The 72,089-nt window shown below is 44.1% G+C and overlaps 1 long non-coding RNA gene across 1 annotated transcript; it reads left to right on the forward strand.

Annotated features, from left to right (window-relative positions):
* The first annotated feature begins 6,432 nt into the window (after nt 1–6,432).
* Nucleotides 6,433–57,229, forward strand: LOC106901865. The gene is made up of 4 exons (XR_001414395.1): nt 6,433–6,931; nt 54,719–54,764; nt 55,107–56,735; nt 56,895–57,229. It is a non-coding gene; the product is annotated as an uncharacterized LOC106901865 (long non-coding RNA).
* The last annotated feature ends 14,860 nt before the right edge of the window (nt 57,230–72,089 follow it).

The following is a 72,089-nucleotide window of genomic DNA, read 5'->3' on the forward strand; positions in this document are numbered from 1 at the left end:
ATGGGAGAGCTGCCCATTTAAATTATGGATAGCAATTTTGTTCCATTTTTAAGCTCTTCTCTTCTGGCTGGAGATCCTTGAGTCACAAGACATTTATAGCTTCTTTAACAATACATAACAACAACAGAACTGACACTTCCCTATACATATATAAAGATGTTAAAAGTATATTACGGTTCTAACAGAGAAGGGCATAATCAGCAAGTTACAAGAGGGAGTCCAATTCACCTGCAGCTCCTCACCAACCCTGAAACCTGTGTCTCTGTCTTTCCCGTGCTGGTGACACACACGTGTCAGCCGACGGCCAAACAGATGTCTGCACGAAACAAGAGCCCCAGGAGAGCCATGACCTTCAGTGAAGGGCAGACAGGAACGTCCCCATGACCCTAACCACATTATCAGACCTGCGGGAAGTCCTGTCCAAAATCTTTCCAAGTCCCACCTCATTTAGAGGAGAGGAGAGGCAAAACTTGGGGACCAGGAGATGACACGTGTCCAGTGTCTTGATGTTCTGAGATGGCCTGGGCTGTGCTGATGGGTCCCTGGGCAAGATAACTATGTAGGCTAATACAGAAGTAGAACCAATACATATTCAGAATCTCTTGTTTAGGTCTATATACTTTATTTTTCCCTCTTTGGAATCAAACATATGCATACATACATATGCATATCCATATCTGTATATGTGTCCATACACATGTATGTATATGAGCCATGTGCTCAGTAAGAGGTAGAAATTTCTTGCTACTGATGGAGATGTGGGAATACCTGGTTAGCAGAGGGTTGGGAAGGGGAGGGAGAGGGCAGAGGTGCAAGGCAGAAAGGACCCTGCAGGGCTATGCCAAGCCACAGGCACAGTAAAATCTGAGTGCGAGGTTCTGGCCCCGCTGAAGTAAATGGAAAATCTCACACTGGCTCTAGAGCCAATATTTCACCCAGTATAAGCAAGATATTAAAAAGGAACTGATTAGAAGGGAGAAACCCTGGTAACCAGTGACCATGGAAAGGAAAACAGGAAGAGTACATCACTTCTTAATGAGGCTTTAGTTTAGCAACACACTTTATTCTCTTAGGGACTGATGTAGTGTAAGAGTGATTCCTTGACTTCAAATTTATCAGCTTTATTGGTTTTGTGTCACTGCCATAATTTTATTGATTTTTTTTTTTTTAACAGCAATACCGTAAGAGGCCTCTAAAGCTCAAAACATATAGCGAGTAAACTCTTCTACATTCATTTTACTTTGCAAGTCAGGCTCCTATGTTTAAATTTGGTGTTTCAAGGTGCACTTTGAGTCTTGTTGTGGCTTTATAAATGGCCATTATGTGGGAATAGGAAAGGGAGAATTCTGTCCTCAAGGCTCATTTTTGATGTCCCTCTGATTTGAGATTATTACCACAGCGTGTTGCATCAGTCATGCTGGATATGCAGTAAATGACCTCGACTGTTAGGAAGCCATTAATCAACAAATCATCAACAAGATAAAACTTAGTGTCTCTTCTTGTGTCTTTGGATGTGAAGGACAGCGCCTGATTGTTCCCGAGCCGCTATAATCAGAAGAAAAATGCTGCTGGCTTCCTGGGGAGTTAGTGGGGTTTTGTTTTCCTGGTGCCACGTTTTCCTGGTGGGGACATGAAGTCCTGCGGGCTGATATCAGGGGATGTTTTGCTGGCAGCTCACCCGTTGCCAAGGAAATTCAGAGGCAGGAATTTCTTGATTTTATGGATGTGGGAGAGCTTGCCTGGGGCCTCAAACTGAAGGCAAGTGCATGAGTGGCTTTGCTTGGAATAATGTTTTTTAAGCACGAAGACACTTAAAAACCCAGTGTAATATGTGCTTCTGCTAAAGCATTTGAGGGTTATCATATCTCCCATTCTGAAGAGGCGCATAGGGACAAGGGAAGCATGTTTTATCTTGAGCGGGAGAAGATTAATATTCACAATCCATTGGGTTTTGGTGTTGCTGGTCCAGAGCAGTGGCTGCTTCCATGATTCCCTTCATTACAGCTCCAAGCTCAGCTCAATTTTTTCCTGCCGTATATATTTGTCTTTTAACTTTAGCAGAATTAGAACTTAAAATAAATATTGGCTTTTGCAATGTTTCTGCTGCTTATGAGAATGCCTTAGTTAACCTAGCAGATGTGTCTGATAGAAGAGCGAGAGTATCGGGAAAAACTTGATTTGAAGAGCCTTGAAATGTGTTTTTCAAGGCTGTAGTGTGACGCAGTGACATGCACTCATCCCTGATACATTTTTAAAACACTTGAGAGCCAAGCTCTCAGCCGTTGCAGCTTTGTGCAGCTCTTTTTTGGGTTTTCAGTTCATGCTGTCCCTAAATATCTGCTCATCCATGCCAAACTCTAAAGCGGTCTCCTCTGTCCCTACTGGTGGTATCTTTGGATTTCATTCAGCACGCTACAGTGTGGGAGCAAGCCTCAAACCCTGGCTTGCCTGTGCTCACAGCGCAATTCTTGGAGGAGCCAGACTCACCAGGTAACTGATCATCTCTACAACAGAGGGAATGCAGGGAATCTGTCCTTTGTTTCCAGCAAGAATATACTAACGAACACATCACATTTTGTTTTCCAAGTACCTATGTCTCACTTCCCTTATGTAATGAAGTGATTCACAATGAACGATATGTATAATCCACTTTATCTGCTATTATATCGTGCATTGCAAATGAGTTAGCAATTTTTAGGGCAGGGACTGCTGAACAGTTATGCATGTGCCTACACTGTGTAACAGGATGGGGCATGGTTTCTAAGTGTTACCGCAGCAGATATTCATTCTCTACTCCTGTAGAGTAAAGCTGGATCTCAAATCATAATATTTACTAAGAAGAAACAACACTACATCCATACTTCTGTGCGGGAGACTTCTGAAACCAAAACCTCAGCACCACTAGAACAAACACTCCCCGTCTAAGGGCGCTAATAAATCTGCTTTTTTGCATTACTCACATTAAAACCATGACATCTAGTATACCTACTCACTGATGTTTATATCTGATGGCAATGAGGAGAGGGACAATTAAGGTTTCCAATGGTAATTGTAGGGATCTGGTAATTCAGCTAAGTTACAGTTTTGGTAATGTGCTCCGTGACTGATGAAATCCTGCTGTAAATCAGTGAATCGCATATGTCTGTGAGTGCATGCATTAAAACAATAAAGGCTTGAGACAGTATTATTGGGTTGCTCTACGGGATGGTAAACGTAATTACTCCACGGACTGACACGGGAGCTCAAGGAGATCAGCAGTAGGCAGAAAAACTCAATCTTGATCTTGCAAACACTTCTGCCTGTCCTCAACGCTAAAGCTGTGTTTAGCTCTTTTGGTGTTAATGGCACTCCTCAAGGGCTTAGAGATGAGTTGATTTTTAAAAGCTTGCAGGTCTGTGGGCTAATAGCATCCCAGTATTGGACCATGGGAGAAGAAGGAAAAAAAAAGTATCACAAAATGTGCTGTATTAATTCAACAAATGTATTTAAGTTTTAATTATTTATAACATTTCAGAGTATATTAGTAAATGTTCTGTAATGTATTGATAATAGTAATGAAGTCTGAGTAATTCAAGATCTAATTACATCATCTTGCTATTAAGTTGTGCTTAGAAGTAGAAGAGAAAGCACCAATATGAGTTCAAACAACAAAATATGATTCAGCAAAAAAGTGCTGGTTGCATTACATTTCTAAAACTTTCAGGAATATTGAGTAATAAGTATCTCTGCTTGTCTAAATAGATGGGATTATTTAGCTTAGTTGGACAACTTTATGGATTTTACTCACAGTATATGTGGTCAGAGAAGCAGACTGTCCTATAATTTGTATTTAAAAGGTATTCAGAACCTGCCAGAAACCTCCCAAATCTGCTCCCCATCACTTTATTAATGGAAGAGGCATTGCTACCTTTCATGGACCAGGCTGGCCTAGCAGGAATGAGACCTGACATGCGCACGGAGTTGTGGGATTGACTGCTGTAAAGGCTAGCGCCAGCACCAGCTGTGGTTTGGTAGGGACACTGCTGGTGGGTCCAAAGGGCTTGTGCTGGCTGGCCTGGACCATGAGTGCCATGAGGAAAAGGTCTCTGTCACAACAAGCCGAGACCAGATTCCCGAGGAGACATCCACCGAAGTATCAGGGTGGTAAAAAGGGCTGTCATTGCTGATGCACAGCTGAGTCTGAGATGGCTTCCTCTGCTTGTCTTGCGTCACCTACTTTGTGGTGCTCTCCTTTACCTCCTCCCTGGTGCTCTCACGGAGAGATCACCAGCATGTACCCCTTATAAACGGATCGATAGACCATAAGGGGTGATCATTAGGAAGATAAGACATCCCTAGCTCATTGGCAATTATTTTATGGTATTTCTGATTAATGGTTCCATTTTAGCCATTTCAGTGCTCAGCAGTCTTCATTTGTTAGTGTTGATTATGGGAGTCCATGCCTTGCCTGAATCTTGAGTTATTTTGGCCAACAAATATGAATTAAAATCAATAGAAATGTCATTAGCATCCCAGTGCCGTGAAAGATAATATGACCATTTCTCATGCATTCAGTTTATTAAAATTTGCTAAAGTGTGAAATATGTATGACAAGTAATGATGTTTTAATCTTTCGCCAAGGTAACAATTGAAAGCTGATTGATTCTATTCAGTAATTATAAAATCAAAATGATGGAAGATTGTAATCAAGAAGGATTCTGTCTCATACTTTGTCACGCCTCCATGCAAGATAAAATTCTCATTTGTAACATCTCTTTTATCTGAAAAGAAATCAAACTCATATTTGCCCCAGTTTAAATCTCATGGCTAGTTAGATAATAAACTTTTTAAAAAATTTTTTTACTCTAATGAGAAGATAAAAGCAGCCTGCACCCACTGACAGGTTATATCCTCATGTGTGCCATGGTACCTTATAAGCTCTTTCTCCATTTCCAGGTATCCTTAAACAGGACAAGGCTGAGAGGATGATCGTGTTGCATTGCTGGGGTGTGAGCAGTTATTTTGGTCTTTGTGAGACAGCTGAACACCAGTCCTTCCTCCTTCCCCTCCAAAAAAAGCAATGCCAAACCATGGCTGCTCAGAGCCTGACGGGCTCCATGAGCGATGCCTGGAGCCAGGCAAAGGGTTCTGCCCTGCCAGAAACATGCCATCCCACCAGCCACTCAGCATCTTGCCTGCTGCTGAGACACCCCAGAGATGCAAGCCCTGTAGGAGCCAGTCAAGAGACTGAACCTCCAAAACTACCTATGAATGTTTTCCTTGAAACACCCAAAAGAGTTGAAACTCTGCTCTCAGTTGGCGTTTCAGTGTAATAGCAAGGTGTAGTAAAAGGAAAGGAACTTGGGAGACCTGGCTTTGTTTCTGGCTCTGCCAATCATTTTCTGCACCGCCATAGGCGACTCCTTTCCCTTCTCCATGCCTCTCTTTGCCCACAGACCCCTTTTCTGAACTGCATAATGGCAGTAGGGATGACTTACTGCATTGCCATGGCTGGCTGGGTCTATACAAGTAAATAAACAATAAAGGCAGAAGGGCATAGCTTTTTAATAAGATTCTGCTTGGGAAGTTCTTGTCATAACTAGAGAGAGAAAAAAATTATGGTATGTTGAGGTTCTCCACTTCTACTCTCTGCTTACCTTTGGTGGAAAAGGGAGTCTCACCAGCTGAGGGGCACAAACAACGGTAGGTGGCGAGGCTCAACTTACTAGTGCAACTAGAGGATTAATTATGAATAGTCTGAAACCCAAGCAGGGGGTCAAAATAAACCCAGTTTATCTCTTCACTCGCTTCAGACAGTAAGAGTAGCCTGTGGACTGGACAGCTACTCAGAGCTGTCCTGGAGCAGAAAGCAGTTTCCTTTCTGGACTGCTTGTTTTTGAGGGACTGGGGAAGCGTTCAGCTATTTGTAAGTGTAGAAGCACGTCTCTGTGAAACACTGACAGTTCGGGGTAGGCTGAGCGCTCTGCAATGAAATCCCAGATGCAGTGCAGTTGGTGGGTGGCCTCAGACAAATTTTAATGGGCTTTGGAATAGGGCCCAAGCATATCCCGAAGAATAGAAGGAAGCTTTGGTTTAGCCAAATATCTAAGCATGTGCTTAATCATTGAAGTTAATGAGAATTAGGCATATACTTGAGTCTTCTGCTGACCTGTACCCTAACTACCAAGTAACAAATACTGACCTGCAGAGACCCTGCATAGAACAGGGATATGCCTTTTATATGCCCAAAGGGGACACACCATCTAAACCAGCAAATTTCTTTGATTTTTCTAGTGACATAGCAAAAGCAGAATTTGGCCCTGTGCTCCTTGGAAGAAGGAAATTTTAAATTAGTATGAGCTGCAGCTGCATCTTCTCACTGCAACATTTTGCATGATGCAGGTTAATGGCTGTCTGCTGGAAAAGAGGACTTCTCTGTTTCAGCTCTTACAGGATTCTTGGCACTCTGATCACTAGAAGGGTTACTTTCTTTAACTATATTGCTGTAGGAATGCATCTTTTAAGTATCCTGCTGCATTATTTTGACGTGACCTTCATATATTTTCAGCTTATAGTTTCTGGAATTCTTTTTCTCCCGATAAGAAGCAATGTTGCTGGGTGTGCTTTTTCTAACAAACCTTGATGGAAGATCAGGGAAAAAAAAGCTAATATATCTGATGGCTTGATAATTTCAGGATCAAAACAGATTTTAAGCGTTTATCTTCTTGCACTTCTTGATGAATCTGTTTGACCAGGCAGCTGGTGTATGAGATCTAGCCGGCAGCACACAGAACACATTAGGAAAACAAAGAGAATGTGAGATTAAACTGAAAAGAGGCAAGAGCAGCATTTCCTCACCGTTCTGCATGAAGGCAGAAGATGCTCTGAAAGGATACAAACTCAGTTTTCTTACTGGACCTATGGCCTCTCTCCCCCATCAGATTATTCAAAGGTAAATTTGCTTTTCACTCTCTCAGACAGACCATTTCCCCCTCACCGGTATACTTATTTATTAGTAACGTTATTTGTAAAATGATAACTTCATTGCCTGCACTGTTATGATGTTATCTCTATGTGCTTCTGTGAGAATGTAACAATGTCATGAAGAAAAATGATGTAAAAATGATGTGGGTACATAAAATGGAATTGACAAAATGTAATAAATCATTGCTGGGCTGAAGAACAGAGCTGCATGTGTAATGAAATACTTCAGCATTACATCATCGTTTATGTAACATCTGGCAGAGCCTTGTGTTTCAGTGTTGCTTTGAATCAGGATCATTTTTTCTTTCTGAGAAAAGAGAAAAACAAGCCATTAGGCTTTACACACAGAAAACTGGAAAAAAAAAAGAGAAAAAAAGAAAACCTTGAAATATCTATTTAAGGTTCCCCTGAGAAGCTCTGCCATCCCTATCCTGATGCAAATAATGTATTGTCTGAGGTGCCTACAAAATAGTTAACATCCAAGTAGGACTTTTTCAGTTTTATAAGACAAACAGGTCTTTAATGTGAAGGAGATTTTTTGAGGTTGCATAGTTACTCTGCCCAAAAAAGAGTTTTTCTAATTTGCATCATTACACATACCCTGGGGCCAGACTTCTAGCAAAAAAAGCAGGTGTAAATTATATGTACTTGAGTGTTTTCCACGGGGGTTTGTTTGTTTTTTTTCTAAAAGGATATCTGAATTATCTTTCTGCTGTTGTGAACTCCCAGTCCTGTCTCACGTAGACATATGGGTGCTCTTTCAGTGTGGACTCCTCCACCCCAGGCTGGCAGCAGAGTCTTCCTTGCCCCTGGGGTGAATCACTGCATGCAGGTTCACCTGGGGTACCAGGCAACATGATGTGCTGCTGGTGTGAATGTTAGTTGGAATGTATTTAATTAGCTGTTGTCGTAAATGAAGTCAGAAATGGAGGTCTCTGCTGAGAAAGTCTCTGGATGATGCCCTGACCTGGTTGAATTCAGCAGAAGTTTTGCTATTAATTTCAAGGGGCTTTTGCCTTGCCCCTCTTGCCTCTGAAGCCCCGCAGGAGGTCCTGGTGTGGTGGCTGTGGTGCTGTTGGTCCTGCTGCAAGGGGTGCAGGCTGCCAGCAGTGGTGTTGCTCTCCTCCAAACTTTTGGTGGATGGCAGCTGCCTGGGATGCAGGAACAGGGCATTGGGAAGAAGTCGGTGTATCCAAAAATAGGCTTTTTGCTTTCTTTTTTTCAAGACTGTCCTGCTCGAGGAGGAAATGGGACAGGTTGCCAAAGAGAAATCGCTGTTTGCTTAGCTCCTTTTCAGTTAATCAAATATCATGCAGATAAGCCTCTGTTACCATAATCTCTCTTCTCCTAGGGATTTTCGTATGGTGTATTTATCCAGCAGTACAGGTCTGGTGGATACATACACAAAGCTAGTTGTTATAGCTATTATACCCCCCCTCCGTATTTTCCCCAGGTAGGTACAGAATGTTAGATCTTGATACACTCTCAAGCGCAGTGCGATACAGGAATTTGGTTTTTCATGGTGGAAAGGGCAAGGGGAAGTGGAGCAGTCCAGGGACAACAGTTACTGCTCTAGAAACCCTGTGCAGTGCAGGCTTCTGGAGTGCTTTCATCCCTTCTGAGCAATTGTTAGAGTTACTGAAAAGTTTGTTTTCTTCATTTATTAATAGAGCAGTGACTTCTATTGATTTTTGTTTGGAGGAGAGAGGTGCTGTAGAGCATGAATGTCATTGCAAGCAGGACACTATAAAATTGGCAAAGGCAAAAGAGGGAGGCAATGGCCATAGGGTTGAAGTGTAAGACTTGGAGTCAGGATGTTTTATTCCTATTTCTGATTTTCCTGCAGGTGAACTTGGGAAAAGCAATCACTAGCAGGGCTGAAAGCTGGCCATGTGCAGGGCCACAATGACTCTTACTAGAAGCAGAGGCAGCAGGCAGACATTTTATGCTGAAAACCACTCTTTCCAGCACCTGAGCTTTTTGGATGAACATATTTTTTCCTTCTTTAAGGGAGTCTCATGGCAATGAGCTGACGTAGGGATTTCAAAGGGGAAGGAGAAACATTTTTACATCTCAGAGGCATGCCCATGACATGTTTGATTGTGGACATTGCAGGAGTGGAAGCAGACTGTTAAATCAGGATGCTACTGGCAGGAGTGGGATAAGGTTTGAGAACAAGTACTGGTAAAGGCCCAGCTTGTCTTGGGGTGAAAATAGAGTTATGATGATGCCATCTCAACCAAATCCCTCTCTTGTGGCGAAAAATGAATTGCTGTGGCTTGAGTGATGGGCCTTTGCAGTGAGGAAGCAGTAGGTGATACCTCTCCACAGGGATTCCTGCAAGACCTCTAGTGAGCTTGTCTGTTCCTTTGCCTTTACAGTTTGTACCTGTGCCGCTCATGCTATGTCACAGCCACAATTTAAACAGGGAAATAGAAGACTAAATTACCTAATGCTAATAAGGTTCTTTCAGTCCCCTGGGAAGGACCACAAAAATATGAGCTGACAATGCAAGAATATCTATAAGCATCAATGAGAACTGGCTCTCAAGGAGAAAAGAAGAGTTCTTATTTGATAAAATGTGGCTGAATGGCAAGTGAGATTTTTTTGATCTTTGTTTGCTTCACTTTCTGCAGTCCTGTCTGTGAGGAAACCTGGGTCCTCTCCTGGCCTGGGATGCTGTAGTCATACAGCAGTTAGGAATGTCCTGGTTTTAACCAGCAAAGTCCGAGGAAAGACATGCAGCTTGCTTTCTCTTCCATGCATAAACCCATACCTCCAGTGGTTCAGTAGCCAGGAACACTGGCCCTTAGCTTCACCCCTACCCTCATGGCATCAGAGCCCTGGTATTAGAGCTTGCCTCCTTGTCAAAGACTGAGCTGTACTTCAGTAAAAAAGAATGAAAAGACCCTCTCTTTTGCTGTTCTTTATTTTGCCCATGTCAAGGGCATGAGTGGGTGAGAAGCTGTTGCTCTTTTCTGTTTTCTCAGAATAATTTCCCTGGCCTTCATTAAAAAGCAGAGTGGGATCAGCCTCTTCCAAATGGATTGCCATACCCACTTTTATTTTGTCTTGGTGAAAGAGGTGATGCTGATCTACCTGATCTAACTTAAATGCCTGAACAATACGTGGGCACTAGTCTCTAATGGCCACAGACCATGTCTGATTCAGTGTATGGCAAGGCTCTCAGGCAGTTCCAACACTGTGCCGAGCTGGAAAGAGCATTTTACTCTATAACAGGTCGGTGACGTGCTACAGATTTCGTCAAGTACTAGGGCAGGTGCTGATACGTACCACTGGGACAAGAAATGAGTACGCCCGCTCTGCCAAAAGGATGGTAGCATCTCTGGAGAAGTGAGAGCGGTCACTGCTGGGGAGGGAGGGCTGGAAGGGGCCATGGAGCAGGGGTGCCTGGGTGGGCAGAGGCGCCGGAGCCGGCTCGCTCTTGCCGCTGGCCCAGGGACGAGTCTCTGTGCCCCACAGTCACCAAGGTCCTGTGGCTTTGCAGCAAGGGCAAGATGCCTTTGTGATTTCACTCCGCGTGGGAAGAGGTAAAGCGTGGGTTTTTCCACTTCTGTCAGCCTCTGTCTGTAATGAGCTTTGCAGCTGTGCCACCTCTTAGGATCTACCTTACTCAACATTTGCTTCCATGGTGACTTGGCTCAAATTAAGGACAGGTTGAGGCTGGGATCCAGGCACTTCCAGGCTGGAAACCCTTAAAATGGATCCCTCTCCCCAAAGCCAGTGGCCAGTATGTGGCTTGAGGTCCACCTCACCTGCACCAGCACCTACGCTGAGCATGGGCAGCTGTCACCATCACTGCCACCACCATCCATGGGCAGCTGTCACCATCACTGCCACCACCATCCACCCGGACAAAGGGCTGCAAGTGACCGGCGTGGCCACACCAGCCTGCGGGCAGAGGGACAGTAACCAACCAGCCTTTGGCCATCGCTCAGCAATCAAAGCCTTGAATAATCTTAATGAGTTAATTCAGCACCTAGCAAATGTTTCCCTGCTGGCGTAACAGATGAAGGAGCAGTAATGGTTACAGGGAAAGAATTTTTTATGGGGATGCATAACAGTGTCGTTTCAGATTTGTTTCTTTCTACTTCTTGACAGCTGTTTAGCATTACACAGACGTACGTATCGATAATTTTTGCCATCATTTCTACAACATGAAGCTGCACTTATTTCCCAGATCTTCTATTTAATTCAGCCAAGCAATATTCAATTACCTATTTAAGCAGGAGGCTGGGGACAAACAAGGCTGGACTGGAAGAAGAATCGATGGGTAAAATCACAGCTGTCTGTGGAAAAGTGCCTCCAGCAGGCTCTGCTCCCTGCCTCTCTTCCTCCCGATTTTGGGGAGCTACAGGGACAAGGGAAAGGAGGAAGGAGGCAAATCCTTCATCTCCTACCCTGGCCTCTGCCCAGGTTCCCTGTTCTCACTAGGCTGATGTTGTTTGGCAGGACCCTTCTGGCAGGAGAAATATTAAAGTGCTTAGCTATCATTGTCAGTTGGTAGGCTGAAGTTTGCTACCAGCTCACCATGACAGTCTGTGCAAAATATTCGAAAAACTTCTGCTGCCTGATGCTGTTCCTGCCTTGTTTCTTCTCTGTGCTGGTTATTCACAGAGACCCTTCCTAAAGCTATTCTCCTGTTCCTGATTGCTCTTCCTTTGTGTTTTATTTGATTTGAGCTGGTGATGTTTGGCTGACACATCCCAAGTTATTTTTGACTTATTGCCGATGAGGTCAGAATCAGAACCATTTTTGAAAACAATAAGTTTGGGAGATATAGTTTGGGTATTTTTTCCCTTTGTTCTCTGCTATTTGATGGTTTGCTTCCAATGTTCCTTCCCGCTGACTTCCAATAGAGGTTTCTTGCTTTATAAACAACTGGATTGATTTCCAATATGGACTTTTGCTTCCTTGAAAAAAGATCTCAGGGGAAATTGGCAGTTCTCTCTGTATATATTTTCTTATTTGCATTTACTTGGAGGAGTTTGGAACCCAGAGACAAGATTTACGTCAACAAATCCCTCTCCCTCTTATCCAATTTAGTTGTTTTAACATAATACAATCATTTTCTAAATCAAACTGATGGAGCGGTTCCTAAAGGCATTACACCAACTGTATATCTGGAATCATATTCGCCTTCTTTTATTGCATTAGCACCAGGCTTGAACTTTTCAAATTTGCATTGTGCTTTGCAGAAGTTCTCAAGATATTTGAAGCAGCTTATAGCTGGAATCTGGTGTGTTTTAAACAGAGACTGAAGAGTGAATTATAGAGCAAAGCTTGTGTAGAGAGGAGATTTTATTTTCATGGAACAAGTAGAAATCGGAATGAGAAAGCAAGAGGAATATTGCATTTGCTGGGTGGGTTTGGAAGCACCACAAAGTGGGTGCTCTGTTACAACACTGATTCTGGGTGTCTCTCAGACTGGTACAGACTCTCTAAAAGGTTTTATTTCTTCTCTTTGAAGGTGCTAAGTAAGGGTCTGACATACAGCAATGCTGTACAAGCAGAGAGTGCCTGGGGGAACGCACGTAGCACCTGGGAAGTAATGGGATGATGCTTCTGTGCTGGCTTTTGGCAAATATGTCTCTTGTTACGTGAACATTGTCTTTCTTTTCGCTGTATGGGCTACCACTATCAGGCATCCTTCTCAAGATACCCTTGTAATACTAACGAGGGGAATTTTCAAAGACAAAAATCAGACTCTCATGCTCATCTGTGCTTTTGAATATTTCCTCCTTTGTTCTTGCATGGTTATTTCAGTGATAATTCTTGGTGACCCAGAGCAGTGGCTAGTTTGGAATAAACTGGCCAAAGCAAGGTAGGCAGAAAATTAGCCCAAGAACATACAGTGCAAGTGTGAGGGGGAGGTGAAAGTTCAGATGACATCAGTTCAGGCAAAGTACTGAGTTCCCCAGGCCATGGGATGGAGAGGTGCGTGGGTGCAGTGACCCTCTGTGTGAACAGGACCAGGATGCCTCTGGTCCCAGGGGAGTTTGTGTAAAACCCTCCCAGTTTCTCAGCGCTTGGGACATAGTTAAACCACCGCCCAGCTGACTCCTTGCATATTACTGAGATCTGATTATCACTTAGATGATGAAAATCCCAATTTGCTCATAACTGGATGCCTCAGGGCTCTGTTAGAAGGTTGCAGAAGTATTTGATTCCAATTTTGCGTCGTTTGGTACCTCTCCCCACTTTCCACAGCCAATACTTTTGTAAGTTGCATCCCCTTCACACATGCTGACAGACAAACGGGTACAAAGGAGGCTGTTGGGGCACATTACTGGTTCCAAGAAATCACCTTGTATAAGAGGATTAAGTCAGTAGTGGAGCAGTGAGGGGTACTTGCAATTCCAATTCCTGTAGATGAGTCTGCCCTGGTTAAAAAGGATTCATTTCCACTCCCCTCCTTCTCCAAAATGTCACAACCAGCTATTGGACAATAGCTTAACATCTAAAAAATTAATATCAGGTTTATGAATAATGAATTGGCATAGGATAGCTGACAGCTGGAGAGCATTCTCTGTTTTAAGTGCATACCTTACATTTTATAAATAAATAAAATAATAATAATAAAATCCTTTTTGGGGTGTGTACTCGAATTCTTCAAACAAGATTACTCAAAAAAACAAGGAAGTCCACTACCTACAAATGGCACTTACATTAACTTCCGGGCTCCCAGTACAGACACGTAAAAATAGATTCTTTTTATTTTTCCTGCGGGGCAGATCCTTCCAGGTGTAGCAGGCATTCCTGCGAGACATGAAATAGCCTTGTGCCCGCTTGAAGGATCAAGGAAACCTGTGCGCTGGCCTGTGGCCAGGATTTTAGTGTTCAGGGTAAAGTTCTGGTTGGTTTGGTAACCCTTTCATAAAGCCACCAAAGGGAAAGGTGTGCTCAGTGGCAGATGATCAGGAAAAGTATCCAGCCTGGGTCCTGTTGGCAATAGATGTTCATGACATGGGTGTTTTCGGGTCCACTAATATTTTTGCCCCTTTTGCCCTGCTCTCTCTACAGCGGGGTTTAGCTCCTCTCTCTGGAGTAAGGATTAGGCATCCTGTGCTCTCCTGCAAAAAAGAAGTTAACCGCTGCTAAATTTGTACCCAGTGCACTACATTTTTCCAAAAAATGAGAAGCTTGTGGTGTGGCAGAGGTGTGTGGTCTGATGGAAGTGGTTCCTGCTGACAGTGCACTAACCCTGGCCCCACAGACGGCTGCAACACCTTCGCTGAGATGTTAATTGTTATTAAGAGTGTTTGAAACATCCTCTCAGTGCTTGCCATTGACTGCCCACATGAGCAATTTTACTTACAGCCCAATCTTTCCTTTACTATTGATTATATTAGGAAAGAGATGAAAAATATGAAACCAGTGTTGCAGAGAATAGGTCAGTTTATTAAGGCTCCCTCTCCAAAGTGGCTGTTTTAAAATTCAATAGATGAACATAAAAAGCTGATCTTAGTGAGAAAAAAGCCTTCACGCAATTGGTTCCCTCCGCTTTTTATTGTCAGGCTTTGCAGGGGAACCACGAAGCAGAAGTATGCTTGACCTCTTGCCAAATGATTAGTAGCATATTTTTACCTCGGATAATCACATTTTTTCACCATTTCAAACTGCAACAAGTTGTCATTATGTCCCAGATGTATTTCCCCTTGCCATATATCATCAATGTAGTATTTCTCCGTGCGTTATCAAGCAGCTTTTAGATCAATACCCTAACATGTGGTGCTCAGGGTTAATGCAACTTACAAATATTGAAGGGGCTGGTTTTGAGGAGTCCCTGCCTCCTCAGGGGCAGTCCTGTGCAGGCATGCTAGTGTGTGGCCAGCGTGTGGCCACTGACTGAACATGAGGTGACACCCACCATGGCATGGCGCTCACAGCCATCGGCAGTGGCAAGGGAAAGACTGCTGGGGACATTTTATAATTTGAATGGTCTTGATGGAGAAAGATAATAGAAATACCTGAAGTGTAGCATCCCTCACCTGTGCCTTTTCATGCGTTTCCCTTCCTGTGCTGGACGTCATGGAGAATCGAATGGTCGGATCTGATAGCAAGGTCCCAGGGAGGGTTATGATAAAGCTGCATAGGGAAGGAAGAATTGTCTTCCTGCCCTGGGGTATGATTCTCCTTGCTCGCAGAGGAACACTGCACTGATTGCTTTCCAGCCACACACCACCAACAACCTACACCTAATTGGCTGTCTGCTCTCCTCTGGGTTTATTTCAACCCTAATTGAATTTTCAAGGTGATACTATTGTCCTAACAGAATTGGTACATCTGCTGTAGTAGGACTGAAATGCAGAGATTGGGGAGAGCAGTGTTCATACCCAACACGTGGATGACAGGCTGTGCGGCACAAATGTCAGGCCAGATTTGTGCCTTTTATGAGAAAACTTGATATTCTGCACATACATGATGCACCCAGATAATCAGTGTGTGGACACTGGAAGGGAAGCGTGTCCTCTCTGTCTCTGCTCTCCAGCCTGAGAGAGCAGCATCTTCCTTTGACTTACATTGTAGTGTCACCTCTAATGTCAGTGGGTTTTAACTCAATAGTTAAATCTGCCCCAAGAAATCAGCAGCAAACTGTCCTAACTTGATTTCCCTAACCTGGGGACCTCATTCACTGCCGTCTTCCCAGCACATAGATTTTCAGATGTCCTTGTTCCTTTAATGCAGTTATGAAAGGACGCTGTTTTGTATAACCTTACAGATCTGCTGACAGGGTAGAGAAGAAACTCAGCACAAGCCAAATTTTGTCATTTCTTCTCTAGTCAGAAATTAATTTACCAGTAGAGGGCCCTCTCATATTTTTTTTTTTTTTAAACTTTGCCAAAGTTATCATGAGATTTAGAAAAGGGATAGAGAAGGTGTGAAACTGTCTATGTCACCAGAGTTTAGGGAAGAGGTAGGCTTAAGGTGGGCTCTGGCGCTTTGAGTGTGTTGGGGGCCTTGTTTGTCCATGTAGGCCAGTGCTCGGACATGGGACCCATGCTCTCCTGGAGCCAGGGATGAGGCAGCTCATGAGACTTGAATAGAGGGCAGCATTTTGGAAAACACCTTGTGGGGGAAATCTTTCCAAACCTGAGCTGGCTCCAGCCAGCATCCTGGGGAGGGGATCGCAGAGCACAAGTCCCATGGAGGGTCAAGGGAGGGTGACAGAGAGGGGTGGCTGCTGCCCGCAGCTCATCCAGCAGAGCCAAGTGACCCAGTGAGCAGCAAGAGGTGCCCTGTGGGGTGGCAGGAGCAGGGATGTCCCCTGCAGCCCCCCGAGAAGATGCCCTGGCCACAACACTCCTGGGGCTGCCCCCCTTCACAGCAGGCAGGGCACCAAAGCTGGCGTGGGGTATCCTCTCTTCCCCACCCCGAGCCCTTTGAAGGAAACCCAACATTCAGCTTCTCCAGCCCTTTGCAACACCTTCACTGTCACTGTAAGCACTAATGCTAACACACAGGAAATACTACATACTGTCCCAGAGGAAGGTTATGTTGTGACAAGCTTTTATTACTGGAATAGTTATATTTTTGCCCCTTGTTGGTGTGGTGGGAAGGCTGTTTCCCTTGCCTTCCCTGCTTCTGATGGCTCTTCATGCTCTTGGTTGTGCTGTTGAGATACGGTGTTTATAGTATATAAAGCACTGCAAGTGATTTTGCTGTATAAATACCATAATAAAAATCCCATGAGACAGTGGCCACTGGGATCCTGTTCTGATCCAGCTGTTGTCCTTTCGTAACTTAAATATTTCGATTTGCTAATAACGTACATAGTGAAAGAAATGTGTACGTATATGCACACATACATGAATGTGATTCCAAGCAATTACAGGGTTAATAATCTGTGTGAATATATATGAATCTGTGTGAAAATAAGCTGCATGAACTCCCTATAAGAACATCTGTTTTGTGTCTTATGAAATGCAGGGATTCTTCCAGTGGTAGAAGATGGGTTATTCATTATTTCAACTGAGTTCTTTAAAATACAGTGTAGATATAAAATCAAGAGCAAAAGTAGGGTTTCCAAAGGGTTTGCACAGATCACAATGTTTACTCTTTTTGTCTTCATAGTGTAGACAATCTTCCACTTCTCTCCTCTTTATACTTTTGGTACATGTAAAACTATTTCCTGAGTGGAGGCAAACGACAGAAATTAATTTATCAATTAAATTGATATTTGAGGAAAAAATAATCTCACTTCACTATTTTTATTTACAAAATGTTAAAACCAAGATGAACTGGATTTTTTGTGACATTGTAAGTTGCCCTAGTGATCTCAGAGCCTCATAACCTCAGTGTCTTATAACCTCAGCTGTATAAGCACATGTAAAAGCTCTGTCTAGGACATAACTAGGCCTAAATGTTCTGAACTTTTGGAGGTGGTGGTCAGTCCTGAACCAGTTGCTGGCTGAACAGTAAGAGTGGGAGGTCTGGGGGCTTTCCTGGCCGTCAGTGCTGGTGTAGGTGAGAGCACCACAACCTCTGGTTATTTTCTTCTCTGGACACCCCTGTGAGATAGCAGCTCTGTTTGCATAGGCAGAAGATGAGTCACAGAACAGGCTGAGCAGTTTATCTCCACAAAGTTTGTGGCTGAGCTGAACTCATGTCTCTAATGCCCCAAAACAGTCTTCAAGCCACTTGGCTGTCCTGAAACTCTATGTGGTGCCAAAGACATGATTACTGGAAGCCTGCAGCCTATCTAATCACCACTGTGGCTTGGAAGCACTGTATTTCCACGGACAATATGATGAAAATAAAGTCCCTTCCTGGCTGCTTAGTCTGTCCTGGTGTTTTGGGTGCACACCACACCAGAAGCAGCAAGTTCCTGCCATGGAAAGGTGCTTCCCTCCAGCGAAGGAAGGGGAGTCCCTGGGGGCAACAGCTCCGGGCAATCAAGCTCCCGCCACCTTTGCTATGGTGTGGCGGTGTCTTCATCAGGAAGATGGCATCTCACGTGGGGCAAAATTTGCTGCCTTGGGTGCCTTGAAAAAATGCTGGACTGGAGTGTAAGCATTTCCAGAGGGTAGGCACTGCTGAGGTGGCTGCACTTGGGCTGAGCCCCCCCTTAGCAGATGGAAGCCTGCCCAGAGCGGGGGGCTCAGCCGGGTGTCCCACGTGGGCGTTTGCTGAGCCACAGGCTCTGCCTCTTATCACAGCACCAGCCATCAGAGAGCCTTCTCTCCGTGGGGTTTTGTCTGGGTGGCTGACACAGGTGTTTCTGTACCGGCCACGGAGATAAACCCATCACCTGCCTGCTGGGGATATGTCACGCTCTTTGCTCTTTCTCCAAAAGAGCTGGATGTCTCCCACTTCCTCTTTCTCCCAGTCTAAACCAAGATTTTTAATGAAAGTGTAGATCTGATTTTTTTCCCCTCAACCTGCAAATTGCAGTTCGAGAGTAAAACAAGTCTACCATGAGAAGAATGGTTCTTAAAATAATAGTTTCCTTTAGATAACTGATAGCAAACCCTGCATATACCACATATATATTTGGTGCTTTTATATAGTAGTATCAAGGAGAGGGGGAGAAAATGCTATTCAGACAACCCCCTTTTTCCCCACGTCCCTTCCCCCTGGGGACTGCACAGCAAGGTACATCCCACCACCGCAGCTCTAGCAGTGTTATCTCCTCCTCCCACCCCTGCCCCACCAGCAGGTTTGGCCTGGGTGCATCTTTCACATCCATGCATCTTCACAAGCAGAAGCTTGGGGTGCATCCCTCACCAGCTGCTTCAGGAACACTGGGCGGGTGGTGGAGCGACAACCACCGGGAGCGAGAGAACTACAGGGCATGGGAAGTTGTGAATGATGTGGTTAATTGCTTTGGCTACTTAGCAGCTGAATGCTATGATGATTAGTAAATAACGTCAGAAATCAGGCCCTGGTGATTTGGCTGCTGGATCCTCAACTTGCTTGGGCTGGTATAGCTGTACGTACATCAGGAGGGGGCACTGATTTTATACTAGCCCCTGGTCAGCTACAAACCTCATATGGAAAATAAAGGGAAGAGCTGTCATGTTTGTGTGAACATGTGGTTTTAAGAATGAATGGCAGTTGTCGGGCCAGGAACTGTCCCAGACCTGGGAGATGGCAATGCCAACAACCGATCGCCTAGAACAAAATTTGGGATCAGCACAGATAAGCAGAGACAGTTGATGTCATTGAACGAAGGGGGCATAGATGTCGGCCTAATCTCTCTGTTCTGTAGTGGTTTTCTAAGTGACTGTCTGCTGTTGTGCGTACTGCTACTGCCAGTGGAGAAAGGTCAAGCCCATTCAGGTGATACCCGCCATAACCAAACAGTGACAAATGAAGACCAAATCAAAGTACACACACCATTTTTAGAGAGGTCACTGGATGAAAGCTGACCCTGGTCAGGATGCCTCCATAGATCTGAACCACACTTTAACAGGCCTGTTGGGGAATGGGATGTGAGCTTTGGAGGTTTCATCCAGCTAATGTTGGTCTTGATTGCAGCATTTACAGTGTCTTAAAGGAAAATTCCAGTGTTTTTTCAAAACTCTAGCCAGTTATTGAAAGCAGTGGAATTGCCTTTGGAAAAAAATTAATGTTGTATTTATGAGACTGATCATCAATCAGGCAAAGAAAGAAAGAAGAAATCCCAACAACGCAGGAAAGCAAATGGTGATAAAGATCCCAGATAGAGTCACTCTTCTCAGCGGGCAGCAAGCCTGATGAACTGAAATGGAAAGTCCTTCTCATTGATTTCACTGGAAAAAGTAATTGACTTTGAACTATTTGAATAAGTTGCAATCTGTATTTAATTTCTTGTCCAAGGAAGAGAATGTCATTTTGTTTTTCTTGTGGCTCCTATTAGCTTTAATGTCAGTTGCATAGCTGAGTCCCTTGCATCAAGCTCCAGATTTACCCCTGATGTCAGTGTGCTCAGGACTGAAACAAAAATCAGCCTTTCATCTCTGAGTTGCTTAAAGGATCATGCCCTAATACCACACTTATTAATTCAAAATCTCTCTTGTCTGTACATGCACAAATGGAGCTGAGTATTCAGAGGAAAGGCAGAGAAAGTGTAAAGACTGTAATTTAACTTTTAGACATTAATGCAGCCTATTAACTGGAAATATTCTTACATTTCTAGCAAACACACACACTTTTGCCCTTGTACTTCCTGAATGGAGAGATTCAGCACTTCAGTCTGTCAAGGTCACCGATCCAAACTGCTGACTTTCTTGCAAGGGCCACAGTACCTTCTGAATAACACACGTACAGTGTTAGATTTGTTGCCACCAATTCCAACGTGAACGGGCATCTGTATCCAGCTCACCCCTGAGGATACCCAGAGAAGCCACAATGGAGTTTCCTCATATGGATTAGTTTGGGTTAGTCCCATGTTGGAACAAACATCTGAAGACAAAGGAGCAGTGCTTGAGTTTGTGCACCATGTTTTGCTGTTCCAGTATGAAGGATGTGATCTGATCCTGCAGACCTTCTTGAAATAAAAACCTTACACGTGCACTTGCTGTCTGCATTATGTGGGTGCATAGTAGCACTTGTAGCTGTCTGTAAGAAGTACTGTCCTCTTTACTTTGCCACGTTGACTTGTTTAGCCAAAGATTACTTGGAGGAGAAAGCAGTTTTGATAATTAAACTCTAATGATTTACAGTGGCAGTTTGGGGACATTACCCTTTCAATCACAAACAAAAACCAAGAAGATCAGAAAGCTCATCTAGAAAGACATCTTTATGGAAATATAATGAGACTTCTTAAGTCAAGGCTCCAGAGAGCAGTGTGTGCTAGAAAGGATGCACACATTAAAACCAAACCCCCTTGGAAGATCCTTTAAAATTCCAGAAAAGTGTAAACATACCATCGTGTGAATGAGGATTGGGGGTCATTTGTTTGCATTTATCAGCCTTTGTTCTAAAAACTAAGGGACAAAGGCAACCGTGACTGTGTTTCTTTGAACAGGGAGAAGATTGAGGTGTGAGCGGGAGATGCGGCCATGCCTGGGTCCTCCTCAAGGTGCCTTCTTTACATATGACAGAATGTCCCGCCCATGCTCATAGTTTCACAATTATAAAAGCCTAAGGGAAAATGGAAAATCAGATGATAAATCTATTTTAAAATGATGCTATACTATTTTTAAACTCCTCTCCTTTTTAAGAGAAAGAAAAAGAAGAAATGTGATCCAAAGACATCTGCTTCCCAAGAGAATATGACTCTGTCTTTTTGTGTGCAGAACAAAGAATCAGAAGAAAAACATTTTTTTTTTTCCAGAAGTGTTGTTATTTTGCTGGTACGTTCTTGTATATTTCTGAAAAAAATAGAAGACAGACAAAAGTATTGTTGTACACCACTGTATAACATGGGGTTAGTGTATCCAGAGGAGCCCAGTCTCTGCCCTGATAAAGCTGCAGAAACAGCCTGGATGAAGGTGTTTGTGTCTGACTGGGTGCAGCCCAATATTCTCTGCTGTTCTTCATTGTGTTTATCTTCTTCCTGTTTTTTATGGCAATGGACATACAGGTTTGCTTTGCTTAGATCAAATTCTGACAGCTTCATGTTGTTCCAAATGTGTGTACATTCTTGTACCAGTGGAATACCAGTTCTGGTCTTGCTTTTTACCTTTTCTTCCTGGTTCATACACTCTTCTTTTACCACTGGTTGTGTATTCAATCCATCCAGTTTTGTTATCATGTTTATCCCAAAACTGTTTTTCTCTGTTTTTCTAGGCTTATCCCAGGAACTTTCAAGAATTCCTTTTCTGTAGCCCCATTGAAGGTTTTACAAGCCACTTTGCACCAAATTCTGCTGCAGGTTCATGGAATTTTTCTTTTCCCTAGTTACAGACTTTTTATTTACCTTTGGTACTATAAGCTATGACAGACTGTTTTGTTTGAGAACACGACTCTTATCCCCAACCAAGACAACAATTTTGCTATCAATATTTGTCCTGGTTTGAGGACTTGTGAAGGTCATAGCAGAAAGGGCAATCTGAAAAGTTGTGGAGATGCTCCACTGTAAAGGTCAAGCCTATAGGTACTGCACTGGATGGACGATGTACAGCACAGTAGGGGCTCTGTCTGAGTAAATGGGTAATGAACTAAACTCAGAGGTAAATTTTGGACACAAAGGTCCAAAGTGGTGTACCTGAGTTTGCTTTTGAGCAGCATTACCAATTTTACTTGGGAATCATTCAGGCTGCCTAGAACACCACGGCCTTCCAGCGTAGCCTGTTTTTCAAAACAAGCCCTAAACCTCTCCTGAGAGCTAAGGCAAATTTGCAGCCAGCCATTATGGTAAGCAGATGTGGCTTGCCAGAAAGACCTTCATGGTAAGTCTGGGTAATCCTCTCTCCCACAACAAGGGCATCTTCCTGACTTTGAGATTTCAACAGAGGTCATCATACAAAGTTAGTTGCCCGTGCACCATCACCTCTGTATAAAAGGCTACAGGCACCAGGCAGGTTTTACTATTAATTTTTAGTGCACAGTTAAGATCTTGTCTGAAGCTTTTGGTGCTGTTGACTGAGCCCTGTTGCTTTGATGGCAAGCAGATGATACTAGTGGTCCATGGCCTTAGTCCTTCACAGCAGAGAAGGAGAAAGCTGTATAAATGTCTGACTGTACATTGCTAGAATGACATATGCTGTTCCTTGAAGTCTAACCTGTTTTCTGTCTTCTTCAATGTACTCATGAGACATTTCCTTTTTATGGCACATATGTTATCACACTATCTCAGCACTTGAGCATCTGAGCCGTGTTTATCCTCACAGCCTGCCATGAATAGGGAAGCATTTTTATCCTTACGTTTTTTGCAGAGTGGAGAATTGCCAGGAAGGTATTAAGTGACTTGATGAAGATCACAGAGCTATTGCAGGCCAGGAAATCCTAAATCCAAAACTCATATGATAACAATTATACAATCCTTCCTCTGAGACTGTGTAAAGAGACACTTTCTAGCAGTGGGGGAAAGCCTTACCAACGGACTGATAACACAAATGTGTTTGCCTTGTGGGCCCTGTGTGACTTGGCACAGCCCTTGTGCAGTGCTTCCAGCTCTCAAATAGAGCCATTCAGTGAAAGGAAACCTATATTTTCTACATGTTACTGCTCCTGAGGAAATGTGGTTGGAAACCATAAGCAGCAGCCAGAGCTTTGGTGTGTTTTCACTAGACTATTTGTAGACATAGGTGTGAGACGCAGGCATTTTCTGTGCATTGCATCATATTTGCTGGCTGCACTTCTATCACCTCCTGATGACCCTGAAGCAGCAAACAAAGGTGCACTTGTTCATGCCTCTCTCATTGGGAAGCAGCAGGAGGGGTCACCGATTTGAACAGTCACAACCGTCTGATTTCCAGAGCTGGCTTCAGAAAACTTAGCTCTCACCAAGATTTTCCAAGACACTCCTTGGATGGGAGGACAAATTTTCCTACGAGGCTCAGCTGTGAAGATGTAACATATGTAGGTAGTTGACTTCTTTCTTCTGACATTTTCTTCACAAGTCTTCTAATCCAGTTGCTTTTTTTTTTCCTTCTAATATTTGGAAAGCCCATGGGCTGGGAATGGATTTACAGGTCTGGAATAGTGGTTGGCCGTGGGGAAGCCTTATGGAGTTAGGATGACTGTAATTCTGAGATCTGTCCTAAACCTCACGTTATTTAACATTTTTATCAATAACACTGCTTCCAAAGGTAAAATGGCCTTTGTTTAAAATTTTATGCCACCACCAGGATTAGTAGAGGCCACCACAAGGAGTAGTAATTGCTGCTGAGAACAGCACACTCAGATGAAGGGCACCCATTTCAACCAAGTAAGTTTCAGTGCGTTAAAATGGAGTCATACACCAAAGACAGAGGGCTGCTATCCTTTCTTACCAAATGGGACACCTCAGACACCAGCTTTGACCTGGGACAAGTTAAGGAAGTGACTCTCACTGCAGGGACTTCGTCCTCTCACAAGAAGGTTATGGAGAAGCTGCTCCCACCAGGCTCATCTCACTTCAGTGCATGCAGAATCTGGGATCAAAGCATTTGCTGTCCTTATTATCTGTCAGAGAGGTGATTTACTTGTGGTAACACTTCTGTGGTGAGAGACTGGTAGCTATTAAAAGGGTATTAATGTAGCGGAGAAAGGCGTAACTGACTGGAGCCGTAGTGCGGGTGGTATTTCTGGAGTAAACTATGGAGGCAGGGGATTGAGTTTCTATTTCCTAATGTGTTCATACTAAGACTGGATTCCCAGACAGACCAAAGTGTCTCAGCGAGACCAAAACCAGCTGTTTTTTGGCCAGATGCAGCTGTGGGGCTCTATGGGGTAACGCAGTGAAGGGTAGGATCTGCTGACCTTGAGGACTCATCAGGTAATGCAATGAAACCTGTCCAGCATCCTTTGTAGAGCAGATGGTCCATGTTAAATTGGAGCAACCTTTTATTTTTTTTAAAAACTGAGTTGTCCCTGGCCCTGGTCAGAGAAATCCTCCGAAGAATGATGGCTGGGTTCGTACCCCAGCAGCTGCTCAAACATGTCCTCTGCCAGATGTGGCAGCCTGCTGCGGGGACTGCTGCACTGCTTCCAACTCTGAACGGAGCCCTCTCTAGAAATAATCTGGTATCTTTATCAGTTAAACTTGTGGCGCTTGTAATTTAATGAAGGCCCTTTTGAGTCTGGCATATATATGAGGTCAGTTTCTTTAATCACTTTTATTCCTAACGCATGCAGAAGTGACATCAAATAAGAGATTTCTTTTACACCTGTCCTTATACACAGATGGGTAGAAAACAATAAAGTTTAGAAATAAACAACCCCATATGGATAGCACAAACAAAATTTACACTGCAGGCACAAAAGAAGCTGTTTTAAGTATTTCACCACCTAGCAATTAGAGGAGATTAATAAGCATGCAGCAGGGGCCAGCCTGTCAGCCGGTGATCAGCGAGACCCTCCAGAAACAACTTCTTGAAGAGAAGAGCTGGAAACGTGGCCAGAGCCTCTGGTCAGGGGGGAGCACAGGCTGATGGCTGGGTGTGCAGGTCCTCTGCCAGGAGGAGGGTGGCTGGCACGGGGTGACAGTGGCTGCTGAGGCTAGTGCAAGGGACACGTCGCTGCACTTGACGGGAGCTAGAGATAAAACAGACGTGTAATTCAACACAATTTCAGTCTGGTATTTACCTAAGTAATTTGCTTTTTGCAATTATGCCCAACGCTGTTGGTTAGCTGGGGCTGTGTCTGAGGCTGGCGATGCTCCAGTCTTTTGGGGAAACTGTGGGACACCCACGTGTTCATTTTCTGACTGCAGAGCAGCGTGTTAGCAGGTAAAAGCAGGGCTGTACAGAAGAGTGGGCAGGAGATGCTGTCTTATCCCTTTCTGAGAAGTTTTAACAATGCCTAGTTCAGACACTTGTTCTGGATCACAAGATGGTATTTAAATTTGTGTTGGTATGGCAGCTCCACCCTCTTGTTTGTCTTTCTGTGCAAATCCTGTCCTCTCCTCTTCCTGAGGTGCATTTGGCTTTGCCAGTGACTGATTGCTGTCTGCTGGGCTTTCTGGGCTCCCCAGTTCAAGAAGGACAGGGAACTACTGAAGAGGGTACAGGAGAGGGCTACAAAGATGATTAGAGGCCTGGAGCATCTCTCTTATGAGGAAAGGCTGAGGGACTTGGGTCTGCTTAGTCTGGAGAAGAGAAGACTGAGGGGGGATCTCATCAATGCCTACAGATACTTGAAGGGTGGGTATCAAGAGGATGGGGTCAGCCTTTTTTCAGTGGTGCCCAGTGACAGGAGAAGAGGAAATGGGCACAAACTTGAACATAAGAAGTTCTGTCTAAACATGAAGAGGAACTCCTTGACTTTGAGGGTGTCAGAGCACTGGAACAGGCTGCCCAGGGAGGTGATGGAGTCTCATCTCTGGAGACATTCAAAACCTACCTGGACACATTCCTGTGCAACCCGCTCTAGGTGGACCTGCTTTGGCAGGGGGGTTGGAGGAGATGATCTCCAGAGGTCCCTTCTAACTCCATATCATTCTGTGATTCGGTGAATATTTCCCTCACTTGTCCCATCAGGTATTACAAATGGGCACTGAAGAGATCCCCAGGCACCTGAAATTTCCACAGGTGATTTATTTGTTCCTGCACACACTCTGGGTTTGTCAAGATCACAGGCAAGAGTTTTTTCTCTCCTAAAGAAGGAGTCGGAGGAGCAACACAGTCAGAGCCAGGGCAGTTATTGGCACACTATTTCTGATGCCATGGATGGCCTGGAGCATCCTTGTTTCCTTTGAAATGAAATGTTCTCAGTGTGGCAACTGGTATGGGGTGGCACAGGGCCACCCGTGGGGCGCATGGGAGGGGCTGGTGCCCAGGCCCCCAGCCAAAGCATCGCAGGAGGCTTGCCACATCTGCAGACTGCCCCAGAGGTGGCTGTCCTTGCCTGGAGCTTCCCACCACGTCTGCAGCCATGGCCTTTGGATACGGCACTGCGTCTCTCAGGGAGGCAGCACCCTGAAGGCTGCCTTTGGAGTAAGGCTTATCAGTCATTTCATGATGGATATTCCCCTCTGCATAAAGTGAGGAGTGATATTTATTCTCTTTTTACTGGCGCTTTTAACTTTTAAATAGAATGGAAAAGAATTTGGTTTTATATGGCTCCTCTCGCACTTCCCTATTCCGAAGCACTTTTACGAAGCACTTAAGCTAGGATATAGTGCTGGTAATGCAGCGACTGTGGGCAAATGGGGCAGTCTGAACTGCACCATATATCACTGCACCCACCTCCACTGGATGTGATATGCACACTATTTGATCTTTTTAAAAAGCTATTCCGTACCTGCCCTTGATTTTGACCGACTAAATCCAAGCTATTAAATCTGTGCCTCGGTACTTTTTTTAACACCTTCTTAAAAGGGAATTTAGCACTTGTAAAAGCTGCCAGATTAAGGCAGGTTTATGGAATATGCAGTTTTATCCCCCAATAATGATGCCAAGGCATTCAGAGCTTCAAGGGGCTTGTAAGAAGCATCAAATCAGCAGCCAAACTCTCCTGAGCTTCGTCTATCTGTAGGGGTTCGCTGGGAAGACTGGCCTAACTTGGTGTCTTTTTGTTGTAGATAGTGCTGTTCCCAGTGATAAAGAAACTGGCCTTTTCCTTGCAGGAGATAACTTTTGAAAAAAAACCAACACCCTGACAACTGTGTGTCCTTGCAGACAGCTTTATTTACCTGGAAAGTTCTGCGACGCCGGTGTGTCGGGGAGGTGTGCAGGTGGCTGCTGGTTCCCAGCGGGGGGGGACCGGGATGTTGACACCGACAGCGGGGAAGCACCGGGCAGGTCCCCAGTTATCACAGCTGCCTCAACCAGCCAGCCTCTGCAGAAGAAAACACGGTTTTACCCAGCTTTTTAACCCGTTCAGTGCCTCGGAACAGCAGGTGGTGCCTTCTCATTGAATGTGAGCTGAGGCTGTGGCAGCTGCATAAAGCTTCAAGATACTATCCATACAAAAATACCGCCCTATGAGTTTATTAATAGCCATAGTCTCCTACACACAGTGCTCCATACCAGGTTGTAGCTCTTGTGATCATTCATTTTTTGTCCTCCCATTCTTGCCTTTACAGTGAAATAGTAAACAGCTATTTCCGTACCCCAGAACCTTCCAATTAGTCTTCGTTAATGATTATGTCTGTCATTTTCAAGCTGGTTCTGTAAAAATTATACATGTATAATTGACCAAACCCCTCTCTCATTTCCTCTTAGGCAACATTATTGATGATAACTGAGAACAGAATCCCACTGAAGTGTGAGTAAGAGCTGAATTTGGCTCAAAGGCTACACTGTACTAAAAGCTTTCCTGCCCTATTGTAGGTTATAACCAATATGTTTACTAGAAGAAATCATGAGGTCATTAAATGACGTATCTTACCTCTGGAAAACCATCAGGAGAACACATAACAGCTAGAGCTGAATGAAAAAATAATTTAAAAAGTAAAATAAACCCAAAATCTTTAGGGCTGTTATAAAATGAGACACACACTGTATTCCAGATACTTGAAGGGTGGGTATCAAGAGGATGGGGTCAGCCTTTTTTCAGTGGTGCCCAGTGACAGGAGAAGAGGAAATGGGCACAAACTTGAACATAAGAAGTTCTGTCTAAACATGAAGAGGAACTCCTTGACTTTGAGGGTGTCAGAGCACTGGAACAGGCTGCCCAGGGAGGTGATGGAGTCTCATCTCTGGAGACATTCAAAACCTACCTGGACACATTCCTGTGCAACCCGCTCTAGGTGGACCTGCTTTGGCAGGGGGGTTGGAGGAGATGATCTCCAGAGGTCCCTTCTAACTCCATATCATTCTGTGATTCGGTGAATATTTCCCTCACTTGTCCCATCAGGTATTACAAATGGGCACTGAAGAGATCCCCAGGCACCTGAAATTTCCACAGGTGATTTATTTGTTCCTGCACACACTCTGGGTTTGTCAAGATCACAGGCAAGAGTTTTTTCTCTCCTAAAGAAGGAGTCGGAGGAGCAACACAGTCAGAGCCAGGGCAGTTATTGGCACACTATTTCTGATGCCATGGATGGCCTGGAGCATCCTTGTTTCCTTTGAAATGAAATGTTCTCAGTGTGGCAACTGGTATGGGGTGGCACAGGGCCACCCGTGGGGCGCATGGGAGGGGCTGGTGCCCAGGCCCCCAGCCAAAGCATCGCAGGAGGCTTGCCACATCTGCAGACTGCCCCAGAGGTGGCTGTCCTTGCCTGGAGCTTCCCACCACGTCTGCAGCCATGGCCTTTGGATACGGCACTGCGTCTCTCAGGGAGGCAGCACCCTGAAGGCTGCCTTTGGAGTAAGGCTTATCAGTCATTTCATGATGGATATTCCCCTCTGCATAAAGTGAGGAGTGATATTTATTCTCTTTTTACTGGCGCTTTTAACTTTTAAATAGAATGGAAAAGAATTTGGTTTTATATGGCTCCTCTCGCACTTCCCTATTCCGAAGCACTTTTACGAAGCACTTAAGCTAGGATATAGTGCTGGTAATGCAGCGACTGTGGGCAAATGGGGCAGTCTGAACTGCACCATATATCACTGCACCCACCTCCACTGGATGTGATATGCACACTATTTGATCTTTTTAAAAAGCTATTCCGTACCTGCCCTTGATTTTGACCGACTAAATCCAAGCTATTAAATCTGTGCCTCGGTACTTTTTTTAACACCTTCTTAAAAGGGAATTTAGCACTTGTAAAAGCTGCCAGATTAAGGCAGGTTTATGGAATATGCAGTTTTATCCCCCAATAATGATGCCAAGGCATTCAGAGCTTCAAGGGGCTTGTAAGAAGCATCAAATCAGCAGCCAAACTCTCCTGAGCTTCGTCTATCTGTAGGGGTTCGCTGGGAAGACTGGCCTAACTTGGTGTCTTTTTGTTGTAGATAGTGCTGTTCCCAGTGATAAAGAAACTGGCCTTTTCCTTGCAGGAGATAACTTTTGAAAAAAAACCAACACCCTGACAACTGTGTGTCCTTGCAGACAGCTTTATTTACCTGGAAAGTTCTGCGACGCCGGTGTGTCGGGGAGGTGTGCAGGTGGCTGCTGGTTCCCAGCGGGGGGGGACCGGGATGTTGACACCGACAGCGGGGAAGCACCGGGCAGGTCCCCAGTTATCACAGCTGCCTCAACCAGCCAGCCTCTGCAGAAGAAAACACGGTTTTACCCAGCTTTTTAACCCGTTCAGTGCCTCGGAACAGCAGGTGGTGCCTTCTCATTGAATGTGAGCTGAGGCTGTGGCAGCTGCATAAAGCTTCAAGATACTATCCATACAAAAATACCGCCCTATGAGTTTATTAATAGCCATAGTCTCCTACACACAGTGCTCCATACCAGGTTGTAGCTCTTGTGATCATTCATTTTTTGTCCTCCCATTCTTGCCTTTACAGTGAAATAGTAAACAGCTATTTCCGTACCCCAGAACCTTCCAATTAGTCTTCGTTAATGATTATGTCTGTCATTTTCAAGCTGGTTCTGTAAAAATTATACATGTATAATTGACCAAACCCCTCTCTCATTTCCTCTTAGGCAACATTATTGATGATAACTGAGAACAGAATCCCACTGAAGTGTGAGTAAGAGCTGAATTTGGCTCAAAGGCTACACTGTACTAAAAGCTTTCCTGCCCTATTGTAGGTTATAACCAATATGTTTACTAGAAGAAATCATGAGGTCATTAAATGACGTATCTTACCTCTGGAAAACCATCAGGAGAACACATAACAGCTAGAGCTGAATGAAAAAATAATTTAAAAAGTAAAATAAACCCAAAATCTTTAGGGCTGTTATAAAATGAGACACACACTGTATTCCAGCACAAACCACTAATAGTTAAATTGTTTTCCCAGACTCTCATAAATCAGAGTAGCCCCACTGACTTTAATAGAGTTATGCTGAAATTACACTGGTATAGTCAGCTCATTTTGGCCCTACGAACTTGGCATTTGTCATTGTATATCTGATCCAAACCCTGTAGAATCCCTTGGGAATCTTTGTATTCAGATAATAGGATTTGGATCAGATGGTATAAGTTTAACATGAATTATAATTAGCTCAATTTAGTACTTGTATGGCTCATAATATGCAAGAGAGCCACGTGAGCCAGCTGGAGCATGGGTCTTGTTGCTTAGGAATGAAAGTGAAACCATGAAGTCTTTTACTTAGTCCACCTAATTGCAATCAGATGGTAACTACTTTAAGTAATTACCTAACCAGAGCAAGTTTGGGGTGTTGACCTCATGTGATGGGTTTTGTCTGCTGCTAGGTCTCCAGAGAAGTGATTCTCCTCTTTAACTTCTTATAAGTCTTGGACATTCATAACGCTCACTTTGTCATGTTGATGTTGTTAATTGCTTTTAATATTTTGTATGCTATAGGAACAATGTTATCTTCCCTACTATGCTTGCTTAGTTCATTATGTTCTGTGCATGTAGTGGGCAAGAGGACCCAGAGCTCATGACGCCAGTTTCTGCCTTCTGCCCTCATTTACACTGCAGTTGCATTAACACAATTTGATGAACTTTAATGAAATTATTCTTGGTTTACAGCAATGCAGCATAAATGCAGGTCTGAGATTTACTGTAGTTCTGTTGATCTGCTAAAATGATGTTGCTCATAGTGAGGATGAGAGGGAGCTGTGGTTGACATATATATATATATGTATATTTACATAATGATTCTTTAAAATGGCTATTCATATTCAAAAGGAAAAAATTATTCTGTGTTCATCAAGGATTTTCTGGAGATGTTATACTGGTGTTGACGGCAGCAAAATTTAGCGTAGTGTATTACATGCTTGGAAGTGAAACAACACACAACCAGTACATGCATCCCTTTTCCAAAATCCTCTTGCCGTAGAAAATGTCTGTCGCCTTCTGTATCGATGAAAGGAAAACAGCTAACTGCCAATTTGTATAAAGAGAAGAAGCCTTTCTTCTAGTCTTCATCTAAGACACAAGCACATGAGGGAAAGGGACGCTTTTGTATCAATATCACATAAAGGGTAATGAAATTGGAAATAGATTCATGATTTATTCTTCCTTCAGCAGCACACTTAAGTATAGGGGAAAATTGGCTTTCAGTATATACAGTAGCTGCTTACATAGCATGACTAAAGAAAGGCCCTGTGAATATGAAAGGTCCCAGATGAATGAGGCCTGAAATGGAAAACCTCTATTGCTACAGCAGGCAGGATTGTGTGCCTTGCCAGTAATTTGCCAACACTCCCATTTGATCTTTGGCTAGCAGACGCGTTGATTTAGTAGCCCGCAAAGGCCCTTTTCCCCACCTGCCTTCTAAACTGATAAAAATAATTATGTTGCAACCATCCCTTTTTCCAGGTGTCAAGTGGGAAAGCCATCACCTGGGGAGTGGGAAGAAGCGGTGGTGTAAATCCTGTGCAAGGTTCCAAATCACTGACTCTGCTGGAGAAAATACAAGGCGCGTCTCTTGGCTGCAGGAGAATGGTTGTGCTATAGTGAGGAGGAGGAGGGGGCTCTTCATCGGTTGGGAGCGGGACAGCATTTGCTGGCAGAGGGGAGCAGGACCTAGAGAGCGCAGCCCCCTTAGGGAGGGGACAGCCACGTTTCTGACCACCTTGGTTCCCCCCTCTTTGAAGTGAACAGCCCCAGACTACAGTCACACTTCTCCAGCCCTCTCTTCCTGTTAAGGTGGGTGGCCACCATCTTCCCAAGACCCTGGTGCTTGTGACTCGGAACGGGAAAACCGCTGAAATCTTGAAATGGTGTGTGAGAAGGGAAGGGCTTGTTTCTCACCCTGATTGGAGATGGTACCAGCCTGCTCGAGATGTGGTCTTTTGATGCCAACACGCTCGATGGAGGACCAGGCTTGGGTGTGAAAAGCACACACAAGCTCTTTGTGAGGCCCCAGCGTGTAACCAGGTGTGTGGTGCAATTTCTTTTCACATTAATATTCCTTGGGCAGCCCTGGAACTGTATCTGTTTCTTAGATCTCTCCAGTTAATGAAATGGCCAAATACAATCATCTGGCAATAGAAATCCACTTCAGCAATACAAACAAAAAGACCCTAATTTACATTTGTACCAATACCATTAATGTAAATTGGTTATTAGCTATTTATGCTAAAAAGCTGTAATACAAAGCATAAAGGTAGTTTTATTAACTACATTTTGCCCTGTGAAATCCATGCTAGAAGGCACACTTTGCAATCAGCGATTTTCTTTTCTCAGGCAATATGGCATTTGCTTCACCTAATTAACATATTTATAAACAAATTACTACCCCCTTTTCTGCACTTTGCATTTTATAACACATCACTGCTATGAAGTTAATAGGACAGCCGTGTGCAATGCTTTTGTAATTCAATTGCAATGTTGGATTGTTCTTTACCCTATCATTCTCATGTATATGTAGGAAGGGGTAATTAAAGAAAAAATGCCATTTACAAACAATTATAATGCAGGAATAACAAGGAGGGAAATGGGTTTCAATCATAGCTTTTTAATAGGGATGTGGGGAGGGATGGGCATAGCAGGAAAATGGAGCTGCACCTGATCTGCCCTTCTGGTTTTAGTCTCTTCATGCATCTGGGGAAAATTTTCTGGGGTGTGTGGGCCAGATGTTCTTTTGTGTAGTGCTGCAATGCCTGTGCTGACGGAAGGGAGAGCGGGACTGGGACTGGCAATTGCGTTCACATATGAAATGTGGCCTCCTTGATCTCCAGCTCAGCCACTTCAGTGCTGTCCTGCACTGCCCGCGTCCCCTCCTGAACCTTCCTGCAGTGCTTGCTGGGGCACTGGTCCCCTGCCCCACCGGTCAGGCACACAGGCAGAACCACGGCTGGAAAGGAGAGAAGGAAGAGGGGAAATGGCATGCTATTTGGAGAGGAGTCCAGATGTACTGCATGCACATGCAGAGAGGACCCCCACAGTGATGCTGTGTCGGTGCAGAGTGAAAGGCTGCATCAGGTGCCCAGTTCCAGGCATCCCAATTAATATCATCACTAAGGCTAAACATGGACGAGGTTTTCTTTTGGCCGGCAGAGCCAGCTCAGCAACTCTGACCTCCCGTTCTCCTCAGCTCAGTCCTCTTCACCAGCCAGGGGGTCACAAAACCAGCCCCTCCCAAATGCAGCCCAGCAGAATGAACTAACTTAATTCAGCTTGGTCCCACCACCCAGTTGTGCCCACTCCTGAGCCTGAGGGGCTGTGTGAGGGCTGGGACCCCTGGCAGTTGGAAGAAGAAGGAAGGAGGAGGAAGGAGTGGCTGGGACTGGCACTGACACCAGGAGCTCCAGCCCATATGTTGGGCAGAAATGGCTTTTACTGCCCACGATAAGTGATGGACAGTTGGAGTGATGCCTGGATCCAAGGGAGGTCACAGGCTAGCTCTCTGGGGGACTTGAACATCCATGGATGTTGCAAAATTGGGAATCGATATGAGGAGGGGTAGACAGCGAGGTCTGAGGGCTGGGCTGTGTGGTCACGCTTGCTGGAAGGCTCCCAGGTGGCAGGATGCTGTGGTGCTCAGGTCTTGGTGCTCCTGGGCACAGCTCGTTCCCCGTGAGCGAGCACCCGTGTGTGCCCTCTGCTCTGGCCTGCAGTCTTCCTAAGAGCAACTCTGAATTTGGAGGTTGTTTATACTATTTCTTATTTCTGTAAAGAACACAGTCTGAAGAATGAAAATAACTTCAGTTTAATGAATTCACCTATTTCAGTGGAATTTCAATCTTTCACATTGGTATTAAAAGTTAGCATTAAATTATATTCTTAAATTATAGTGTCACCTAACCCAGCTATGTCTGATCTCTAACAGGTTGATGTTAGTTATTTTAAGGCAAATTAGGTAGTTTGGAAAAGAGGGAGGTAAATCTATTTTCTGTGCAAAGAGATTTATAAAGTTGTGGCTAAATAAAAGCTAGCAACTAGCTTCTGCGTATAGGAGTATTTTTAACCCCAAGAACACTGGCATTCTCCATGCACGGATGTACAGGAGACTCTGAGCATATATATTCCATGACACAAAATCATCTGGTGCTCCAGTTATTCTCGTAAGGAAGAGCACTAGACTATTTTTTTTGTTGTGACTCTTCAGTTGTTTGTGTTCAGTGACCCTGCAGTAGGTTTTTCTTAGAGGGTTGGTAGCAGGGAAGGGACTGCCATGCTCTCCTCTGCCCACCTGGTTCAGAGGCAAAACACTAGTGGCTCTGGCTACAGGGTAGAGCGTGAAAAACAAGTTAATAATTGACCTATGCTCTTTGTTTTTCATTCTTGGGACTACAGACATTGAAATGATAATATCTGTTTTTAAAAAAAACCTTTTTATAATAAATAGAATGTTTTTTACATCTCATGTTAAAAATAACAGCAGGAATGGTAGGTCAAGGAATGGGTGATTTGCTGTCTATTTTTAACGAGCGCTCTTTAAAGAAGGAGAGATCAGATACTGCTAGGGAAGATCACGCAGCATTCAGAAAACTTTGTGAATCACCCATGATAGGCTGCGGCTGCCATTCTTTGTATGACTTTCCAAGTTCACATAAAGGTTACATGGCTACCAAGATGAAAAGCAGTCTCATCTGTTTTTTTTCTACCACAGCCTTTTTCCATTACTAAAAATGAGGATTGTGATGAATCATGTCTTCAGCTGAACATCAAACACAAGTCTGTAGTCTTCAGTGAGCATTAAATATAGATGTGAATATAAATAGAGAAGAGAAGGTTATTATGTAGGAAGGAGGAGGATAATAGCAAGGCACAAGTCAGCTATTTAACATGTGCTTTCTGTCCCCTTGGTATCCTATATTCTTTTATCTTGGGAGAAGGGGGCAATGGGTTAGCATGACCCTGTTATAGGCTATAGGGTCTAATCAGAAAACGGGGATGAATAGTCACTATCATCTGTGAAACAATTGTGATTCTTCTGTATGTCTGTAAATATCTGAACAGCTATTTCACCCAGCTTTGTCTTCACATGGCTTCCTCCAGCAATATTTTGTATTATTGCTAGCAACAGAGCAGAGAGGAAATTTGTCTCCTTCATTAAGGGACCTGGTTGCAGAAATCCTGCAGTTGAACCTGGTCTTTCCACCAGCACTTCTGCTGAAGACCTCAGGGGTCTGCTCTTCCCTCCAAGGCCTGAACAAGCCACTACAAGCAGCACTCTGCTTTCCCTCACTTGATCCAGGGTGCAAGCAGGTATTGTCTCCCGATGCAGATTTGTTTGAGTGTGCCTGTTTAACACACTGCCACTACAGTCTGCAACAACAGTCTGCAGTGTTTGTCTTGCTGGGGGACTCCTGGCTGTGTCTCCAAAGGTCTCAGTGCTCAGCCTAAGTGCTGGATTTCAAGCCTACCACCACAACAAAATTCAGTGATTTCTGAGTCCGTGTGTATTTTCTGGGTATAAATGCTGAGACCACTGCCTTGGATTCCCTCCTTTCCCCCCAGCCCCTGCAGCTGCCTGGCTTATTGCAGATCCTGGTGAAGATGATGGACTGTTATGACCCTCTTGGAGTTTGAATCAGCTCCACCGCTGCTCCCAGTGTCACTCATGGTTGTTGCACAGCGAGGGATGCAGCACCCTGACCATGCACTGCCCTCTCTTCTCTATGCTTCCACAAGGCCTTTCCTTCAGAGAACTCCAGGCAGGCAGGGCACTCAACACAGGGAGGGAATCCTACCACAGGCCAAAAATGGGATGGGCTGTTGGTCCTCCATGTATGGCTTGAGGGCAGAACCTGAGATGTGTATTAGAGAAGGAAAATGAAGACTTGCATGGTGCTGGCAACCATTTCGACCAGGCTGAGGTCAGACCAGCTAGCTCTGTCTTGGTAGGAGATGCTTGTCACCCATCCACTCTTAGAGTCCAATGGCACTTACTGTATTTCAACCTGCATCAAATCACTGTTATTACTTTAATGGGACATTTCAATCATCCTTCTCATCTTCCTCTATTGAGAAAATACCAAATGCTCACGCTCATTAAACTATCCATGTTATTCACCTTATGTTTCAGGTTACCCAAATTACATTGTACTGAAGTAACAACACATTTGTACCTTTTGGGAATGGAGTTGTGAGAGTCTTCCTTATGACTTTGTAGAGTTCTTTGGATGCAAAGTTTTAAAGGTCTGATTCATCTGGTTGTTCAAAATTAGAAACTTAACAGTGAGATAAAATGGATCAGTCTTCAGTGATTACAAGTACTATGTAACTATAGGTTGAGACATGAAACTTTTTCTAAAACCATTTAACACTTAGGAAAGAGAATCAAAAGTCATAATTCAAATACCACCCCTTTAATTAATTAATCTAAAGATAAAAAAAGGGTCCTCTAGAAAGTCTATGAGGATATTGCTAGCAGAGAAAAAGTCATATCTACTTTTCATATACATGTCTTCAATGAGCAGAAGAGCCCTTAATGATTGGGCTTAATTGTTACTCATCAACACCACTGCACCATCTGTCCTGAAGTGGTAATTTTCTGTGATAGCTATATAATACCACAACATCAGTGCTCTTCAAGTATCAGGATACTGAGTTAATCATGAAAGGGTTTTCATTAACACCGGAAAAAACCGCCTCAATTAAAAAGACTTTCTTTAAAAAAAAAAATCTGGTCAAGGATCATTTCAACCTTTCAAGGAAAATGAAATGCATGTGATAAACTCAGCAAGGCCACTGTGTCCTGTGCTGGGCCTGACCCTTCCAAGGATTCCTGTCAGCGCTGTCTCTGGTCTTTCCCTGGAAGTCCGTTTTTCTTATAACTTCTCACTTTCTCCTATATTTAAGTCTTAAGGTAGGACACAGCACTTGCTCCAGACTCTTTGCTTGAATATAAAATTATAAAGTCAAATCTCAAGTAGGTTCTTCCACAAAATGATTTTTGCTATGTACTTTCCAAAAACTTGCCACTTGGTCTACTTTGATGATGACCACCAATACTCTTTATCAAAAGATGAAAGGTTCTCATCAAAAAGAGAGGCTAGTAGGGTTTTGAGGTGTTTCTGTTAAGTCGTAGGTCAGTACAGAACCTGGGCAAAACAGTGCCAGATATCTTCAATATCTGCCAAAGGTTTGAAGTTGCTTGCACTGGCAGTCCAAGTTAGCTGATGCCCCCGTGGACACAGAAAAGCACAGGAGGAGACACCTGGAAACTCCACAGAAACTAGTGAAAAGAAGTATTTCAGCGTATTATCATAGAACCATAGAATAGTTTGGGTTGGAAAGAACCTTTAAAGATCCTTTCCCCCTGCAATGAGCAGGGACACCTTCAATTAGATCAGGTTGCTCAGAGCCCAGTCCAACCCGACCTGGAATGTTTCCAGGGATGGGGCACCTGCCACCTCTCTGGGCAATGTCTTCCAGTGTTTCGCTACCTTCATCAAAAAAATTTCTTCCTTATATCTACTCTGAGTCTCACCCCTTTTAGTTTGAGACCATTATCCCATGTCCAATCACTACATGCCCTGCTAAAAAGTTTGTTCCCATTTTTCTTATAAGGCCCCTTTAAGTAGTGAAAGGCCACCATAAAGCTGCAATATTGCTAGGAGGTGGAGGTACAGCACAGTCCTTCCACCTATTCAGCCTTTTGAGATTTGCTGAAGTCAAGCATGCACATTCTGGAAAACTGCTCTGAAAAAAACTTTCTATTTCTGATCTGACTTAAAGAAGATGTGTGTGACTGTTAAATGGTATGGCTCTAATATCTGCATGGTTTTGCTGCCTGTGAAACGTGTGAAAACTTGCAAGTCTGGGAAGACCCTCAAGAGCTCACTGAGTTAATCTTCTTCCACTGTGATAAGATGAGCTACTTCTGTTACCATCCCTCTGTGCGAGGCTTTTCAGGCAGCCTTTGCAGGTGAGTTGTTCCAGGGCCCCGTGGGAGCAAGGGCTCCTGGAGGGTTTCTCACCATGTCTAGCTTGCATCCAGCTAGCTTGCTGCAGAACGCCCACTCTGTCTGCTCTGTTCCACCGCGGGCATGGGTGGAACTTTCCTCTTTGCTGTAACCTTTTATGTATTTGAAGTTGAATTCCCTGCAGACGCATTCTCGATCAATGTTTTGGAGATTACATTCTCCACAAGTTTGGTGCTCCAAGGCTTTCAGAAAGGCGGCGGAAAGCAACAGCTGTCTAAACGCTTCCAGCCACTGATAACAAACTTCCCACTCTCTGCCCGGAGCTGTCTGATGGCACATGCCGTGAAATGTCAGAGATGGAAAGCCCCTTTGGCACAGAGCCCCTCTTTTCCTTGGATGGGTGAAAGCGACCAGCTGTGAATCTGTCTGGGCTGCTGCAACGATGCTGAGCGTGGCTCTGCTCAGTACTGCTGCCCAACCAGCAGCCCACGCAAGCCTGTGGTTTTCCTCCTACCCAGCATCTGAACACATGGCCGCTGATCATGTCCAAACTGGCTATCTGTGGTCTCGTTATCACTCCTCGTGGGACTTTATTGTTACTATTGAGGGGCAGCTATCAACATTTTGAATTTTATTTTGCCCAGGAATTGTAATACAGAATTTTTCTTTTATCTTTTCCTGCATATGGTATGGGATGTAACGCTACAAGAGAGTGCTGAAAGCACAGTCATGCCACCTTGTGTGCACTGACAAGCACCAGGATGAAGTCTAAGCATTGTCAGCACAAAAAATGACCTTATTACAGTGATTCCATATTTGAAGTCTTAATTTTTAAATGCTTGGTTCCATAGTTGTTTACACTAACATTAAAAGCTAGTTGCTTCTGCCCTATTGATAAAACCGGGAGATGAACCCAGGAATAACTTCAGAAATGGTAGGATTCCATAACAATTTTTATCTTATATATGGGGAAGATCCTGGCATAAAAGATATGCCTGGCTAATTCTTGACATCATGACCCAATTCTTGAAGTCACTGAGAATGCAGAATGACTTCATACTTCTGCTGTAGTTTTTCACCTTGGCTATCCCAGGAAAAGCCCAATAAAATGGATTTTGAGTCTTACAGTGTCCAGTAAGTATCCCAGGGTTTTAAGGTGAGATCCAGGCACCATGAGAGATGACAAATCTAGGTGATTTCAGCAGACTTTCCCTTCAGGGGTTTTCAAAGGTTTATCTGAACCCACTTTGGAATAGCAGAGCCTGGGTGTTTTGGAATGCCCTCATCATCCCCACCAGCACAGCAGGGGAACCAAAGTGCCATCCCTAACACAGTCATTGCACTTTCTCATGTTTTCTTATTTGGGTTTACTTACTGGTATTTTCCTTTCATTGTGTATCTTTTTCTCTTAAATGTCTCCTGATGTCAACAAGAGTGACTTTTCTGCAGGAACACATCAGGAAAGTGTATGCACCTAGGTTCTTGTATTTGACCTTGTTTGAGGTTAATGAGCCAATTAATTTTATTCAAGATATTGGCACTTGGACTGTTCCACTTTGCTGTGTAAACAGTGTAACTAGTAACACTCAGTTGCTCTCTGCACCCTTAAATCAGACCTAAAAAAGGCCTAACAATTATTAATCATGATCCCATGAAAGCCTCAAGTATTATATTTTTAGCAGTGAAGTCTCTCAGTAGAAAAATACAAGAACTATTGGTTGTGTATAAACTCATCCCTTCCCTCTCCCTTCTTTCCACGCTCCTGCATTAATAAACTGGTTAAAAAAAAAAAAAAAAAAAAAAAATTAAAAAAAAAAAAAAAAAAAAAAAAGATTTAAAGACACACAAAGTCAGGACCTACAGAATTATAATTTCAGCAACATTTGAAAATGGGGATGGGGTTTGGGAGACACAAGCAACTCATGTCTTGCTCTGAGAAGTTGTGTCAGGGCAAGGAAATACAGAAAACATGACTCTTTCCAAAGTCTCTACCTATGTGCCTGGTGTCAGTCATGGAGAGCTCATGTTGATTCATTAGCCACAGAGGTCATGAAAAGGGGATGAGAATGAAAAAGCAGGAATGGAAAGAAAAATTCCTGGAGAGCACCCTATTTCTGTCTTCTCTATTTTCCACACTAATGGGTTAAAAAAAAAAAAAAAAAAAAAAGATTTAAAGACACACAAAGTCAGGACCTACAGAATTATAATTTCAGCAACATTTGAAAATGGGGATGGGGTTTGGGAGACACAAGCAACTCATGTCTTGCTCTGAGAAGTTGTGTCAGGGCAAGGAAATACAGAAAACATGACTCTTTCCAAAGTCTCTACCTATGTGCCTGGTGTCAGTCATGGAGAGCTCATGTTGATTCATTAGCCACAGAGGTCATGAAAAGGGGATGAGAATGAAAAAGCAGGAATGGAAAGAAAAATTCCTGGAGAGCACCCTATTTCTGTCTTCTCTATTTTCCACACTAATGTACGCTGGCTGATGTTGGAACTGCTTCTCTCTAGAGCAGACATAGATCAGTTCAATCTCTTCCCTAGCATTTCTTATTCTATAGGAGACCACACAAGGTTGTGTGGGGCAGTGAAACATGGTAGAGGTATGCTGGCTAGGTGGTTGTGTTAGTGAAGAGCAAAGCAGCAGGAAGGCAGAAAACCAAGGATTTTGGTGTGGAAAGAGCTGGCATGAGCCAGAGACAAGCCTACATCTAAAATATGGCTACAACTGGTGCAAACCACTTGATGGAGTCTGAGTCGGAGCTTATGCATGGCTACCTATGACCAGAGAGCTGTAGCCACTGCTGCCGCTGTCCTTTGGGGATGTCTTTTTCAGCTATGGTTATTTTTAGTTTCTTTGGTGGACCCAAGGGAATTTTGCCTGGCTGATATCACTGCTGGGATATATTCTGAATATTTAAAGAGTCACTCTGTGCAGCAGGGATCAGATTGTTCTTTATCTTGACTGCTCCTGTGTTCTTGATCTCTTAATATTTATTCTTTATAAGTGTCAATGAAGAACGGGCCTGATGCCCAGTTAGTTATGATGTGACTCTAGGTTGCCAGTCTGGCACATAATGTGATGCACTGTGGCATCATTTTCATCTTTCGAAGTCTACTTCATTTTTCTGAGAGACGTAATAACAAAAACATCCCCAAATGATGTAATTTCTAAAGCTTGCCCTAAAAGTTGCACTTTAGTGAGGTGCTTGCAATAGTTTTTTCTACATTCCAGTTTGTTCCAGCTGACATTATTGATCCTGAAGTTTGATTTTTAAGCAGCCCAAAGTTAAAGAACATTTTAATGGTTTGATCTGGTGTTGAACTACTCTGAAATGGAGCTTGCAGTGGGAAATCCTCTGTCTGACCTCAGACTCACTTACAAGCCAATTCAACTTGAAAAGGTTGTAAAGCTCTGTTAATTTGTCGGGGAGCTAGGATAAGATTTGTGTTTGTAATCACACTTGAGGAGCCATGGTAATCTATCCTGCAAATGCTCAGGTGTGAGCTTAAATTTAGCCATTGTTTTCAGTGCAGCTACTTGTGTACTTAAAGATCAGCAGGAGCTGATGTGTTTTCCAGAGCTAGATGCTAATTAGCTTCTGAATTTGGTACAGTTCAGTTCAGATAATTTCAGCAATAATATGTGAAAAGCAGCTGTGTATCATGTTCTAAATGAGAAGGCACCTTTAAGCTTTCCTCTGTCTAGTGGGACCCTGTGATACAAAACTGTCACATCTGTCTGTTTACTACCATTCTCCATGACACCTTAATGAAAATTAAGAGATGCATATTTTCTGTGCCAGCATCACCCTGGCGTTTATTAACTGGCTGAGCTAAAAACTAACCTTAGATAGAAATAATGAAAACATGAATCCAATGTGACATCATGATCTCTATAGTTAATGGTCTCATTAGCGATGCCACTGTTTTAAATGATGGTAGAATAACTCAATATGCACATTAATGTAAGACGTTGATAGATTAATGATTATCCAAATGCTGAACTAAATTAATCCCTTATATAATTCCAGGGAGGTCAAATCATGCCAGAAATAAAATTGATCCACGTTATTCTAGGTATGATTGTTATGACTAAATTAATACTGATTTACTATCTAAATATCTGATAAAAGCCCAGACAGACTTTCTATACAATCAGAAAACCATTACATGAGTATCAGGGGCTTTTTTTAAGCTGGAGGGCTTCAAGAGGTTGCACAGTCCATTTCTTGGCTGGAACACAGGAGCAATGATGTCCAGGTTATTCCTGGCAGGTGTTTGTTTAATCTCCTCTGACGAAATCTTGGATGATGGAGATTCTCCAACCTTTCATGGCAATCTGTTCCCCTGCTTGACATCTGTAGTGTACATAAATCACAGGGCATTCAGGGATGCTGAAAGGTGGCTAGAACCCTGCCTCTTCTACCAATCAAAAGATATTAGGAACTTAGATAATTTTAATGATCTGGGTATTTGTGACCCTGATTTTTATTTGTTACACGTTTGCAGGTCTATTTACTAATCAGATACATTGAGGTAAAGTTAAAATCACATTGTCTAGCATTACACACTGGATAATAATGCTATGATACTAATAAACAAGCCCATCCAGAGGGTTGGTATATATTCAACTGTTGTGATTTGGGCCAGATCAGCCAATGATGGAAAACAGATGCTGTACCCCCAAGTCCTCTCACTCCAAGGAGAGGATGAGGAGGGATAAAGAGATTTATGAGTTTAGAAGGAACTAAACTACTTTAATGAAATATTAATAATAAAATAAAAAGAAAATAATGAAATAGATACAATGTATACAAGACTGTATCAAGCTCCCAGGACGATGGCGCTGGCAGGTACTGGGGCAGTCCCAGACTGGACTCAGCGATGGATGGGAACTGGATTCCAGGTCTGTGCCTGACTGCAGATCTGGAGTCAGGAACACATAGATCAGGATCAAAGGCAGACAAACAGGCCGGGTCCTTGAACGCCAGCCATTGGAGAAAGAGGATTGAACCTTTGATACCTCAGCTTTTATACTGAACATGGGGCAGATGGGATGGCATACCCTGTTGGTCAGTTTTGGGTCTCCTGTCCCATCTGCTCCTCCCTGCAGGTGGGACCCCTCTACGCTCTTCCATTTCTGACCCTCCAATGGGGCAAATAACGAAGTGAGCTGACCTTGGTTGTTATAGCAATAAGTATAAGCAAGAGCCTCTCTGCATACCATTCCTTGGCATTAATTGTAAACATAGGTCTTATCACTCTGAGAATGAACAGTTTTCTGCACAATATACTGTTCTTTCAGAGAGTTAGAAGAGGCCTAGTTAAGAAATAAAATTACTGAAGAGAAAGTTGGCTCTGTTTTACCTCAAATGAGGACACCTGTCTTGCTGTTAGGCAGGTACGTGCTGGGTCTTGTGTGAATGGCTCTTGCCCAACACCACTGAAGAACTGTCACCTAGAAAAAAAACACTTTACCCAGCTAAAGAGGAAGATTCAGAGCTCTGATTTTATCAGAATTCCATAGTTGGAATAAATTAATTTTCTCAGTACCCATTAGGGGGACTAGTATTGTGGTGCTTTAATGATATCTCTGCATGAATCAATGTTTTACACAGAATTGCCTTGACTTTCACAAATATCGAGAGAGTACCTAACTGATTGTCAGACTCCTTAAGTAGCATTGATTTTAGTGCTGCAATATTCAGATGATGAGGTAATTGCATCTTATCAGCTTATTGAAAAAGTCTTGTTAAAGCAGTCAATAGTCACGGACTTACCCAGCTTCCTCATATCTCTTTGGTTGCTTTTCTGGTTTTTCTTTTTGTTTTTTTGATCCATCGGGTCTGAGTTCTGCAAGGTGTGGTGGAGCTCATGACATTGCTCTGTGTCTACAGATATCACAAGGTTACACCTATTGTCTCCTTTTCTTGGCAAAGGTAGCAGCCTGCAATAAGGTGCTGAAAGACTCAGACCTTCAATGGTGCTCACCATCTCAGGCAAAGGAAGACAACAGGAGTTTGGCCCAGGAGAGAACTTACACACACAGATTAAGTTGACCATGTGAAGGTGGCATGAGATATTTATGCCAACGGGCTTGGCAATAAAAAGGGGAGTTCTGGGAGTCACCACTGATGTGAAAACATGGGTTGCTCCATGCTGTGAAACTGCACTGTCTTACGGTGCTTTTATTGACAGGAATGTTGTTAAATGCCAAATTTCCTGTGCTGATTCAGGATGCTTACAGGCATCTGATGGCATCCACAACTCTGCATGCAGTTTGCAAGACCCTTGCCCCAGTCTGAGCTGTGCTGTGTCTTCACAAGAACTTTCTGTATTTCTAGATTACTCTGGCAATCACCTATCGATCACCAGCTGCCAGAAGCTTTAATCTGATTACGGGCAATAAAACTGGTTTCTATCTCTGGCGCCTGACTCAGGTTTTAGAGCAAGAGAAAAAGTATGACATCATCCCTGCCTGCATCTGTGTTGGGTAGCTAATGAAATTACACGAAGGGTTTGAAGACCATTAAAGTCAATGTTGATCCTTATTATTATTAAGAGCACTTTCAAATTTACTGCACCACAGGGCAGGCTTGAAAGCATCATTTTTCAAAGGTGTGTGCATTGCATTGGATTGCAGCGAAGAGCCCTGCTGGCTGTAGAGGATGCCGGCAGCAGAGAGAATCAATTCTGAAATTAATTGGCTAAAAGTCTGCATAGCTACTTTCCTGCACAGACCCACACATCCCATTATTTGGTGATAATGGGCGTAATAGTGACCTTGGCATAAGAAAGCCCCAGGTGGGCTTCTGTGGGTGAGGAGTCAGTGGTTTGCAGAGGTTTGCTCCTGGACCCTGTTGTTCCATAGTGTCTACTCTCCCTTGTGGGCACTATTGAGCTCCGTGCAGGGGCACAACTGCCTCTCCTTAATCCCATAAGTCTTTGAATCTTCCCTTCATCTGCTCCCGCAAGATGGTGGGGAATTTTTTTCTTCCAAAAGTTGGTATTGCCATTTTTGAGGCTCATACCAAAGATAATCAGATGCTTGATGCCCACTTACATGAAATGCCTTTGGTTCTCAGTGCCTTCCCTTCTGTAGCTGCCTGAGCTTCTTTGCTCTAGATGAAGGTGAATCCAAACTGAATATGATTTTGGTAGCGTTAAGTTGATGGTTGAACTCATTGATCTTGAAGGTCCCTTCCAACCTAGATGATTCTGTGATAAATAGTAATACTGACAAAAGGCAGAGATATTTTGTGTCAAAGTCTTTGTTCTATTATTAAAGCATATTGTAAAATATGATGCGTGCCATGCCCTTGGATATTTTGATATCTGAATATTTGTTGCATCTTGTAGCATTGTTTCTTCAGTTCATGTCCAGGATAAAAGAGAATTTTACTCCTAGAGCTGTAGATGTTTCGCTAGCTTTTGGGATGGGTAAGTCTGCTCTCTGTATTTCGGAACTCCAAAAAAGTGGTTGTGGAAGGAAGAGCTTTTTGCACTGGTGTTGGTATAAGCAGGATGAGCCTCTGGGGATCCTTGGATTTTGTTCAGGAGAAGATGTCTCTGATCAAGCTCAAGTTATACATAAGGATGTTACAGACAATGACAAATATAAAAACTGCTTATGTCACACGTAAACTTTCAAATCCAGCTCAGGAAGGTGGCTTAAAAACTAACTTGAGCAAGCATACGAAGGTTTCCTTAACGTGAGAGCCTGCAGGCTGGTGCAGGCTGATTCAGGCTGGGAAGGATACGGGCTGCAGGAGTTCTTGGGATGTGTTTGCACAGCAGTTTGACAACGTTTCAGGGTCCAGGCAGCCTGCTGCATTAGGCAGTGGTGGCAGTGGGGTTACAGTCCTCTTTGCTCATCTAGTAAGTTTACCACATGGTAAAGAGTGTCCCCAGCACAGAGGAACAACCAGGAGTAAGCTGGAGACATCTCTACTGTATTCTGGCTTGTTGCTTCTTCTCCTCAGCATCTGTTATCATGCAGCACAAGGCAAAGCAAAGCTAAGCTTTGGTTTGTCTTTTGGACAGGTTGTTTTTATTCGAGTGAAGGCAGCTCCGAAGTTCAGAGAGAGGAAAAGTGACAGAAAGGTTTCAGAGATGCTGTCCTGCCAACCACCTGCTTCTCAGACCAACAGTGTGATCTTCTCTTGGAGTCTGGCACTAGCTCTGCAGCTCTGTAGCTAGACATCTTCTGGGCAGGAATCAGCACTTGCCTCAGGATATCTGCTCATGAACAGCTGATACACAGCAGCAGGTCTGAGGTGAGAGCAGGGGAACACTGGAACTTGGAGCAAAACTTTGTATTTTGCAGATCTGGCAGTTTACTGGTAGAGCTGAAACATCCATCTGTGCATTTCCTACTTACCCTCTGATGCGTTCAGGAGAAGAGGGGAAACACATCCATGGGAATCCTCAACATCTATTTCTGCCTTTCAGTTTTGAACTGCCTTGTCCCAGCAGGCTCAGAAAGCCTTTGTAGTTGTCCGTGGTGTCTAAGGAGTGGCTGTGGGAATGGGGTGCTTCCTAGAGTGGATAATGGTGCCTGGTTTTCCAAAGAGAGGCCATTTGCAATGGTGGAAATGGTATAATCAGAAAGAGTGTGTCATTTTAATCCCTTCTAAATGTTCCCCTATCAAATTTTAATTTTATTTGAAAGATGTACAGCACCAGCCTCAGCACAACAGAGCAGCATCAATTAATACTGGCCAGATAAGGAACTGCATAAAGAGACAGCACAGGCAGAGATGGTCCTAAATAAAAAGAATGAGTTTCAGTCAACAGGCTAGTCTGAGGAGCTACCAAGAAGTCTGCCTCTTATACAAAAAAAATCTCCTTCCTGCAGACATCACAATTTCACAATACAAAAAAGAGGCAAAATTTTACAATAATATGTTTTCATCATCTGTAACCACATTTCTAAGTGTGAATTTGTACAGAGAGGACTCTTGTTTATGATAAGTGTAGCTCCTGAAACAATCAGCCTGGTCAAAAGCAGTGAGCTGGACAGCAGCCATAGATTTTATTTTTTTTTTAAATATTGGAATTCCGCTATGGGGATATTAAACACTATGACTGCAGTAATATTAGAACCAATGTCCTGAAAATCAGAAATTCCAGTGAAATGATGTACTATACAAGGTATTTTCCAGCCCTCTGCACCACCACTGAAGCCTTGCATATATTTTTCTCTTTCATTTTCACATATATTGCCCATCAGTGTGCTGCCGCATGTTATAAACCAGTGAGAGCTAGTGCCACAGTTGGAGGTAGAGATCAGACTACAAGTATTTGCTCTGGACTTTGAGCTTTTGAGCTTGTGGCTTTGAAATAGGGAAGTTTCTTCTGGAGACTGCAAAAACTAATATTCCCATTTTAGGTAAATGTCTTCTGAAGTACTGCCCAGTCTGCTCATGTACTAGGGATCCAGTGGTGCCTGCAAATATGAAGAAAAACCAGTCACTCAACTAAGAAATTAAAAATGGTTTAAGGAAAAGCCCCCGTTCCTTCCCTTAGATAAAACCCCAAACCTGAAAGGTCCTCAGGTTAAAGGCGGCACATATCACTGCACTGAAATCAGGAACATGGCTCCAAAGCTGTAGCATATAACAGTTATCTGGACACTTGGGGCAAATTTCAGACAAGCCTGAATAAAAACCTGAGAAACGAAAACACTAAAAGAAGATAATAACAAGAACAGCAAGTCCTAGCTTAAAGACCAATTGAGCATTGCCTAACAGCTAGGTTTTTTTTAGGCCTTGAGAGGTAGGGAACACTTGGATGCCACAATAGTGTGTGGACAGTCTCTTGGCTATCCTTTCATGTGGAAAAGACACTCTGGACAATGCAGGAAGGTGAGGAAGATGAACATGCCATTTTGGTGACTATATGGCTCACCTTCCCTAATAAGGGAAGAACGTAAAAACTTAGCCTTCAATGAACAGCCCCCTCACATAAACAGCCAAGATATCTTGGCAACAGCCAAGATACCTTGGCAACAGCAAAAGTCTTGATCAAAGATCAGCTACCAGATGTAGTAGGATGAAGCAGCTCAAAGATCTTGGTTTAGGGCTGTCTTTCTCCATCGGTCCTAGTTCTTGTGTCAAGTGAAGAGAGATGAATCAAGTGTCCCAACACAGCCTTAGCAAGAGCAGCTACTCTGACCACAGCTTTCATTGTGAATATAAAGAGAAGATGATGATAAAAACTTACATCATAAGGCTTACTTCAAAGCAAAGCTTCTCAAACAGGGGTACAGATCTGGTATGGAGATAACCTTTGGTGGTTAGTGTCTACCCTAGCTACTGCTCTCTATAGCTGCCACTGTTGACTGTGGTATCCAGCAGAAACACTAAGGAAATTGCTTTGAAATAGCCTCCATAGCAGGAGAGAACAGCCATCTAAAAGCAAGCTTGGAGTCTCCAAAGGAGCTCATGAGAATTACCTACAGTAGACTTTGTTAGCACCCTATATAATGGAGTCAACAGACTTCTCTCCCAGGAGACTGTAAGTTGTTAAGATGGGTTTTTATGGGAGCCACTGTGAAGTTATCTGATTGTTTAAGGCTTAACTCAAGTTAAGGCTTGTGTACAACCTGTGATTCAAGTACTTTTGCTAGTCAGCAGATTGGTGTTAGCCAAGCCAAGAAATAACCTGCTTTTTTCTCTTCTTCCCTCACTGTTTCCTCACATGCATATTCACCTATCTGTTCACCTACCTACCATTGATCATAAAATCAATACCATCCCCACTGCTAGCTGGCAAGATTTCACTGGTGCAGGTTTGTTTTAAAGGGCTTGCTCAGTAAGTCTGTATCAGGACCTGTTTTTTTTTTACTGCCAGATGACCCCTTTTCAGAAAGCAAGAATTTTTCCTTCCAATGTCATTGTTACATTGTATTTGAGTGAAAAAAGAAAAGAACAAAGAAAAGAAAAAGTTTAACAAGCATAGGATAGAAGGATAGATTCATAGAAATGCATACTGTATATAGAAATATAGGCTGCAAAACACAATTTCTTCCCCATTGATGCTGTTTGCATTTCAAGATTTTGGAGCCAGGTTCCTCCTTCATGTCAATCAGCCTGCGGGCTGCGGAACCACACTTCAATCACAGTCCAACAAAGTGCAAATTTTGTCACAGGTTACATTAAAGAGCTTCAACTAATTTAGAAGCTAAACCGTGATATATTTCACTAGCCTTCCACATGTCAACATTTGCTTCAGAATAATTTACTACCTATATATTGGATGTTCTATCTATACAAAACCATATTGCAGGCTGTTAACTTATAAAAGATAGGAGAGTGAGAAAGCATTCTAATTTCTCATCAGTGTAAGAAAAGATAAGGAAAAATATTAACACTTTGGTTAATAGCTTTCTGAATAGAGCTGGATGAGTTTGCAAGAGCAGAGTCCTAGGCACTGATCCTGGTCTTTGTGAGATCTGGAATAAATTCACTGGTGTCAGTGTAACACATTATTCCCAACTTTGTGAATAATACATTTTTTAAGAAGCAATTTATACAGGCCAGGTTCTGCTTTGATCTTCATGACCATGGACCTGGTAAAATGTCATTTGTGTTAGTGGTGTCTCTGGGTTTACATGAGTGTCGCTGAATTAGAGTTGTGGGGCAGGAACCAACTACAATCTGGCTTTACATTGCTTAGTGACATAGAATGGTAGCTGGGGACCTAAAGAAAAGTTGGTACAGAAAAGCTTCATTAAAAAAAAAAAAAAAAAAAGAAAAAACATTTTTAAATTTTTTTTTACTTTGCTTTCTTAACAGCACCTCTTGGGCCACTGTTAACATATGGTATATCTACATCCTTGCAGAATATAGGTGCCTTAATTAAGCTGGACACTGGATAGCAATTGGACAAAAAAACTTTATTAAAAAAAAAAAAAAAAAAAGGAAAAAGCATTTTGACATTGTTGTTACATTGCTTGCAATAGTACCTGAGCTGGCGTGGCTAAATGAGCTGTCCTCAGCTGTGTTTATAGGACCTATGGTGGCAGTGCTGCCTGCTGTATAGACCCACAATTGTCACCGCAGTCCAGGCTCCTGTGCTGCTGTTGCTGCTAAACTGCTGATCTCACTCGGGTGGACACCAGCCCAGCACCACAGCAACCTGGCCAATGTGGGCTGGGCTTGGGAAACCCAACAGTACCCCAATGGCAGTGGTGGAGATGATGGCATAAATAAGTCTATGTGTTGGGGTGGGTGGTTGGGGGAGAGCTGCCTGAGCAAACCTAAGGAGAGGGGCTGAATTTCTGCAAGGGACAATTGTTTTCTTAAACGTCCAGCATTTCAGGTGCGTTGGAACATAATATACTGTTTCATTGCCATAATCTTTCTGAGGGAGAGAGACTATGATGCCTTTTTCATAGAGATGCTGTAGAATGGATTTACCAAGACCGTAATTTTCAAACATTGGAAAATACAATTCTGCCTTAAATCTGCTTTGGATGCTTCAGCCTTAAACTTTTTTATTTCAGAGAGGTGACAGAGGTCACAAAGGAAGTCAGCTGGAAGTTCTTTGGTTTAATCAACCGTTTTGTCATTTTAATGAGAAGGCCGTTTGTCCTTTATATTTCTTGGTCAATTACACTATGTGAAAAGCCCCTGCAGCAAAACTTGTAGGCATCTGCCTAGCTTTGGGGAGGTTTGGAAACTTTTGCATGCTAAACCAGAATTTCTTCAACACAGTGCTGCCATGGCAGGCCCCAGTGCAGCAGAAAGAAGGTCTGGTGAAAATGGCCAGCTCATATCCTGCACAGTACCTTGTGCACAGTCACCCCTTCGAAACACTGGTCCAGTGGCTGCTGGCAAAGACTGCTCCAGTCACTGAGTGACAGGGCAGTGTACAACAGCTGGTAATGGAAGCCTGGATGAAAAAGTGTCCTTCTTCTCCGAGGAGCTACTTTCCTTTTTTTTAAAAAAAAAAAAAAATGGGAGAGAGAAAAAAAGGGTTCTCCCCTCCCCTGGGTACATTCTGCTCAATGCTTTTCAAGCATTTTGAAATCTCTGGCACTTCTCATCTTTGAATTCAGAGAACCTTTGTCTGAGGTAGTAAAATCACTGGGCTAGCTAAGCCTGTTATCTAGTGGAAAAGGATTAGTTTTCTTTCGATTATGGGAATGACCTTATAGAGAGCATTTGAAAAAGGCACATTTTGCCTGCCATCAGCCGTGTTTTCCACCATTAATCTGCTTAACCAGAAGATGAGATTTTATTTACTTGTTTTCTCAGAAGGTATATGAGAAGGATTTTAGGACTTGATTCTCCTTGGGTTTGTATTAAAACCTTCCATAGAAATTTCATGGACTGAAATGTCTTTTTGTTTTAGACTGGTCAAGCAGGAAGGTAATAAGGGACACCCTACCAATAAGGAAGGGAAAATGACAACTTCTTACTGCAGCACAATGTGCCCTCTGAGCTTGTTTCTGACCCCTCCTGCTCCAGATTAAATGCCCCAGGTGTTCAGGAGAATCCCTTTGAATTTCTACCTATGTGAAGGAGTTCCTGGCCCCTGTCTTAGGCAATGTGAATTACCTTTCTAACCCATATTGTCCTAAATAGAGGCGAGGGAGTTGGCAACTTCTCAGCTCTCTATGGTATCCCAAACTTTGATGTCCCAGTGCAGATGCCTCTGTCTGAGTTGCTCACCTGGGGCTCATGCATGACCAGGGAAGGTGAGCGGGCCTTCATCCCATCTTGAAGCACAATCATAGATAGCTCAGATTAATTGCAGCCCGAGTTTCTGCTTAGACTACACTGGATGCTTCAGGTGTTTGGTCCCAGTGTTGGTGTCATGCTTCATCAGTCCTCTTAGGGTGCTCACAGCCCTGATGTCCCTGGGGACCTGGTCCCAAGGCCTTCCCCCACCCTGCCCACAGCCCAGGACCCTATTTGAGCTCATGGATGGGGACTGGCCATTCCCTCTGGTGGAGAGCAGGAGTTGGGGATGCAGAGGTTGGCAAAATCACCAACTTGTGTTGCCTGTTTGGAGCTAGAAGAGGATCAATGGCTTGGCTCATCCTGTGGTCGGGAGCTGCTGTCCTGCCAGTGGCTGAGCTGCAGTGGTGGGGACCCTTCCCTTGCCCGCAGACAGTGCCACCAGCCTTCCTTGGGGTCTTGGGATGGTTGTGGGAGCACGTGGCTGCCAGTACAGCCTGGGAGGTGACACTTGCACTGCTGTGCCTCTGAGGGACTGTGTCACCTTTTATGGGATGACACAACAATGTAGATTCTGCAGAAAACCCATAAATACCAACTCAGCAGAAGAAGCCTAAATCTGCTCCTGTAGCCCTGTCTATCTGACTGCTTTCCCAGCGCCCCTCATTCTCACTGAGCTGTGGTACAACCTATTACTGCATCCCCCGTGTCACACTGTGCAGAGCACTCTCATACCTTGAACATAAAAGATGCTATAAAAATGTAATTATATTCTATATTTGATGTTAATATCATATTCTCTCAACTAATGGAGGACTTTGCAGTGCCCATTTAATTTCTCTAATGTTAACTTTCTAGACAAATTTAGCTATGGTACAAAGGTTTTATGTGGAGCAGGATTTTTCCTTTTAATTTCCTTCCTGTTCTTCCTTTTCAGCTGAAGGGCTGATTTGGTGGTGCACACTGTTCTCCTTGCTAGCTGAATTCAGCAAAAATGGCAAGAAGCTGAAAGAGCGATAGGGCCGCCTGTCTTCCACCTTGACCCTTGTTGCAAGTCTGCATTTTTTATAAACTGGAATATTCGCAGTCTGGGTTACTGGTGGCTGTGGACAAAGAAATCACCATTTTCCTCAACAATCCAGTATGATGGAGAAATTTATTTACAGTGCGTCACTTGAAATGTATTTAGCTAGTTGTTAAGCCCTGCCTTAAAGTTTAATTTAAGAATTAGGAAATGTTTACCTACTCCATCTTGACCGTCTGAGGGCAGTGTCACCTAATACTTGCTAGAAGTTATATGCCTGGTCACTGCATACTGTGTGCACTGCACTCACCCTCTAAGGATGTCACCCAAAACTCACAGCTGTGAAAAAGAACCTTTCCACACATCTTAACTGTGTGTTGGACTTGGATATATTGCACTCATTCTCTGGGCCAGAGTGTCTATTGGTGTAAGCCTTCAATGGCACTGAATCCATCCACCGGATGGATTCATAGACCTGAAACTGGATGGGACCATGACTGATCTTTGGGTTAGACCCCTCATAGACATCTAATGTAGACTGTAGCAATACAAAGCGCTTTTTGAATTAAGCAGTTTATGCTTGGCCAGAGCATGACTTTGGGAAGACTCTTCAGTCTTGTTTTAATGATCTCAAGAGATAAAGAATCTATAGCAGTTTTTGATAAATTGTTCCATAGGCAATCAAGCTCACTGTTAAAAACATCCATCTTATCTTAGACTAAATATCTCTAAGTTCACATTCCACCAGATACTTGGTTGCTCAGAGTAAGCTGTCCTTCACTTAATTTTGCCTTTGTTGTTAATGCTAACTGTATGTTGTGGAGCACAGCAAACCACCAGACCTTTTTGTGGGTGTTTTTATTAATTACATGCTCGCAGGCAACTATCTCTTTTCCTTTAATTCCATCTCATCCTGAAACAAAGCCATCAGTCTGTGATTGAAAACAGGGGTTTTGGGCAGGAAGGGATGGGAAATCCTATGGAAGAGGCATCAATGGGAAAGGAAATATGGGGCTTCTGGAATGGGGAGACCCTTCATAGATTTCCTCCTCTGGACTTAAGGTGCATAGGATGGGGATGATAGGAAAACATGGAAGACAATAGAATGATGATGGTTTGTATCAGCTAAGAACCTGACCTCATGCTTATGCTTTATGCAGGGCAAGTTGTGGGCAACTGAATAGTGTCATGGCTGTGTTTCAACTCACATACATATGAGATTACATAGGATAGAAGGTACATTTATATAAAGATGTACCTCGAACACAGTCTTTCTTGTTTTGCCTGGACTATTTACATGAACACCACACAGGTATAAGTTCCTCTTTAAACTGTGATGGAAACCATTGCAATGTGATTTCTTCTGGTGGCAAATGGCAGAATATGTTGATTTTGAAGAGACAACAAAAGAGATAAAGTAATGAGACGGTACCTTCTAGTCCTTCTCTAGCAACACAGATATTAGGTGGCAAAGTTCCAGATTAGTGTTAAAGAACCAGGAAAAGGAAAAAGGATAATTTTGGCAGAGAAGTGTAAAAAAACTAAAGGCTGTTCTGATCAGCACAGTAATCCCAGTGTGTTGAGTTGTTCACCCTGAACCTGTTATCAGCTTAAAGCATTGAATGTAATGGATTCTTCTTTTATATTTTACAGATGATTGGTGCTGAGAAGGCTGGACGTTGGCAGCAGAAGTACAGTGGTAAATATGATACATTGAAATACACACATTTAATTAAACACCAGTGTATCAAATGTATGTTATTGGATGTTTAGGCACTAGTAACCAGCTCTGGGCACAAAGGGTGATTCAATAACACTCTGGAGAATAATTTTGGAAATAGAAAAAAATTGCTGGCAATTTGATGCCTGCTGGGCGGGAAGTTGGCTCAGCTCTTTCTCTTTACTTCATGTTTTTAAAGACCTTATATCATGTGAAAACCACTTGCAATATTGAACTGAAATCAGAAAAGTCTGGTTTAGGGTGGTACGGGGCAGTGGTAAGGGAGTTGTCACTCTGACCAGACCACTTACTGAATTACAGCTAGTCCCTGGACTCCCTGCTTAACCCCACTGGAGCTCCCCGCTGTTGCGGCTTCCTCTCTGAAGAGCCTTCCAGCAACTGCTCATTTTGGCAGGATCTCCTTCCATCTGCTCCCTTGCCTTGCCTAGGCTCGACCCAGAAATCCTCTGTGTGTGTGAGCAACCTCTACCAGTTCTCCAGCCCAGGCTCCCTGCCTGGCTGACATCTCAGAAGCCCTACATCAGCAGGCAGGAAAGAGTAGAAGGGTATTATTTCTCATACTCAGCTTTTCTTCTCTTTGGCCGGAGTCATCCATAAGCCCAAACAGTTGTACAGTTTTCCTCTCTCAGTTTTCCATCTTTTCTACTCTGAGTAGTCCTCCTGCAGCCTGGTGTGTACATCCTCTCTCTGCCTGCTCTAACTCCAAGTCTGCCATAATCAAACCACTTCTGTCTCGTCTTCCCCTGTGTCAGTGACCCTCTCCTTCAGCTTTGAATGCAGGAATGAGAAGCTGCCTGCTATGTGAACAAAGGCAGTAGGGTATAGGACCCACAGAGCAAAAACATGAAGCTCTAACTTCCATGTGTTCAACTTGGGCTTTATGGCTACTTAGGGCTCTGACTTGCATGAGATTCAGGCACTCATAGAAAGCCCTGGAAATCCCGCAGGCCTTAGAAATTGCCCTTTGCATGTTTAGCTTGAAAACCAACTCATGTTCCACTTATCCAGCCACAAGAGACTTGGGTTGCACGTGAGACATGCTTAACAGTCTGTACCAGCCCCCATGTCTTGGCTGTAGTCTGAAAAAACATGTGGCTGTGGTTTTGGTTGCTTCCATCTGCTTTAACAAGGGCTGGTATAAATAGCTGTCTGGGTCTCTACCTCTTACCTCGCTTTGGTTCATGCTACTAGACCCATCTCATAGTAGACCTCTCTCCATTGTGTCTCTTTTGGTTAGCTACTAATGCCTTTCCTACATTGTAGCTTCTTGGTTTCCCACCACAGTACTGCTGCATTTTCTTACCATTTGGCCTGGAAGATGCAGTATTGACTCAGAAACTGAAGAGCTTTTAACCTTATTACCTTGAGTAGTGGCCCACACCAGCAATAAAAAGGAGAGGGCTGAAGAAAACCTCAGTGATGGTACTGTTGCAGCAGATGATTTATGCGTTGTTTTTTTTTGAAAGAAAGATTAATGATGAAACATCTTCCTGAAGGACACACTGAAAAACTTTATGCAGAGTGTGTTACCAGCATGCAGAATAGGATGTGTGCACCAGCATGAACCAGTCTGCTCTTGGGACTTGATGCCATCTTGCTTGCAGATTTTTGTATTGTCTGGAAGAGAAATGGAAGAAGGTGGGAGGACATGTTAGACAGAAGCTGATGCACCAGAGAGGGCAGGCTCAGATAGAGTGCTGGAGTGAGATAGGAGTGCAATGTTTCTTCTGTGATGGTCACGGAGAGCTTCAAACCCAAAACTGTGGAATGGAGTTGTGAGTTGGCCAGATGGAAGCATGTCTTCACTCCATGGTACATGACAAAGCGACTTCGTCGTGTTCTGTCTTTACTCTCAGCTGTGCTTGGCAACTTCATCCACATCCTGGGAAGAATGGACAGGAGGAAGTGCAGAGGGGAGCCGGTGGGCAGGTGAGTTACGGGGTTTGGTTTATACTGTGCTTGGGGAAGCTGTTCAGCTTTGAAGGAAAATATCTGATTGCTGAGAAAGACTGTACAAAATAATTATGCTTATTTTTTAGAACTGCATCACCACTTCTCAGTATTTCTTTTACTGCTGTTTTTCTGCAGAGTCCTATGACAGTAACCCTTCCCAGATGATGGCATAATGGCTGCAGCTTGCTCTGTCACCTATTTATGTGGCAGGTGGGGCTAACTAAGCAGTTAGGAAATAGAACCACTTTCCTGATTGGGGTCAGAAGGTAAAACACAATAAACTCTGTTTTCAATATGACAAGTCTTTGTTTTTATTGTTGTTTATACATACAGTTGCCACCAGAAATAACTTTGGTTCATTTGTAGTTTCCTTTTCTGGTTGGCACACAGAATTTAGCTATTCAGTTCTTTGATGTTCCAGCAAATAGCCAGACAATTTTTAAAATAAATGTTCTCTTAGAGTTTGTGTATTTTTCCTTCTGTTCATTTCTGGGTCTGGGAAAAGGAAAGAGACTTCAGAAGCTGCCCAAGTTTATTTTAGAAGCAGAAATATATTTGCCATTCTTTTTTTCCCCTGTACCACAGTATTGTTTTCTCCATTTTATTGCCTTAGAGTTGATGTCAAATATGATTTTTTTAGGGCAAGCTTTTGTTTTTCAGGATTTCTGAAGCACCTTTTTTTTCTGCATCATAGAAGTCAGAATCCATTTACTGCCAGATGAGTAATATTCACCTATGTTACTTAATTGGAAGTTTACAAGACTCTACATATACTTGATCCTAGCAAAACCTTTCTCTTCTTTCTCTCGTCTCATTCCTCCATTGTTCACCTTGCTTTCCTGGGGACACAGGGCTTATGCAGCCTCAGCCTCTCTCGGTCATTCTGGTAACTTTTGAACTAGTTTGTCAATTTAAATCAAAATTACAGGAGGTCAAAAGAGAGGTTCCTGCACATTTAATGAAAGTAGGAGATCTGTTAACAGATGGCTGCACTAACAGTATTGGCCACAGTCCCGTGTCCTCCTGCATGCCCTGTGCAGCTTCAGGCACGAGGAACGGACGCTGTGCTTGGAGCTGAATCCCTCGGTGATTCCGGGCTGGCTGAAATGCAGCAGCCATGGCCACATGCTTTGTCCTGCGCCGTCAACTCAATTGCCACCTCCTGCCTCAGGCTGTGGCTACCGCAGAGGAGAAGCACTGTGCAGAAGGAGAGGACCTTTTGGGAAGAAAATGCAGAACTCCACCAGCTGGCATTGCACTAGTGGACGGGCGACGTCACTGTCTGCTGTGTCCATGCCAGCTCTCGAGCCACTGACAGACCTAGCAAAGCTTCCCTTTCGGAGCAGTCAGTTGCCCCTAGAGGAATTTCAAGGATCGTATGACATTACAAGGAGCTTTTTTAAAAAGTGAATGGCAAGACCCTCTACCTAGAAAGCTTCTCAGCACATAACATATATATCTATATCAGAGAATTGCTAGAGCCAGTTTGAAGCAGAACATGACACTGTGCATGGCTTTGGTATACTATCATTGATACGCTAATACACCTTCACTGGAGGCTCAGATGGCTGGAATGTACATATGGGAGGTGTCTCCCTGCTCCTCAGTCCTTGGGAAGGCAATCTTGAATGGGCTCTGAACCCCGTGATGCTCAGTGGTTCTTGAATCACAGAATCACAGAATCACACAGAATCTTAGTGGTTGGAAGGGACCTCTGAGATCATCGAGTCCAACCAGAAAAAAAAAAAAAGAAGTATTGGGCACTAGAGCATGCCCTGAAGAGCCACGTCTACACGTTTCTTAAACGCCTCCAGGGATGGTGAATACCTCCGGGGATGGTGAAATACCTCCGGGGATGGTGAAATACCTCCAGGGATGGTGAAAAACCCACCCAGAGCTCAGCGTTTGTGAGTGGGGTGTCCTGCCAGCCGCTGCCTGCCCAGGGACACGTGCCTGAGGGCACTGCGCTCTCAGCAAGGATGGGTGTAACAGACCACTAACTTCTTGGGATCAGAGCTGGCCAGCCTAACTCGGGCATCTGACCTTGGGACATGACTTGCACTGACATTTTGGGACCCAGTGAAGCGTCTGTGCTCCCTGCCCACAGGGCGGGCAGAGGCAGCAGCCTGTGCCTCGGCAGGCAGGGTGCCCCGGGCTTTCAAAAAGCTCTCTTATGTTTGCTCTGCAGAGCATGGGTATTTACTTCCAGCTTCTGCTTTGTTAGGCACCTTATATTCGATGGGCCTGTAGGCTGGGTGATTTGGATGCTGCTCTCTTAGTTCAAACATATATTTTATTTTTTTTTTGCAGACTAGCAGCTGCAAGCCCACGTCTGCAGGGTGCTCCTACCCACTGCAAAGGGAAGAATGGCTCACTGCTCAGGCATAAAAACACTCACTGCTGAAGGCATTGCTGTGGACTTGGGCAAAATGTGCTTTGTCATTACGGGCAATTTTCCTATCACTGCTCCCAAAGCTATGCCTTTGTTGGGATGTGAGGAAGCCTTCTATGTCTTGACTCATCTCGAAGTTTCTTTAAAAAAAGGCCAGCAGTATGCACTTGTGTGGCTCCAGGTACGGCTGGCAGGATGGTAGCACCTCAGAGGCTTTTATTTATTCCTAAAAAAATAAGAATAACCTGTAACCTTTCTTCCCAAGTGATTTTCTTATTTTAGACATCATCACACCAATATGAACAAGGGGAGCTGAAGAAACAGCTATAAATTGCAGTAAGATATACTTATTTCTTATATTCTTGCTGAAATTTTATGATGTGTTTTTAGTCGTGATTAGTCTTGAGGCAGAAAACTGGCTAAAGCAGATTTTTTATCAAATGTGCAATGAACTTCAGATTATTTCCCTGGTTCTACAGCTATTTTTTCAGAGGAAATTAAAGAGAAAAAACCCGATTTTTAGGGCCTGTCACTTAGCAGATAGCCTCTCAGTTAAATGATCTTTTCTTATCTGCTGTGGTTTTGGAATGTTTGGCACTCATTGCTACAAATATTGCCATTTATTTTTCAATCATCTGAATCCATCTCACTGTGGAAGTCAAAGCACATCGTATCTATGGTCCAGTTCTGAAAAGATATAAACGTGGGTTCATGGATTCTTAAATTCGTATATGAAGTTAAACATCTATTTAATTTTTTGAGGAATGCCCTGTGAATCCCAACAGTTAATTTAACTCTGCAGTCAGACTAGTTAGTTAATGTCTGTAAAATATATTAGAGAAGTATGAATCAAAATTTAGTTACAAAAAAATTTGTATTTTTAATTTAAAAAAAAATCTCTTTATTGGGCCAGTAGAAATGTATGACAAAACAAAAAGTAGACCAGAACCTAGAATAATCTTATAGAAACAATAGATCAATGAAATAGGAGAAGAATGTAACCTATGGACTAAGATCCTTCTCTTTGTGAAACCTAAGCAGAGGCAGACCTTGCTTCTAGAAGGCAGTGACTGGAAAAGCCAGAGCACGAAGATGCTCCAACTGACTTCATGTTTTTCCAGGATTTACAAATCAATATCTTCACAGGGGGCATTACCTCCCTGTATTCTGCATGTCTCACTACATATTCAGTATCTTAAAGGACTAAGTAATTTAAATGCCTCAACTTTTGAGTTTTAAAAAAAGTCCAGTTTTTGGTCAAATATCAAATAATAAACACATGTGGGTTATAGGATATACTGCCTATTTGTTGCTTCTCTGTAGAGTGACTCACGTTATGACAGTGGCTCTGCGGCCAGCTTCCCACTTTAGGGATAGATATTCTCTCAAAGCTGAGCATGTTTCATAGAGAAAAATACCTTCCGTTTTGATCCTTGGATAAGTCCACTCACATTGAGAGGAGAAGACTCAAGGAAACAATCCCTAGATAAATAATAAAATGTATAGAGGCTGTTGTTCTTTTTCTTGGTCCTCACTCTGTTGCCATCTTCAATTGCACAGCAAGCAGCAACACTCGGGAAGCAATAAACAGCTCTGGCCGCCTGACAGTAACCTGAGGCTCCATCATGCAGAACAGAAAATGAAAGGTAAGGACAAATTCAAAGGGAATGCAGGGTACAGTGCAGGAGAAACCTACTTAGTAAATGTTTATAAGTGGGACAGTTCTTGAATGTGCATAAGCACGTTAGAAAATCAATAAAACCTCTGGGGCCCCTGTCTTTTCAGACAAGAGCCTGAAAAGTCACTTTTTGCTCGAGACATCTCTACTGCAAGTGTGTCTTCAGACACGAGAAAAGAGTTGGAAGTGTACAGAGTAGCAGATGACAAGTACACAATAGTGATGAATGTGAGCTAAAAAAAAAGGGAGCGATACAAAGATTATACTTAAAGCCCACACTGTTAATTGGAATCAAGTCACAGTACTTTCTTTCTTGGAAAAAGAATAGTAATTTGTCTTTAGCTTTGGCAGAAGAACAGCATGCATAAGAGCAAATAATATTTGAAAGTAGAACAAGCCGACATGGCACCAAGTGAGATAAATGCTTATCTCATAATCATTAACTCCTGGCCTAGCTATTGCTTTGCATTGCCAAAAAATCAGGATTTGGAGAGGAATTACATAGACTATAAATAATAGTTCCAAGGAGCAGCATCAGAAAATAGTTGTAACTCTGTTTGCCTGTGATCATTAAAGTACTGTAAAAACAAAGAAATAAAGCACATCTCCTCTTGGTGGTCCTAAATCCCAGATTTGGTGTGGTAGCTTCTAATTTTTGCTTATTCATGAGCCAAGTGCCTGCTTCTTTCCATCATTACCTGCCCGAACAGAAAAGCCCTGCTGTTCCTAGAAGGGAGAGAAAGTGGTTGCAGCACCTTCTAGATGACAGATCAAAAGTGTTCTGGACTCCTGCCTCAGAATGAAGCTGATCTACTGCGTTAAGCCATCTATTTAGCAAGATAACCATCTGTCCAGAATAGGCTTGATGAGGTAATGGTTGTATTAATTTCTTATAATAAGTTAGATGAACAGATGAGGCTGCCTGTGGCATTCAGATACGAGTATTTGACCTTTACAAAATTACCTGCTTTCCTTTCTTGTGTAAAACTTGATGATTTTCAGTGTAACAGAAGCATTTATTGGATGAATTTTACCAGGACTTTGCAGTGAGCATGAGACAATGTCAGGGAGGTAGGTCCGAACTTGTTTTTCACATGTGCAGAACAGGCACTTTTTAATCACTAAGGCTAAAGCAAAAAAAGGTTGTTTCCTTCTGACTCTTCTATTTCCTCTACACTGAAGGACATTGCATGCTATCCACATGTTCTTCTCATTCTACTAGATGACACTAAACTTCCTGAAAAGCTACTTGCTCTTGATTAGAAGAAGCTACCGCTTTCCTTGGTAGCTTGTCCAAAAGTTGCCAACCACACTGTTTAGAAGTGGTGACCTGTTCCTTAGCTGCATTTCCTTCTTAAATTTCCACCCACTAGTTTTGCCTGTGCCTTTCTCCTTGAGCTGAAAATGGCCTCTAGGACTCAGCATTTTCACTGCTTAAAGGAGCCACAGCAACGCACTTTGCTTTTTATAGTGTGCAAATCAAAGTTCTGAAGCCTTTCCCCATACCACTCTTCTTCCAGCCCTGAAATAATTTATACAGCTTTTACCTGCAATATCTTCAGGTTTTCAGCATAGTTTTGGAAATGTGGATACCAAAGATGGGCAGAGTTGCACTGTGAGCAAAGATGTTTCTATTCATGGAACAACAACAAAACAGAACAAATTTTGAAATTTTGCAAGAGATTTTAAGGTAAATTCAGACTCCAAAATAACCAGTAGCCAAGTGATGCAAGCTAAGGAAAAAGAGCTCATGTTCCTTTAAAGGCACGGTCCCCTCTAAGGGGTAATATGTAAAGAGGTATGGCCATAAATCGTGAGCAACGTTTCTTGTATATAAAATGAGGGCAATGCTGCAAATGCTTCTACCTAAATGACGTAACGGTATCTCCTTCTTTTATCTGCAAAAAGAAACTCTAATAACATTGTCCAGTGTCTCCAAGGATCATCCTACTGTGATGTCCGTGTGTCTGCAGGTGCCTGCAGTCTCCTGGGCAGAATGGCCAACACAGATGTGCTTGGTAACACATGTGTTTTGTCTGTTTGTGTGTGTTCACTTTACCTCCACCACTTCACCCACCACCCTGAGCTTTTCATATTAAAGTCTTAATTGGCCATTTCACATCACTCCTCTGGTTTTCGACTGTTGGAGAACACCAAACTCATATGCGGCCAAGCCAGGTAAGGAGTGGGCATTGATGAAGACTGAATTCTAGGGGGAGGGAGGTCCTCTCAGCCTTCAAAGAGCTCAGCGGGTTGCTCCTGATGGTCATCAGTAAATCACTGCTGCAGGGGTTTTGGTCAGTTCTCACCACCTGTCAGGAATGTGTCTGAGGGGCTGTGGATGATCCTGATCTAAGCTGTTCTTTGTCACCTCTGCCACTCCAGGCTCAGCAAAGCCAGATGCCATTACTTTGTACATGGTAGATGGGTTGGCCTTGCTGGTGGGTCTGCAGATCCTCCCTCTGCCTCTGCATGGGGACCTCTTTAGCCTTGGGGACAGACCCAGGTTGGGATGGGGTGCATGTGTCAATACGGCCTGGTGACACATCAGGAGTGAGAGCCATGCACACCTCGCAGTGTGCACTACGTACAGCCCCTGCCTCTCTGAGGGCACTACAGTGGCCTTTGCTGGTGGTCAGGAAGACACACTCAGCTCCATGGCCCGGAGGGATTCAAACCAACTTTGGGCATGATGCAGCAGCTGCAGTAAAGGAAGGGACATTCCCACAGGAACTGGTTTTCCCCAAATTTACCTAATCAGTTCTGAACATATGTCTCATGCCTTAACTTACTTGTTAAGTTTAGAGCTGCTGAAACACGATGCTTCCAGAAATGTCGTCTCCTCAGTGCTGTGGGGAGGCATTTCAGGTTGAACGGGGAAAAGGACCAGGGGAACATTTAGCTGAAAGGGCACACGGCAGAAATAGTTGTAGGAAAACTGTAGCCTGTTGGCTGTCCCTGTGGCCAGAGGAGTGGAGGAGCCAGGGCCAGCCCCACAGAGGCGGTACAGCAGTGCTATCAGAGACCTTAGATACCTTCTCCCAGAACAACTGAAAACATTAATGATGGTAGAGACAATAGGCACAACTGGGAAAAGCTATTTAAAAAAAATAGTGCAGGAAACTGCTACTTGTTAGCATGTTAGCAGAGAAAAGGAGCTTAAGGGTCTTAGGTCAAAATGCAGTGTATCTGCACTGCCATGGTGAATTACAGGGCGAGGAGAAATGATGGGGCTTACTACACAGCCAGTGTGAAAAGACCCCTGGCCACCAGGCACGTGTCCCCTCATTTTTCTGCTGCAGTGCCCTTTCCCATAGGATGTCATTTGTGCAGAGGCAAGCCTTGCTTCTCAGCGCCATGTGCACCCACCTGGGGGGAAAGTGGGGATAGCTTTTGCTTTTTGAGTGTGTCCTATGGGTGTCTCTGAGGTGAGAGAGGAGTCAGTGTCAGGAGCAAATGGCTTACCATTCCCCAGCTGCCCGGCTCCCAGAAGGCAAATTCCCAAATAGAATCATAGAATTTCCCAGGCCGGAAGGGACCTCCAAAGGTCATCTAATCCGACCCCCCTGCAGTCACGAGGGACATCCCCAACTAGACCAGGTTGCCCAGGGCCTTGTCGAGCCTCACCTTGAATATCTCCAGGGAAGGAGCATCTCCAGGGAAGGGGCCTCAACCACCTCCCTGGGCAACCTGTTCCAGTGCTCCACCACCCCCACAGTAAAGAACTTTCTCCTAATCTCCAACCTAAATCTGCTCCCCTCCACCTTAAAGCCATTTCCCCTGGTCCTATCACTACAGGCCTTTGTAAACAGGTTCTCCCCAGCCTTCCTGTAGGCTCCCTTCAGGTACTGGAAGGCTGCTATTAGGTCTCCCCGGAGCCTCCTCTTCTCCAGGCTGAACAACCTCAGCTCCCTCAGCCTGTCCTCATAGCAGAGGTGCTCCAACCCCCTGATCATCCTCATGGCCCTCCTCTGGACCTGCTCCACCAGGTCCATATCTTTCCTATATTGAGGGCTCCAGACCTGCACACAATACTCCAGGTGAGGTCTCACCAGAGCAGAGTAAAGTGGAAGTATCACCTCTCTGGACCTGCTGGTAGCACTTCTATTGATGCAGCCCAGGATGTGATTGGCCTTCTGGGCTGCAAGTGCACACTGCCTGCTCATGTCCAGCTTCTTATCCACCAGCACCCCCAAGTCCCTTTCCTCAGGGATGCTTTCTTATACCTCACCCCCTAGTCTGTATTGTTACTGAGGATTGTTCCGGCCCAGGTGCAGAACCTTGCACTTGTTCTTGTTGAACCTCATGAGGTTCACCTGGGCCCAGCTCTCCAGCCTGTCCAGGTCCCTCTGGATGACATCCCATCCCTCAGGTGTATCGACAACACCACACAGCTTGGTGTCGTCTGCAAACTTGCTGATGGTGCCTTTAATCCCCCTGTCTATATCATTAATAAAAATGTTAAACAGTATCAGTCCCAGCACAGACCCTTGAGGGACACCGCTTGTCACTGCTCTCCATCTGGACTTCGAGCCGTTGAGTATCACCCTCTGGATGTGACCATCCAGCCAGTTCCTTATCCACTGAACAGTCCACCCATCAAATCCGTACCTCTCCAGTTTGGCAAGCAGGATGTTGTGGGGGACACCACTTGTCACTGCTCTCCATCTGGACTTCGAGCCGTTGAGTATCACCCTCTGGATGTGACCATCCAGCCAGTTCCTTATCCACTGAACAGTCCACCCATCAAATCCGTACCCCTCCAGTTTGGCAAGCAGGATGTTTGGCAAGCAGGATGTTGTCAAAGGCCTTACAGACATCCAGATAGATCACATCCATAGGTCGTCCCTTATCTACTGACCTAGTCACTTTATCACAGAAGACCACTAGTTTAGTCAGGCAGGACCTGACCCTAGTAAAGCCATGCTGGCTGTCCTGAATCACCTTCCTTTCCTTCATGTGCCCAAGCATGGGGTCTAGAAGGATCTGTTCCATGATCTTCCCAAGCACAGAGGTGAGGCTTACAGGTCGGTAGTTCCCAGGGTCCTCCCTTCTACCCTTTTTAGAAATGGATGTGATGTTTCCCTTCTTCCAATCCACAGGGACTTCACCTGACTGCTATGATTTTTCAAATATCATGGAGAGTGGTTTGGCAAATATCCACCTCCTGCCTCTTCAGTCCCTCCCTGCCTTTAAGGACAGTGGATGCTTCTCCCCCTGCCTCCCTCCTGGCTGTGGCAGGCCTGTTCCTGCAGCCAAGTGCTGCTCCCAGCACCTGCTTTTTGCAGTTTCTCACTTCCCTCTGGAAACGGTGGCTTTCCTTAGAAATAAAGAAGACTGCTAGGCGCGTGTGTGGCACACCTTGCTGCTGAGTGACGGCAGCGGGGCCTTCAGCTGGTTTTCATCCATGGAAGAGCTAAAAGTTTTCACCCACAGAAGAGCGTCACTTGCTCTTGGTGCTAGCATCGAGGAGAGGCAGGGCACACACACACAGACTCCCAGCACCAAGGGTTAAAATAATGTGGGTTGCTTGTAAACAGATACCCTCCAGTGAGTGGCTATTAATAGTGTGAACGTCCTGTTTAGAGGCGACTGAACCACACTTGAAGAGGAAGACCTCGCATAACGTGGGTCCCTTGGTATGTGCCAGGATCTCTGGGGCCAGGGGCCAGCTGAGTGCGCTCCTGCCTGGTCACAGCCTATCCCGCTGACCCTTTCTCTGGTGACTTCTTGAGGAGGGCAGCTTGTGGACCCACTCTTACTGCCTCCCTTACAAGACTTCGGATTTATTCTTTCTGCATGCCTGCAGGCTCCCCTAACTTTGTTTCCTCCTCACCTGAAGGAGAAGCCACCCTTGGGTGGAGGCTGAGCTCCTCCACCTCCCAAAGGCAGCAGGGTAGGCTTGTACCTCCTGTAAAGCACCTCATGGAGGGGATGGTGCAGAATATCTAGCTTCTGTAGTCACCTAAACCTACCTGTAAGATCTTCATTTGCCTTCAGTGCCTCGGCTGGCCATAGCGGTGGCATGGTCCAGACAGCCTTGCTGGATGGTGGGGGGTGGATGTGGGTGCCCAGACCCCCGGGGAGCCACCTGGGGTCCATGGTGGGGCAGCCAGGCACATGTTTGTGGTGCGGGCAGCACGTGCCCCCCTGGCCCGTGGGCAGCCGGGAGATTGAATGTCCTACAGGTGCCAGGCCCCCAGCGGCCGCCCTCAGGAGCAAGGAGCGGGGTCAGCGGGCGGCAGAGGGGTCTCAGGCTGGCTCACACCTCGGGCTGTGAGACATCTGAGCCGTTGTCTCCTGTTTCTCTGCACGCACCCGTTTGTGTCCCACCCGAGGGGCAACGGCGGAGAGGAGCAGCTCCGTGATCACAGACCTGGACAGGGAGGAGGATGACCTCTCCAGCTCCTGACTGCCATCAAAATCACATGCGGCTCTCTGGCTTTTTTTTTTTTTTTTTAATGAAGCAAAAAAGGGCAATGTTCCTGTAACAGGGGAGCAGTTCCTGGGAAAGGGAACCTTGTGAATTAGTGACAGAGTCTGTGCATGCTTGCACAAAGTTGAAACAGTTTTAAAATAGCACAGACCAGTTCTTGGGGACAGGATTATAAATGCCCCGTCAAAGCTGCAAGGGAAAACCCAGAGAAAGGGACTTCTCTAATCCTTTCTTTTTTTTTTTTTTTTTTAAGAATCCTTTTCTTTTAAAGTATATGTCAGCCCTCCTCTTTAGCCTTCCAGTGTTCTTTGTGCAGGAACTTCTAACTTATAAACACTGAATTTGCTCTATTGCAAAGTTTCAAAGACAGGACCTGGTTGCTTCGGTTCTGGAGGGAGATGGATACTTTTGTCTGTGGATGATAAAATGGATCTAATTACAATATCACATCTGTGGTGTGGATTTTCCATCAGCAAATTTTAATGGTCCAGTGTAGTTATTGCTTGTGATGTAACTCCATTAGAAGTTCTCTTTAAAATTTTTATGATATTTTGGAGCTGGAAGATGTAACATGAAGGTGGTTTCATTAAAGCTCATTCTTATCCTGCATATTTCAGGGGATTTCTACTGGCTGGTCTTTCTAAAAATGTGCGTATCAATAACCAGGATATGGGCAAAGAAGACATTTATCTGTTCACTGAATCACCACTGAAATTATTTGCATGGCAAAAAAAAATGCATGTTTCTCCCCAAACAGGAGGAAATAAAGCCATTCTTCTTGGGGGAAAAAAAAAAAAAGAAGATATATCCTTTTCAAATTGTTTTTTAAATATAAAAATAAAATGTTAATGTGCATAATGCAAAGTCAGCCTGCTCCAGCTGGGAATCTGCCCCATGTAGTCATACTCAGAGGGATGGGTATTAATCTATTATTCAACTGCACAGAGTTCAGTAGAATAACTGTTCTCACTAATTGCTAATGGGTGAAATTGCTGGTGCTTATAGGGAGATATTCTGGTAACAGATAATTAAGCAACTAAGTAGTTGAAAATGTCAGGAGAGAAAAATGATCTTTTCACCTCACTGAGTTCATTTTTAAAACTGTGTCAGCGGAGCTCACTCTGCTCCCACACAGCCAGCCTGCATCTCTGCTGGGGAGGTGCACTATGGCCACCGAGCAGACAGGCAGAGGGGAAATTGAGGGAAAACCCCTTTTCTGGATCCTTCTTCGAAGAGCTGCCACCCATGTTCAAGAAGGAGCTGAAAATCTCTGACGACTGCTCCGTGTGGCTCTTGCTTGCAATGACATCTAGAGCCAGGCCTTGGTGTTCCTTCTCACAAGCCATGTCCCGATGTGACTGCAGCCGGACACCTCTCCTCCAGCTCTGTGGTTCAGACATAACCCTGCAGCCTCTCCTTTTTGGGAGATGCCAGAGCAAGTATGGGCAGGTTGTCGGCTGTAAAGAGGAGGAAAAAGTAGAGAGGCGCATTTCAGCCTCTTCAACATGGGTTGGAAGGAGAAGACAATTCAGCCAGCAAGCGAGGACAAGAGCCATAACATGATATTTTGTCCCCTCCACTGCCATCTTTGCAATTTATCTCTCCAGGTCTCAGGGAGGACAATCCCTGACCCCTTGGAGCCTCGGGGCAGTGTAGCGAGTGCCTGACCTCCTGACATTTCAGCAGCCCCTGGGGCAGCAACGTGGGACCTGGGCACCAGGGCAAGGCAGTCCCAGGCAGTGCTTCAAAAGCTGACATGTTACCCCAAAGCCTCAGCACCTGCTTCCAGTCTGGCACCCTTTATGGGACAGAGTGTGGCTGGGTACATCGGACATACTCCTCTTCTCCCTCTCCCTCTCCGTCGCAGCCCCGAGAGGACTGCGTGCCTGAAAGGCTGGCTGCCCGCCGAGCGCACAGCTTTACTGGCAGCGACAGAGGCTAAATGCCACTGTGCTTCGGTAGCTATTTCCGCACGTCACGAGGACGCCCTGGTGTGAGTGGGGGCTCTCAGGTGTGAGCCTGTCCCTGTTTGCTCCTATCACCTGTGGTATGGCCCAACATCCCCTTGCAATTCCCTGTAACGCAGAGAGGTAGGGAAGAGGTGGAAGAGTACTCCCTGTGTTTTGCTGCTGACCGCAGGCAGCTATTTCTGATTGCATGTTGATGAGTTTCTAATAAAGAGCAAGGCTTCCAATGGCTTGTATCACTGGCTCCCAGGTGCTGTCCCTCCAGATATCACCCAAATCCACTTTCAGCAGCCCTGGCTGTCCACCCTGTGCCAATGGCAAGCTGATGCAACAAGGAGCACATATTATCTACTTAACAGTAACTATTACAGTGAAATATAATATTGCAGCAACTTCTGTCTCAGGATGGCCACAGAAATACCAACACAACCTTGTTCAGATGCTCATGTCATGCTGAGCAGAGGCTAGTGCCACTCAGAGCCTTGTATCTGGGTTTGAAAGGTCAGTCTGGAATATTGGACTGCATTAGTCCTTAGCTGGAAAGAAACTTCCACAACAGTCTTAAAGTTTAAAATCTTTAAGTTACCAGGCTGTAAAACAAGTTACAGATGTAGTCCATTACACATACACTGTAAAAATAATTCTATTTTGCTCACATGCAGCCAATTTAAAATCACCTTCACTGAGAGTCAAGAAACCTCACCAAAAAAGAGCCCTCTCCTAAAACTCCCGACTCCAGTAATGCTTCAGCAGAGAATCAGATCACAGAGTCACAGATGAGAGCCTGCTCTGCAAGACAGGCTGAATGCATTGCTGGCCGAGGCCGATGAAAAGGCGTCAGTGGGCTGTTGGTGAGACCCGTGTTGATTCCCATGTGAATAAGACACAATGCAGATGGTCTCCATGAATAACCGGCAGTGACTTTACACAGCTCCCCTACATAACCAGGGATAACTACATGGAATTTCTTTTATAAAGAGCACACTTTGAAAATAAATTAATGGGTAAAGAGGAGAACCCATGAGGCAGTGGATGTTGGTACTAGATTGCAAGGAGGGGCATAAAAGAAAATGTAAAGAATTGGCTAAATACACCTATTTTCACTAGATGAGGACAGCTCAGCAGTCAGAGACAATTCTGTCAGATTGCCTGCAAGACCAGATGGGGGTAGAACAAACAAGAGGTTCCTTGGGATCCAGGGCATGGCTGGGACATGGTGTCTTCATGAGGCCGCACAGGAAGCCAAAAGCTATACGTACACCAAAAAAGGATTCTGTGCCCACCGTCCGATAATATTTAGCACTCTAAGGTGAACGGCAAGTTCATGTGTCCACTGTGAGAGCTCAGGCTTTTGTGATGTCCCACCATGTTTCAGCCCAGAGCGGGTGTGCTGAACCAGTGCCTGTTTGCCTGTGTCTTTTGCAGTACAGCTGAGTGGAAAAACAGGCTTTGTAATTGTGTGGACTATCAAACCCAAAAATAATGGGAAAACCACCAAATAAAAACATAAGCTCAAAGAATTTCATTGAATTAGTGCCCAAACACTGGCTGACCTGTTAAAGATATTTCTGTTTCATTTTGGCATTGCTCAGTGCTCTCCAAAACCTTTTTCCCATTTTAGAGGTGGATTTAGATTGGTTTTGAAGTGGAGAACAGTGTTTCAAAATAAGGACTAGAAAAGTTTTGGTCTTCAATGTTGAATGAAAATGGTGCAGCATTTCTAAAACAAATTCCCAAATGTCAAAACCTACAAAAATTTTGAGCTTTGATATACATTTGCTATTTTTTTTTCCCCTTGGAAGCTTACCAAGTTTGACCCAATTATTTGAAAAATAGCTATTTAAGAGCTTTACTCATTGACAAATAGACTCCTTCCCCATCTGATCTAGATTTAAAGCTATGAGCTGCAGCCCCATGAGTTAAGGCTTTCTCATTGGGGATGTAGCATGCTGGTGTCTTCTCCTGACATAAATTCACCAGTGAGCCTCATAACGCAGGGAAGTATAGAATCAGTTGAGCTACAAAGCTGTAAAACCAGAGCCATGCAGCGGGGAATCAGGCACAGGCTGCTAATTTCACACCATCGGGGAACAAAAAAAAAAATAAATGGAGAGTTTAAAATTAATTAAAATCAAAAGAATCCCTCTGCCAATGAAGTCTGAGGATGCTGGAGGGAAAAGGACAGCAGGGAAATGAATGCTTACGGTGGGGAACTTAACCAGGTCTGGTAGGAGGCAGTGTGGCTGGCCTTTGGCCTGAGTCCCTTTCTTGCAGCTCAGGGGTTATTTGAGCAGAGTCTGCTCCCGAGGTGCAGGCAGGGTCTGTAGCCCCCTGCAAAGTCACTGCTGAGTTTGTGCATGGCCTCTGGCTGGGTGCTGGAGAGGACTCTTGACTCTTTCCTGCTGCTCACCGTGTTTGACAGGGTGCTGTCAGGGTAAAAGTCCCAGGCTGCCCTCTCAGGTGCTCCATGCGTGCAGGGGCATGGAGGAGGCACATGCTGTGGGCTGCCGGGGAGAGAAAGGCATCAGGGGTACACGGGGCATGGGACCAAACCTGCACCCCCTGCAGGAAGGGATCCCACAGCTGGGAGGGCATGTCGGGGCAGAGGGAAATACAGAGTTTTGGGGGGACCTCCATCCACAGGGAAGCTGTGGGTTAGAGCACCCCTTCCTGCGTCCCCTCAACACACAGGTGCTATTTTCCTGCTGGAATGATGCCGTCCAGCACTGGCCATCATCCAGCACCTTCTGCTAGAGGGGGGCTTCTTTACGCAGCCTGGAGGATGCATGAAACCCTAACGAGCTCAGTCTGGTATTAATCCACCATTTGGCACTATTTGCCAAGTTATGCTCTTGCT

The sequence above is a fragment of the Calidris pugnax genome, unplaced genomic scaffold (assembly GCF_001431845.1).
Source record: "Calidris pugnax isolate Ruff unplaced genomic scaffold, ASM143184v1 scaffold273, whole genome shotgun sequence".
NCBI lineage: Eukaryota > Metazoa > Chordata > Aves > Charadriiformes > Scolopacidae > Calidris > Calidris pugnax.